The sequence below is a fragment of the Gossypium raimondii genome, chromosome 5, assembly GCF_025698545.1.
Source record: "Gossypium raimondii isolate GPD5lz chromosome 5, ASM2569854v1, whole genome shotgun sequence".
In the NCBI taxonomy this organism is placed as follows: Eukaryota; Viridiplantae; Streptophyta; class Magnoliopsida; order Malvales; family Malvaceae; genus Gossypium; species Gossypium raimondii.
The window spans coordinates 15,563,140-15,624,087 of record NC_068569.1 but is presented as its reverse complement, the minus strand read 5'-3'; the positions used below and the strand labels follow the sequence as shown (position 1 = coordinate 15,624,087).

The 60,948-nt window shown below is 32.9% G+C and overlaps 9 protein-coding genes across 13 annotated transcripts in view; 3 read left to right on the top strand and 6 right to left on the bottom strand.

Annotated features, from left to right (window-relative positions):
- Positions 1-5,840: 5,840 nt before the first annotated feature.
- Positions 5,841-7,067, top strand: LOC105771207 (uncharacterized). The gene has a single exon (XM_012592619.2). The coding sequence runs from the start codon at positions 5,979-5,981 to the stop codon at positions 6,849-6,851; it is 873 nt and encodes a 290-aa protein (XP_012448073.1). The 5' UTR covers positions 5,841-5,978; the 3' UTR covers positions 6,852-7,067.
- Positions 7,068-14,013: 6,946 nt separating this feature from the next.
- On the bottom strand, positions 14,014-16,689 carry LOC105771259 (probable jasmonic acid carboxyl methyltransferase 2). The gene is made up of 4 exons (XM_012592677.2): positions 16,521-16,689; positions 16,009-16,419; positions 14,660-14,932; positions 14,014-14,570 (listed from the first exon to the last, which is right to left on the bottom strand). Exons 1-4 carry the CDS (start codon positions 16,593-16,595, stop codon positions 14,157-14,159), a joined length of 1,173 nt encoding a protein of 390 aa, XP_012448131.1. The 5' UTR covers positions 16,596-16,689; the 3' UTR covers positions 14,014-14,156.
- A 10,343-nt stretch (positions 16,690-27,032) lies between these two features.
- LOC105769035 (inositol-pentakisphosphate 2-kinase) lies at positions 27,033-30,423 on the top strand. Its single transcript, XM_012589407.2, has 8 exons — positions 27,033-27,245; positions 27,328-27,448; positions 27,639-27,842; positions 27,942-28,089; positions 28,641-28,681; positions 28,802-28,912; positions 29,078-29,674; positions 30,014-30,423. Exons 2-8 carry the CDS (start codon positions 27,344-27,346, stop codon positions 30,227-30,229), a joined length of 1,422 nt encoding a protein of 473 aa, XP_012444861.1. The 5' UTR covers positions 27,033-27,245; positions 27,328-27,343; the 3' UTR covers positions 30,230-30,423.
- A 1,606-nt stretch (positions 30,424-32,029) lies between these two features.
- Positions 32,030-33,014, top strand: LOC128041302 (uncharacterized). The gene is made up of 2 exons (XM_052631104.1): positions 32,030-32,195; positions 32,433-33,014. The coding sequence occupies exons 1-2, from the start codon at positions 32,049-32,051 to the stop codon at positions 32,781-32,783; spliced, it is 498 nt and encodes a 165-aa protein (XP_052487064.1). The 5' UTR covers positions 32,030-32,048; the 3' UTR covers positions 32,784-33,014.
- Positions 33,015-34,446: 1,432 nt separating this feature from the next.
- LOC105769038 (bifunctional dihydrofolate reductase-thymidylate synthase-like) lies at positions 34,447-36,382 on the bottom strand. Of its 2 annotated transcripts, XM_012589415.2 has the most exons (4): positions 36,241-36,382; positions 35,658-35,783; positions 35,056-35,564; positions 34,447-34,975 (listed from the first exon to the last, which is right to left on the bottom strand). In XM_012589415.2, exons 2-4 carry the CDS (start codon positions 35,694-35,696, stop codon positions 34,720-34,722), a joined length of 804 nt encoding a protein of 267 aa, XP_012444869.1. In that variant the 5' UTR covers positions 35,697-35,783; positions 36,241-36,382; the 3' UTR covers positions 34,447-34,719. The 2 variants fall into 2 exon arrangements, with proteins under 2 accessions (XP_012444869.1, XP_012444868.1); XM_012589414.2 differs by lacking the exon at positions 36,241-36,382 and having other exon boundaries at positions 35,658-35,912.
- Positions 36,109-40,523, bottom strand: LOC105769034 (phosphatidylinositol/phosphatidylcholine transfer protein SFH8). Its single transcript, XM_012589403.2, has 14 exons — positions 40,073-40,523; positions 39,656-39,950; positions 39,454-39,553; positions 38,998-39,264; positions 38,801-38,878; positions 38,583-38,684; positions 38,436-38,485; positions 38,244-38,343; positions 38,039-38,137; positions 37,810-37,923; positions 37,419-37,551; positions 36,933-37,324; positions 36,597-36,671; positions 36,109-36,496 (listed from the first exon to the last, which is right to left on the bottom strand). The coding sequence occupies exons 1-14, from the start codon at positions 40,104-40,106 to the stop codon at positions 36,467-36,469; spliced, it is 1,869 nt and encodes a 622-aa protein (XP_012444857.1). The 5' UTR covers positions 40,107-40,523; the 3' UTR covers positions 36,109-36,466.
- Positions 40,524-41,779: 1,256 nt separating this feature from the next.
- LOC105769037 (bifunctional nuclease 2) lies at positions 41,780-44,939 on the bottom strand. 4 transcript variants are annotated; one of them, XM_012589411.2, is made up of 11 exons: positions 44,698-44,935; positions 44,070-44,408; positions 43,819-43,989; positions 43,680-43,729; positions 43,521-43,577; positions 43,374-43,439; positions 43,201-43,275; positions 42,657-42,775; positions 42,446-42,537; positions 42,156-42,220; positions 41,780-42,029 (listed from the first exon to the last, which is right to left on the bottom strand). In XM_012589411.2, the coding sequence occupies exons 2-10, from the start codon at positions 44,389-44,391 to the stop codon at positions 42,159-42,161; spliced, it is 1,014 nt and encodes a 337-aa protein (XP_012444865.1). In that variant the 5' UTR covers positions 44,392-44,408; positions 44,698-44,935; the 3' UTR covers positions 41,780-42,029; positions 42,156-42,158. The 4 variants fall into 4 exon arrangements, 2 of the variants coding, with proteins under 2 accessions (XP_012444865.1, XP_012444866.1); XM_012589412.2 differs by having other exon boundaries at positions 44,103-44,408; positions 44,698-44,934; XR_001125945.2 differs by having other exon boundaries at positions 42,156-42,537; positions 44,698-44,939.
- Positions 44,940-47,296: 2,357 nt separating this feature from the next.
- LOC105769036 (transcription factor bHLH110) lies at positions 47,297-51,435 on the bottom strand. Its single transcript, XM_012589410.2, has 7 exons — positions 50,609-51,435; positions 49,591-50,287; positions 48,899-49,033; positions 48,748-48,813; positions 48,467-48,532; positions 47,886-47,945; positions 47,297-47,760 (listed from the first exon to the last, which is right to left on the bottom strand). Exons 1-7 carry the CDS (start codon positions 50,734-50,736, stop codon positions 47,605-47,607), a joined length of 1,308 nt encoding a protein of 435 aa, XP_012444864.1. The 5' UTR covers positions 50,737-51,435; the 3' UTR covers positions 47,297-47,604.
- A 7,185-nt stretch (positions 51,436-58,620) lies between these two features.
- The window catches only part of LOC105769033 (cyclin-T1-3), a 3,598-nt gene continuing 1,270 nt past the window's right edge, over positions 58,621-60,948 (bottom strand). Inside the window, exons 4-7 of the mRNA XM_012589401.2 lie at positions 60,512-60,646; positions 60,253-60,425; positions 59,981-60,132; positions 58,621-59,579 (exon numbers count right to left, since the gene is read on the bottom strand). Coding sequence (XP_012444855.1) covers positions 58,882-59,579; positions 59,981-60,132; positions 60,253-60,425; positions 60,512-60,646 — 1,158 coding nt within the window. The 3' untranslated portion in view covers positions 58,621-58,881. The remainder of the gene's footprint in view (positions 59,580-59,980; positions 60,133-60,252; positions 60,426-60,511; positions 60,647-60,948) is intronic.

Here is a 60,948-nt window from a genome sequence, read left to right as displayed (position 1 = left end):
TACATAAAAAGCCAAAAGAAGACGGCAGGAAACAAAAGCAAAAGGCAATATCCCCCAACGCCGAATCTTGACTCGGATTGTCCCCCTAGTGGATACAATTGCAAATGACCCTTTTGTCCTTGTATTAATTCCAAATTAAACCCAAAAATTATTTTATTAATCCTCTAATGTTAAAAAAAAAATCTCATGCATGCTCCTCCGCTCAATCTTGGACTTGTTAAGTTGGGACCGAGTTGCGGACGGTCTGATTGTGCTTAATGCAACACCCCACAAAATGGTTCCTCTGCATGGTACCTGTGCAGGCCTTTAATGATATTTCTATTTTATCTATCAAAAAAGAAAATCCCATACATAGTGAGTAATATAAAATGTATTATTTTGACAAATAGTTGTAACCAAACCGACGATTCTTCAAAAAAGAATTAAGTAAGTTTTGGTAAGAGCATGAATAGATGTATGTTGTGTTTTTTAATACCTTTAACAATGATTGACAACCGACACCCTAACTGGCATCCATACTTCCTAAACTACCTCCTGAATTTATATTATAGATTCTTTGTCAAACTTATGCTACTTTCTTGATGGACATGATCCCTTGGGCAGTCTATATAATACGCTCCATTATTTCATTAATATTTGCATTCGTTATTTTGTAAGGTGTTTACGAATGGGATTAAAAATTTCGAAATATTGGATCGAATCTCAACCTTATAATTAAACTAAAACCCCATTCATAATTTTATACTTAATATTATAACGTATCCCCCATTTTTTCTGAGATGTTGCAATTTAAGTCAAACCAACTTATTGCATGTGTGGACTGTGGAGGAATGTACCTAAGACGTGTAAGGCAATTATTTCTTTTCTCCCTTACATGCCGTCAATTGAAGGGACCTTCATCTTTAAATTTAAAAGTGAGATAGCTTTGAACTTATCCACATGCTCTTCTTCTTCTTCTTCTTCTTCTTCTTCATTTTTTTTTTACAATTGTAGTCCTCTCATTGCTTGTATTGTCTACAAGGAAGCAATCCACGAAACTATTCTTAGTGTTTTGTCCAAAAGAGGGTTTCCTTAGTAAATAAGGGAAACTAAAACATCAAATTATTTTGCATCAGAGTCAGCATTTAGGTGAATGAGTAATTAGCTAGCGTTGGGCAAAAAGTTGAGATGACTCCCCTCTTCTTATCCAAAATTTTTCCATCCAATTTTCAGAGTCATCTGTAAAAAAATATTTTAATTTCACAAAAAAAAAAAGAGAGATAAGAATCTACTAATGCTCTATAACTTTTTCTTCTTCTTCTCAATTTTATAATAATCTTAAGAGATATTCATAATCCTATAATTTATCTTTAAAAACTCTCACTGATATGGATAAACAAATTATATATGTTGAAAATTTTTATTACGTACTTTTTCTTGTAAAAGGGTGCAAACCTTTAAGTTGGCTCAAAATGTCTAAACACATAATGGATAAGATTTGCTTATCAACCAAATTTGTATGTGTAAACAATCCATTGATATAGTGACATGGCCATTTAACACAGATATGAGTATCATTTATAGTTTACTAACTGGAGTACTAGTCTCGCTTGATGTTAAACATAAATAGAATGATATGTGATGACATTTATTAACTAAGCTAAAAGATGCAATGAAATCATCCAGGAACAAAGAACTGGATCAACTTCAAAACTGCCTAATTTCTAACCGGTGTGCCTTCAAAGGAGGTAAGAAGGGAGCCCCTGGTAAATAGGGATAGCCATGGGATGGGATTTTTCTTTTTGCCTCACCTTCATCTAAATAGGAAGCCTTTAAGGTTTTGCTTAATAGAATCCAAAAAAATTAAAAAGATGAACAGTTAAAAAGGGTAAAAAAGTAGTAAAATTAAAAATATGAGTATTCTTTTGATAAGCATGTTTGGCAAGAAATATATAAAAATTGAAAAAAGAAAAACAAAGGGTATTCTTTTCCATCCTTTTCTCATTAGAGTGAAAAATAAAAGAAAGAAAATGCATAATTTTAAATTAATATATATACACTTCTCTCGCTTTCTCTCTTCTAGTCATCTCAACTTGGAGTGGATGATTTTTACGCATTAGAACAGAAAATGATCATATCTTCTATTTTCTTTTCTCTCGTTTTTCTTTCATTACAAACACACTTTTCCACTCATGTTCATCTCTACACTTTTCCATCAAATCTTCTTTATTTGTACCGAAGTATTAAATAATTTTTATATTATATTAATTTATATAATATTAAGTGAAATATGTATTAAGAACATCATAAAAAATAAAATATCTAGTGAAAATATATGAAAAGGATAGTAAAAATCTTATAAAATTTGAAAACAAAATTTCAAAGGTATGAAATTAATTAAAAAAATTAAAAAGAAAGGAATTTCGGTAAGTTTTTGAGGCATGGCAGTTCGAATTCAAAAGATTTAATAAAAAATTGCCTCACCATAGAATTTAAAGAAAAAAAAATGGATTTAATTGAAATCAGTCGAGTTTGGCCTAAATTTACTTGAAAACAGCGTAATCTCTAAACAAGGCTAGATATAGAGGTCGGTGGGTAGACAATAAAATTGTTTGTATTATATTTACAGTTTTATCGTTAAATTCTAAAAAAGCTATTATTTGATCATTAATAAATCAAACGTTGGGCGTTGAAAAATTAAAAATAATAAATTGATAATATTATTAATTATATAGGAATTTACTATTTTTCAGGGGTGAGAGTGGAGGCATCAAATTCTAAGCGTCGATGAAAAGGTAGGGTAAGAGGTGATAGGTTTGGGAGGTATTATTATCTATTGATTTCCGGGTCCCATTTTCTAACAAAGGCAGCTACATGTTAATATTATTTATGAAAATTTTTAACAATCAAACATCACCTTTACCTAATCTTAATCACTCATTAATCATGGAACCCCCAAAAGGAAAAGGTGCGTCTCCTGAATTAATGATCCTTTTTGCCTTCTCAACTTTCCATTCCCTACGCTCTATTTTCAAAGCATCATTCACATTCGTATATAAATATACTGGCATGAAATTCTTCTATCTGTTTCTGCTTTCAACACACTTACTTTTTACTAACATACTCACCCGTTTGGATTTTGAGTTTAGGCATAGACAAAGGAAGGAGCCTTTTGCTCTTGACTTGGCATCTTACTTCTATTTTGAATTTACATTAGAATTATTCCGAGTTAAGTGGAAAAACATTATTGCTTTTGTTTTCAGTCAACTAAGATAGTAGTAATCAAATATAGAGTAGGCTTGAGTACCATAGTCATCAAGTTCCTATCTTTAATCAACACCGTCTCTTCAATGACAGAATTAAACAAGTTTAACTTGACTAAGGGGACAAAAAGAAAAAAAGGAAAAGGTTATCCTCAATCAATTATTGACCTCTTTGGCTTTTTCAGTTTATTGTCCTTTGCTTGGCTACTCAGAGTTAAGTAGTTGAATTGAAACAAGAAATGGAAAATCACCCTGAATTCTTCTGGTAATATTAGGTTGAATTGAAGTGAACAAAAATAATTTAAAAAAAATGTTGAATTGCAATATGAACGCCTTCCTTGTTCAACAACTACAGTAGACAAAACAAATTAAGAAATGGAATGTGGGAGTGGGAGAGGTTGAAACATTGGCGTGTCTGACGGGATTGCCTGCTCCATATCTCACGGTTGGTATCGTCTGCAACCAACATAAGCTGAGCCTCAAATGGCCTTCCTTTCTTACAAAGCCAAAATCCAACTGTTTTCTTTCTTTCTTTCTTTTTTTTTGAATAATCTTAGCCTTTGTCAGGTGGCTTTCGTACACTGTTAGTTCAGGCCTCACGTGATTTTCATATACCTTTTGCTTTTCTAATTTTTTTCTCCCCTCTGGTTTTCTATTTTGGACGATTCAACTCTCTACTTGGGTCACGAATGCTTTCTTTCTTTTTGTTGTTGGAGAAAACCGCGCGTGATTTTCAAACCCGAGCCTCCCTTTTTTTAGTTTTTAATGGGAGAGTGACAGGTTGAACCAATCAATATTTCATGGATTTCATCACCTTCCCACGGACAAAACCTCGAGTTCCCATTGTCCTGTTTCACAACTCATGAATTTCCCATGCAAAAAAAGCTCATTTTAAATAGAAAATTTCACGCTTACTTGGAGCTTTTCTTTTTGTCTACTTTCCATTTTCCTTTAAAACATTGCTTTCATTTAATTTGATTGTGTCACGGTAGTTACATTCAATTCGATTAAATTTAAACATTATGTTATAGGTTAACAACCTCTTGCTTGGTGATAAAAATATTACGATGTAGAAATGAAAGTTGGGTTTAATCTCATTCCCCTTTTCCAATTATCAAAAAAAAAAAAAAGATTTTGGGCACAAATAAGATTGGTTAATTGTGAAGGGGTGTGACCAATACAATGCCAAAGGATGCTACTTCTTCAGCTTTACAAATGTACTAAAGAGAATTAAAGGGTCACAGGGTTACAACTCGAAGAAAAAAAGGTAAGAATAGCCCATGTGATGACTTAACCTTTGCTTTTACCAAAACAAAAAGGTCACTTCCTCTATGATCCATTAGTTCATGCGTGATTATATTAATTAATGAACCTAACTCAAATGTTTTTTTTTTAAAGAACCTCTCAATTGTATGATAATTAACCACAGGGATATTTACAAAAAAGAATGTAATCAAACCCACCACAAATTCAGCATCTGGTCATTGTCAATCAATTTTAAGATGTTCATATTCACTTAAACATGCATCACATCCCCCCCCCCCCAATATTTTTAATCTTTTCTCATATAGATAACAGCAAAAAGTTCCACCAATATTATTTGTCTTGTTGGAATGACATGCAGGAAATTTGGACTTTTTCTGGGTTCCTCATAACTTAATTGTTTTTTCTGAAGTTGAAATATAAGATGGGCTTCATCTTCTACTTAATTCTATATTTGGCTACATAATTACATCAATTCCTAAGCAACTAATTTGTTATGTTTGGAAATTATTTTGAAATTGGAACTATAATTAAATGTAAATTATTAGGATTATCTATCATCTTTATCAAACAATTTCAGACACTAGAAGCATTCTAAGACTTGTTTTTCTGGAGCATATAAATCCCTCCAATTCAATGCAAAGGCATATGACTATCAAACAAGTTGCACATAAATCCCCTTATTTCCCAGCTCTAAAGTACTAGTGAGTATATTCTAAAAAAAAAGGGTACTAGTGAGAATAAAAGTAAAATGCATGCATTATTTGAACGTTCCTAAACAAAACAGCACACATCATTAATAATCAAACATTGGAATGTGATAACCAGAATGATTGTTCACTTCACCTTAATCACATAATAATAATAAAATACATTTTATGACCAACCGTCTATTTTCTCAAAAGGCAGTCGCTACCGTAACACAAAAACATATAATAAGTAAACTTCTTACATTAATGTTTCTTAATTAATTTCAGAAAATTATACAAAAGAAATGAAGAGGCGAGGACCCACATTTACTTTAGATAATGGGAAGACAGACATGCGACACAGCAATAAACAATAAATTAAAAATAGGTTAATTGGTGCAACACTGGGACCCTTCCAAAGTAACCCGTCCGTTTCCCTCTGGTGTACTGCAGACTGCGCACCACCTAACCTAATTCAAGCTTCCTCCCCCCACGCGTGGGTCTGCCATGGTTCGGTCCGGGTTCTATTTTTCAGTCTCTCTGGTTCACTACCTCTATTATAATTCAATAATCATTATATTTCCCATCTGTTATTTTTAATACAAAAGCGGACAATTCTCTTATATATAATGGCCTTGGAATCTATTCAAATCATTCAGTTTCCAAGTACCTCAAAAAACAAAAAACACTACCAGCTTCGAACTTATTTTCTCTTTTAATAAACTCTGAAAGCTACCTTAAACCTTCTCTTCCCTCAATTCCTTCTTTCTCTTATTAATCAATTATGCCTTCCTTTGAATTTGATAATGTTAAGGCAGAGAAGCAAGATGCTTTGTGGAGATACAAGATGGAGAGGAAGTTGAGGATGGGTCTTAGCTTCATCGGGTTTCTCTTGGTTTTGTTTTTGCTGTCGTGGCCCTTGTTCCCAACTTTGATTCCTGACACCGTCGAGGCTGCCGGAGATTTTCTCCGATATTTGGTTTCCACTTTTAATAAGCCGCTCTTCACTTTTGTCCTCCTAAACATCATCATCCTCGCTGTTTTTGTTTTGTCTACCCAAAACCAGACCCAGAAACTAACCACCACTCCCGACATCTACGGCGAGTACGTTAGCTCTCGCCGGTGTATGCAAACATCGGCAGCCTCCACCTCCGCTCCTGTCACGGAAGAGACCACGGTGGACAAGCAAATCATTCTGGTGGAAAATGCGGCTGCTCTAAATTCTCGAGCCAAGCCGCAACGTACGACTACTGGCACTGGCCGTGATACTGTTACAGAGACGAAACGTTCCCTCTCACCAGTTAAAGAACAACATCAACCTACGGAGAACCGGACAGTGACACGTACAAAGCCTCTCTGTTCTTCAACCGAAATGATGAATCAAAAGGAGTACCGAAGAACTCGATCAATGGTTTCAGAATCCCGAAGCCAACGACCCCGGGAGTTTCGGAGGTCGGAGACGGCTATGTTCAGCCGAGAACTGGTGGTTACAGATGCTGAGCCGCCGAGGAAATCAATGGACGAGATGAGCAGCGAAGAGTTTCGGTCGATAGTAGACAGTTTCATCGCTGAAAAAAAGAAAACTCTGATGCAAGAAAACACCGCTCGTAACACTAGGAGAAAAGACAAGTGCATGTCAATTGTGGTTAAGAATTAAAAGATTAGACAGAAATGAGTGAGTTAAAACATAATCTATCTCGATCTTCGTATTAGTAGGCTGATGAGGTCCTATGTTATATTAATTAGTATGGGATAGATGTACAGCGATAAAATTTCCCGGGTTTTGTGGGAGTAAATTTTAAGATGATCAAACTTTATGGGTTATTGTGCTTCTTCCTTTCTCATTTATGAAATGGATATTCGTTTAAAGCTCTCTGGATCTATGTGTTTTCAGATTTACTGATTTCCGTTTGACCCAGAATCATGTGTGCAATTGTGGGTATATTCTTTTCTGGGTAAAAGAAAAAAAGGGGGAAGTGAAGTTGTAATGAAAGGATATATAATTTTACGAGGGCCTAAAACAAGAACTAGCAGCCACGGAATTCAGATTTTTTGGAGTATTTGGGTTTTCCTTTTAAGAAGCAAAAGGAACTTTGATTCTATTCCTTTTTCTCAGTTTTTTGTTTTCCTCCCTGACATGAGAATTCATTTCAACTCTTTTTACATTCAGATCCTTTGCTTCTTTCTGAGAGAAACCCTTGTCATCTATGCCAACTTCAGATATGCTTCATGCAAACTTTGGTTATAGCTTGGATTCATTATTCTACATGATCATAGCATAGTTTCTATCTCGGCTTCATGCAAACTTTGGTTATAGCTTGAAATCATTATTCTACATGATCATAGCATAGTTTTAGCATCCCATTTTGAGTCAAAAAAATTTTTTTTGAGTACTCCATTCACCAACTCTTGTCTGACTGTTTCTTTTTTCTCTGTGCTAATCAGTACCCAAAAATCCAAAGGGTCCAATGATGAAAGGTAAACAGTGTAAAAAGGCTATGAAATACAGTAAAAGCGCACGCACACATACACACAAAAGGTGAGCCGGTGGATGTTTTGCTTAATGAATACCCAATCATGAAAATTACACTGTTATTCTGATTATTATAACATTTTTGTTAACAGTGGTGTCTATAAAAAGTTCTTTTTATACCTGCATAATGGAGTAATTAAATTTATAGAGTGTTGGATGAATTTACTATCAAAAGCTTGAAAATCTTCCACGGGAAAGTCAATAACTTTTACTCTACTTTAGCCACGCCCACTACCATTAAACTAAACTGGCTTTGTCTTAATTTTCATTTTAACTTTGCTTATCATCATCATTACCTACACTAACTAGTGGGGGCTTTGAGGAACGTTAGACATGTATCATCTTAACAGCTTTGTCTTTAATTTCAGTTTTTCTGCGATTCCAGACAAAGTTCCCACCACCACCTTTTTTCTTCCTTAATTCTCTGTATTGTCCCTTGAAAGTGACATCCCAATTCTTCTTCTAGTAATTCCTTTTTCTTTTAAATGATTACAAAAATCAGTCAAGTACAATAACCCCAGGAAGAATTTTAAGTTAACCTTTAAAAAATAAAAAATACAACTTGGTTTTTTATTGCTTGACAAGGGGACCATTTGGGATTAATCCATCAACAAATTCATTTTAATTACAAGGCTGAGCATCGGCATCATTGTGTTATCTTAGAACCATTCCATCCATATGCTTCACCGCATTGTTTAAGAGCAAATTCACTATGTTTTGTACAAATATGTATTCCCCTTATTTGGCTTTCCTATCAAAATTACTGATTTTGACCTTAGCTGACAACTTACATTGTTTGTGATCTTTGCAACTCTGTAAGTAACCTCAGAAACAGGAAAACTAACCATGGGTTTTCGTTTGACTGACAACTTTAAACTAACTATGGGTTTTCATTACTTAATAGAGACAACCAAACATCAGTTCCCATGGAAATGAAAGATCCCAATTTCTTGAAAGAAGGCTGGTTGCTTGTTACACTTAGATTCATGTTTTGATAGCAGTAATATATATATATATATATATATATATATATATTTGTCTTCATGGATAAATATATTGAAGCAATAGGAGGGATTCTTTTGTATGTAATTAAAGATTGTCATTTCATTTCTATTATAGGGTTGACGGGTGTCGCAGGATGAGAAGTCCAATCATTAATGGATGATCAGGATTGAGGCAGCTGCCACAAAACTCTCCTCGACTACTATTCTTTTTAGTGCTTTTTTGAGTTTGAGTTTTTATCTTTGGATTTTTGTAAAAGAATAAGCAATCTGTGAGAGGGATGGTAAGTCCGGAACCTGCAGCTATTTCAATAATAACATCTTTTTACATATAAATGTTGAGAACAACAATAGTCAAGTAAAGGAATAAAATGGTATATTATATTTTGCAAAAAGTGGAAAAACAAATTGTTTCACCCTTCATTGCCCCATTGATTAAATTATAGGCTTAAAAGGGAGTCATGGCTTGCTTAGTAGCTAATATAATTGTGAGGCTGTGGTCGGATTCTAAGGGCATGCAGAGCAGTGGAGTGAGTCGATAATAATCTAATTTTTTTTTAAAAATGGAGGATTTTATGGATCGATGAATTAGTCAACATCAACATCGCTATAAAATAATTAATCAGTGTTCTCTTTTAGGATACCAGTCTTTGCCAAGTCTTTTATTTGGTTAAAATTTAGAACATAATTGCCTTCACTCCAAACCCTTTTATCATCACCCTGGTGGGGGATATCTTTGCTCTCATTGATATTAATTCAGTAACTAAATTTGAAAGTGGGTTGGAATGAAAAAGGCAGGCAGGCAGGCAGGGGGTGTGCAAAATGGGGAAAACCAAATACGTAATTATAATGGTACAAAAATGGCAATCGGCATGCAGAAAGTGCAAGTAAAGACCCAATCAGATGTCAACACCAAATCTGCTTAGATTGGAAAGAAACAACACAAGTGAAAATTGATGGAGGTGTCTAAATTGGGAACCCTGTCCTTTGCCCTTATTTCAAGCCTCGGCCTCTCCAATTTGGGTGATAAGGTCGTGGGACAAGTTGTTGCCTTCATTCTGCCTGGCAGCTTTACCCTCTCTACAATTATTTTTGTTCACTTTTTCAGTCCTTTGAGATTTTAGTAAATTCAAAATCGAAAATTTTAATTTAATAACAACATGGCATTCAATGTGTTTCTTTATCCACAAAATTTAAATCTAAAATTTATGGAAACCACACTAAACAGTTGAATACTGGATAATTCCCTATTCTTTTCAATCCTTATGGGTTATGGCTAACATAGATAATAGATTCATTGAAACCAACTGCTGTACGCCTCAGACCTCGTGATTGAGCTACGCTTTCTTTTCTTTTTTTTAAAAAAAAAAAATGGGATAAGTGTCACAACAGCACCCACATCACATGTGTCTCTAATCTTAAGGTTATTTCTATGGGATTTCAATTGACATTAAGTTTCATCTATCCAGGTGAGGGTCATTTAAATGTTAATTTTAGTTTTTATGAGAAAAAGTAGCATATATTTGGACTTGGTGCCACAGAAATTGGAAAGGCCCTAAAGCATTTAGCATTGGGCCAAATGTAAATGTCCGGAAATCTTTAGGTAAAATTAATATCAAAATATAATGAATGCATTTCTGTTTCGTGCTTTCCCAGTTCCAACTTTCATAACAAATGATATTCTTCCTTTTATTCCAAATTAACAATAAAAATGCACAGGAATCCATCCTGCCCCACCTCATACTCCTTCATTTCGCTCAAATCAAATTTAATTCAATTACTATTTAACTACTAATTTATATATGTGAAGAGTGAAAATGATTCCTCATTATATAATCTCTAGTCCACAATAGTCATTGAATTTGACAACTTTTCTGAATTTGCTCCTTGTCATGACATTACATTTTGAGTTTATGTGATTTACCATAATTTGATATGTCAAATTAGTCTCTCTACAACACTTAATCAATTTGTTTGCAAGCAATTTATGAGTCTTTTCCAGTTCTTATTACTAATAATGGTTTCTAATACGATTTTACCTCTTTTGAAACCTAAATTGACAAAACTATGCCCTTGGGAGACTAATGATTGCTTTGAGCTTGTGTAGGGAGACAACGACAGTCAAACCTTGAAGAAAGTTGCATCTAACGTAGGTGTCGCGACACCCAATCCTTTCACCCTGAGCTTGCAAAACTTCAACGGAAAATCAACATGGAACTTACTATCATGGGAGTCATGACACGGAGCCTACAAAGCCGTCATACCCTTTAAGGTGTTGAAGTGAAAAAATTGAGGCCAAATCTAGTGGGTGTCACAACACCGAGACCCCTAAGACCTACAAGTTTGCCATTATTTTGGGTGTCGTGACATCAAAGTCTGGGTGTCACGATACTGTTGCCTAACGGCTTAAAAGCTGTAGGCGCAATTTCATGTCCAAATAAGCTTAAGTCATTTTTCATTTAAGGACATAATTGTCAATGTTAGATTAAATATAAGTGGACTATAAATACCACTTTATAAGCTTTCGAGGTAGATTTTGGTTGGCTTAACATCTTTCGTTAGTTTCATAGTTTTACGTTAAGTTTCTTTTCTTTTTTGTTTATTTTCTTTTTATTTTTAGATTAGGTTTTTCTTTTCCTTTTTAGAATATATTTTCTTTTTGTTGTTTCATTTCTTATTTCTTATTGAAGACTATGTAAAAGAGAGATGATCAAACTCTCGGGCTTTATTTGATTTCCCTCAATGAAATGAGCATTTTCTTAAACTCTTCACTTCTATTTTATGCCTACCATGTGTTTACTAAAATGCTTATTTGGAATTTAAGTTTGATTATGTGCTAAATTGGTTGATGGTTTATTTGTTAGTTTAAGTTAATGTTTATTCTTAATTAATTGATTGTTTGATTATATCGAAATGCTTAATATATTAGAATTGACGCCTCTAGTGAAAAATCTAGATAAACGAGATCGAGATGAGGGCCTATCATTAGATCATTCGATATAATTGTGTTGAATAGTGAGACTGAAAGGAGAACCTAGTTGGTATATCTTTTAGTCTAGGATGAGACTTGGAGGAGATTCTTAGCTAAGAATAACAAATAATCTAATTGATATAGGTTTATTAGCTTAGTTAGAGATTAACGAATCAATCGACCTATCATTTTATCATTTTCTTTGTCTAAAGTAATAGAGAGGAAGATTGGATTAGCTTGTTTAGTTGATAATTTAAATTTAGTTTATAAACAATTTATTTTGAAATTTGCACTAATAATTTTCGACTCGATTAGATCAGTAATTGTTTAACTTGTAATTAGCTTGATAAAAACATTTACCAGTTTAGCAACTCTTTGGGTTCAATCCTTGAAATTCTTTGTGTTTCGTTGTAACACATATAAAATTACAACTTACAATATAAGTGTTTTTGTGTTGATTCATAACCCACCCAACATTAACTTTTGTGTGTGTGTGTGGTAAAAGAAATTAAATTTAAATATTTAATTATTTTTGGGTCAAACTTGGCCATAAAATAAATAGGTCATAGCGATAAGAAGGAAAACCTAAAGCAGGTTGAAGGATTTTAGCATTGAAAAAATTGAAGGTGTCATCTTTTTTCATTTATTTTAGTTTTAATCTCAATTGTTTCATCTTTTTGTTTATTCATCTGAAAACCAAACACATAACATTTTTATTTTATTTTAATTCCTATTCTATTCTTGATTCCAATACATTCATTAAACCCTCACCAAAATACTGTTACAAATCATTCAATATATCTACATGTCTTTATACAATTTGTCAAATATTTTCAATTATTTTATAAATTTCTTCATACCTATCCGGAACGCTATAATTTCTACGACAATTTATTTAAATTTTCATAATTAAAGCTAGAACTGAGCCTACCCGTTTGTCAACTCTCGCGAGTTTATCTTTCAATCACTTTCAATATTAAAGAAGGAGAGAAAATGATTTTCATAAGAAAAAAAATCCTATATTAGATTTAATAAGTTTCAGATCACAAGCACAATTCCTTAAATCGTAAGGTGGGTTGATTAAAGGATTACAATTTTCTCATTTCTATCTTATAAAATTCCACAATTTAAAACTTGTTAAATGATGCATAATTGTAAAATTGAAGTGAAGAGGGATATGGTATTTGGTTGAATGTTTGAACTCAAATGAGTTGGAGAGAGGGCCTTCCCGCCTACCCATCACTTATATAGATTTGGCAACCTAGCTAAGCAGCTAGCCACGTTTTAAATGTTGTATTCAAAAAAAATTTTGTCCACGGACTACACATTTCAAATGAATGGTTCCTTGTTTGGATCCAACACGTGAAATGTGCACGAAATAAACACTCTTTAGGAGCTGCAGTTCTGTTTAATTATAAACTTGATTATAGAGTCTGAAAAGTGAACAATTTCGTGTTGTAAAAACCGAAGGTTACCAAATTAATCACTCTATACTCTCCCTCGACATCGATTGATGTTTAATCTAAATGATTTATGCGAAAAATTTCATCACTAGTCATTTAACTATTAATAAGTCTATATTTTTTTCGTTTAATTATGAAAAATTACAATTTAATAGTTAAATTAATCGAAATTGATCATTTAAGTCACTTCACTGTTAAAATGATAGCAGATATCAACGGGACGGTTAAGTCACCATTCATCAAGTGACTAAAGTATTTTTTTTTTGTTTATTGGTAAAAGCACTCAATAATTAGTAAGTTTTATCATCACCCAACTATAAAAAGTTATAATAATCACTAACAAATTGATGACATAATACATTTTCTCATAGGCTTAATAGCTAATTTGGTGTCTGAATTATAACTAAAGTAACGATTTGGTACTTTTAGATTTTTGACGGTAAAACAATAAAAATCTGAAAATTCATAATTTATAATTTTGAGTTTATAAAAAACTTGTTAAAATTACAATTATGCAGTAGTTAGTAGAAAAAAATAATTCTTTTTTAGTTTTTTAAAATTTAGGCAAATTTTAAACCATTTAAATTGTTTTAGATTTTAGGTATATTTTAAAATTTAAATAATTTTCTTATAATAGTAATTTAAAATGTTTTTACAATTTCATAAAATAAATTATGAAATTTAAGATTTTTATTGATGTTTTAGATTTTCTGTTAAAAAAGTCTAAAAGTGTGAATTTAAAAATTTTTTTGGTTATAGTTCAAGGAAGAAATTAATTATTAATTAATTCAATGAATTGATATGCTACGTAATTAATCTATTACTAAAAGCTTGATAACACATTGAAAAAATTAAATAAACTTAAAATTAATATTTTCACTCACTTAATTTTTTTATAATAAAAATAATGTAGACGTAACTGGCAAAGATTTGGCCCAATGGGAAGCCAGGTTTTGAGAACAGGTTTGGACCAATCATATCCACTGATTTTACTTCAAAAAAGAAAAACATCCATAGGCTGAGCTTCCAAGTTGATATGACTAGCCTTTCTAACCAGTGAAATCACGAAATTGATGTACTTGGTTCTAGTCTTTGACAAGTGATTCCCAACAATCTCTGCTAACTTGCTGAATAAAACATCCATCGTATCTTGTCCCAGTCGGAAGTGGGATTCCAACATCGATTCCACCACCGCTCTGATGGTTTTAGCCACTCGCTCTCCCACCATCATTTTCCCTTGTTCATTATGGGTGTCAGCAACCGCGCCTCCATCCCAGTCCACTTCAAAAGCTTCCAGCCGATCAATTATGAATGACCCTTCCTTTAGAATCTCCACCTTTAGTTCCTCCGCACACGGAGCATAGTACGGTGCATTGAATGACGCTACTTTGTCCTCTTCAATTAAACCCTGCAACAATATGTGTTAAAAAAAGTTGAAATTAACCTCAATTCCCACTTTCGCCAATCACTTAATCAATGCTTGAAGTAATGTTGTACCTCTTTGACCAGGCTCATCAATGCTTCAGCTAACAACTCCCACTGATAGCACCCATCTTCGGTTGTGGGATCAATGGATTTCCTGCCCAGGAAAGAAAGGACCATGCGGCCACCTGGGACCAACTCCTGGGAACGTGACTTTATGAACTGTGAAAAATCAGCCTGGAACTGCGATGAATAAGCATTCACCACGCTTTGCGGGCTGCTCTTTGAGATATACACTTTTCCTTTATTTAAATGCTTCACGGCATAGCTCTCCAGCCCCACCGGAACCTGAAGATATTAAATTCAGCATTTATTATTTCCTTAGCCACATCCAAGCACCCCCACCAAATTTTTATATATTCACTAGAGCTATGTTTAATTAACACTTACATCAAAATATAAAATCTATAAGTACTCACTTAATCAACAATAATACTAGGATTTTCTTCAATGTTGCCAGAAGCTTTTGGTGCAATTCCATATTTTGATGTAAATCCATGGTTTCATTGCTTTGCTATATTACATGTTTTGGTTGTTACTAACTAGATTGCAACAGGGGTGAAGCCCAAATTTCTTTTTTAAAGTGGCTGAATTTGAATTATAAATTTTTTAAAGAGCTAAAGATATAATTTCATTATTGTATTGATGTAAAATTTTACAGTTTTCAAGGGATTAAACTATAATTTTTTATTTTTGGAGAAGGTATAATTTAATTTTAAATATTAGGAGAGGTCAAAATATAATTTTATCATTAAATTAACTAAAAACTTTATAAATATTCAAGGGATTAAAAAGCAATTTTGCATTTTTGAGCCTGCTTACGACAGATCCTTTTACCGGTGAAAAAAGTTAAAAAAAAAAACAAGAGAGCGAAAATCAGTGATATTTCGGGGATATTCATCCCTAGGGGTCATATTGAAAATTGTGGTCACTAGGAAAAGTTGTCCCACAAACTGTACGATGAGGGGCGAAAACCCCCTAAAAAAACCTTTAAAAAGTAAAAGTAAAATATGCTTTTAACCCCTTTTAATAATATAAAAATTTAATTTAATCTTTTAAAAATTATTAAAATAATAAAATTATATTTTAATATCATACAAATTATAATTTAATTTTGGACACTTAAAATTTTTATAGTTTCGCCCTGTATAAGATGATGCAACAATGATCGAATTTGCAGGTGGATCTCATTACTTATCCAGTAATCTAATTTCTTCATTTTTGGTATAATATGATAAATCACTAAAACAGTTTTGTTAATCTATCCAACGTTGAGTTTGATGAGAACAAGCATTGTTGTACAACGTGCATGAGAGTTTTAAGTGAAAATTTTACCATCATTTTAGGATTATCATGGCACTAACCTGGGAGAGCCAATGGAGACTGGAAAAAGAGTAGACGAAGTGGAGGCTGTTGCTAGGGAACAATCTGCCGTAGAAAGAACCTGGGACACCCGATATGAAGCACTGGGAGGGTGCCAATCCAATACCCTTCTCTTCTTTCAGCATCTTGTAGAATGCCGGTAACAACATGAATAAGGAATTGAAATCGTTGCTATAAAGGTCGTTAAAGAAAAGCCTAAACTCCGGCACCCGGCGCCTGAGGTGACCGCTCGTCGCTCGTACTATGTCCATTATCTGCGAGATAGCCGACAAGGTGTTGGGTCCCGTGGAGCAACCCAAGTCTGCGATTCCCATGCTATCTATATCATAGTTGCTTGAGAGTTCTAGTAATGCTTCTTCAATGATGGTTTTCCCGAAAGATATGATTTTCCTCTAACAAATCAAAAGAAGCAAAGAGATATAGAGAGTTAAGGGAAAAAAGGAATTAATGGGGAAAACATGTAAATCATGGTGTTTTAATGGCGAAAAAAAACCTGAACAGTGGAGTTCTTTGCATAACTAGTATCGCCATTCCCTTTGTTCATGTGAAGCACTTGCACTACTTCCATGATATAATTACTGTGTCTTAATTTTATTGAATACTGTATATAACATGCAGAAGGAGGAAGCAGAATGAATACAGCGGAGCACAAATGGATGCCCTATATATAGACTTACTGAGTAATTCGTGAGGACGAGGAAACCTTTGATTTGTTTCCGAAGTTGTGGTTGTGATAAGGTAATGTATATTTTAAAGAAAACCAATTGCAAAAAATAGATATATAATTTTAATACTGTTAATAACACAAATTCTATTATTAATGTATCAATACCATAACATTTCCGCATTTTACTAATATGGTGCTAATTAACATTTTAGCATGTTATAAAAAATTGATAATACGAGTTACAAAGTAATTTAACTAAATGGATTTGAGAATAACTTACATAAGGATGATCCTAAAAATTAAGGCTTTTAGGCACCAATAAAAACTTGCCACATCATTAAATTTTAAAGATATACACCCATCCATAAAAAAATTATTTTATGAACCCTTCCCACCACAGTATTCATGGTCCCTTTTCAATTATTTAATTACATTTAGATAATTTTTTTTATGTCATTGACACGTGATTTTGATAATTTTAAACCCTGAACCCAAAATATAGAACCATAAACCCAAACTTGTAACCTCAAACCCTTAAACCTAAACCTAATCTCCAAATCCTTGAACCTTAATCCTTAAATCTCACGCCCAAGCCTTGAACCTCGGGGTTCATGGTTCAAGGTTCGAGGTGAAATAATTACCAAAATTATGTGTCAATTACATGGAAAAAATTACACAAAAATTATTTTTTTTAAAATTGGTTACACAAAAATAAAAAAAATATTAACTTATGGAAAAATAATAATTAAAATTTGTAAAAGAAGAAAAGATTTGTTTTAATTTTAAAAAATAATTATTTTAAGTAATTTAATTAAGGTTAAATTAAGTTGGAAAAGATATTAGTTATAGATGAGTGCATAATAATACTTTTTGTTATCTTTAAAATTTAATGAGGTGGCACTGTTTTATTGTTGCCTAAAAACTATACTTTTAAAATGATTCCCAATATAATTTATCTATTTAGATTTATTTTTGCTTACCATTTAAATTATTTTATTTTATTTTTAATTCGTATATGTTTATGGAATACTTTTGATGCCTTAAATTTATAACTTACTAGTTTTAAAATATGGGGCTTCAGTTAGTGCAGTGTTTTAGTACAAGTATAAATTCGTTGGCATATTTTAGATTAACACGAAATAAAAAAGTCAAACTTAGAAAACGAGGTGAGACGAATTTAAACCAGTCATGCCAGGGAGCCTCAGGAGTAACCCAAGGAGAGGGTGCAGGGGCGAGGACCACTCTAACTTCCGCCTAAATTTAAACCACTTGTGCTAATAAGGTTAAGAATATGAATCAATTTCATGTTCTAATTTTTGAGTAACCCTACGTTTAAACGCGTTTGGTATCATTTATCTTTGCTTTTAATTGTATGATTTTTTTTTTCTTTAAAAGTACATTCGATGAATTTCATACCATTAGTAACGATGTTGAGAACTATAGATAAGTAAAATTAAAAGATGTATGAAATGTTGTTTGCGCTTAAAATAAGTCATGAAATGAAAATACCTCACCCACCATGAAAATTTAAGGATTTGTGCATGTTGAGGTTTGAATCATTGACATACAACATATATGCCATTTCCGAGTAAGTATGTACAATCCCCATTGCATGTGAGGTACTTTTACTGTATGAACCTCAGTCTTGTAATTTTAAAAATGACAAAAATTTATTAACTTTCAACAAACAAGATTTCGATATTCTTGAGAATCCTCCATATTTCCAATACAAAGTTACCTATTCTAACTATCTTACTTGATGCATACAAACTTTTTTCAATATTGTTGAGTTCCCTATACTAACTATCTACCTAATTCATAAAAAAATTTGGTAAGCTCTTTCTCTCCTATCATCAATACTCTTCCCAATTTCTTGATATAATCTTAAATTAAATTTAATTGTAGATGTTAGATGTGAAATTCAACTATTTAATCTATGGGTCTAAAGTTAGACTTTTGAGTGTTGGGATTTCGAACAAAATGACGAGGATGGTCATAAAGAATTTCTTCATTTTCAAGGATTGCGAGCAGAGGCGAATTCAAGTCACCCCACCCTGACTTTTCTAAAATTTCTTTCAATTTTATTTACTTGGCCTCCAAAGTTTTTCAAACATTCTTTAATTTGATTTCTTTCATAGAATTTATAAATTTAGTCAAATTTTTAGTTTAATTTAGTCTAGTATATAAATATTATTTGGTAAAATTAAAATTTAATAATTACAATATCTAAGTGTAAATAGTATCTAAATATTAATTAGATAAAAATAAACTTAAATAATTATAATATCTACTACAAATTGAGCATTTAATTTAATTTATTTTTGTAATTAAGATTATCCCAAATTAAGAACATGTATGTTGTATATAAATATTTCTGCCCCTTTAATCAACAATTTTAACTTCGCCCCATCTCAAATACTTTGATGGGCGGATCTTGTTTATTACTTTTTCTAAGAGAAATATTTAGATGAAAAAAGAGGGGGGGGGGATTTGCTTATGTGGTAAGAAGAGTTTCTCCTATTATTTTTATACGTATTATAAAATAAGTATTTAATTGAGTTGATCTTAGGAATGAACTAAATATCAATTAAGTATTTATTATTTAAGTTTAGAAGGTGGTGCCCATTTTTTAATTAATCTACTCATCCAATTTTTTTAATTAATCACGCTATGAATAAATCCAGTTTACTCAGAAACCATTGTTTTTTTCTTCCTTTTGGAAAGAGAAATTTATACTTGGATGGATTGGTGGTTGTTTTCGGTGTGTTAGGTAAAGACCTTTTGGAGGAAAAGAGCACAAATCATTAATCAACTTTGCCACATTCTACAAGTTTGACTAAAGATTAACACCCAATCTGCGGTAGCAGATCCAACACGAGAAACCTTTGCCACCAAATTAGGAGTACGAGGAATAAGAGGAAGGGTGCTGAGTTTGTGGGTTAAAGATGGCTTCACATTACTTTCTTTAGAAACATATTTATTGAATTAGCAGTTGTCTAAAAACAAGAAAATTATTTTGAAAAAGGCGTATCACTTTGTTATTCCTCCACATTATACATGCATTGAAATTGATTTTTCCCCACAAGGTTGAAATACGAGTGTGTTTGTCGTGCATGCCACATTTCCCCCCCCCAATCAAAACGTGGATTTCTTGCCTGGTCGGTTTACAGTCAATCCATGCCCCTACCGGCTCGCCACTCCAATCCCAAAATATGTTTTCTCCCCCTCTACAACGTGTAAGTTATGTTTCATTTCCGAAATAGCCACTAAATGATCCCCACGTCAATTACATCTAAATCCAACCATTTAATTTTATCAAATATGTCCAATTTGAACTAGAAAATTATTTAAATTCAAAACAACTCAAGTTCTAATGTTTATCTAGTTGGCGGATATTCAGAATATCTTATCATTTTGGATTTATTGGTAATTTAAAATATTATATAAAAATTATTTCAAGCATCAAGTTTAATGCGTTTTCAACTATGGATATCTAAAAATAGAGTTAATATATAATATAAATTGTTGTTGTTGAAAATTAATGTAAAAATGTAATTTGTATTTTTAAGTGTTTAGTAATGTTGTTAAAATTTACAATGAAAGGTTAAAATACTTATCTTAGATATGATGCTGAAAATTAAAAAAATGATATTAAAATAAAATATAATATAAACTATTTTTACAATTAATTATACATCAGTTATATTAAAATTGTAAAAATAATATTTAAATAATTTAATATAATGATACATGAAATACAAATTAATTTAATTTTAAATAATTTCACCTAGGATATAACATTAGTTTTCAAGTTGAGAAGTGCTACCGATATCATAAAAGCAAGACCATTCAATACCTTTTTATTTTTCAAACAAAAGGAGGTTAGTTTTGGCCTCAAGCACCTAGGAGATCCCTATATCACATTAATTTCTCTACTTGTAATAAATTAAGAAAATGAAGGGCCTAACTAATATCAGATGACTTGTGTTCATGCATTTGTATAAAATAATTTTATATCAATTTATATTGAAACGTCAAAATAGTTTATATTGTAAGGAAAATAATATAAGTTTGGATGAGTGAAAATCTTAGCAGCTTAAAGGATTGATTAAGATTTAAGATTGTTTCAAATTGAAGATGATTTGATAGTTAAAAATATATTCTAATAATCTGTAATATTTAAATTAAATAACTAAGATTTTAAAAATTTAAGTTTTAGGCACTAATAAAATTTAATCACATCAATTTTTAAACATAAAAATTATTATTATACACCCATCCGTATTCAACTTATTTTTTTACTCTAATTAAATTATTTTAAATATAATTAATTAAAATAAAAATATCAATAAACTATTTGCGACATTAGCTTACTTGAATTATCAATAAGTATTGTAAAGGTTTAATTAGGTCAACCAACAATTCTTTCATCTGCTAGTGGAGCATGTTTCTTATTGCTTTGGTTTAGGGTTTTTTGAGTTTTGGTTTGGCCTGGGGAGATCGGTGGTGATGGAGACAAATTAGCAAATCCAAGCCTTGTGGATGAGGAGGAGGTGTTGATTCAGTTCCATGGGGATTCGGAAGCAGTAGAAGAAGATTATTGATTCTGTTTGGTGGGAAAAGCCTTGACGGATAGTGTGGTTCATTTCCCTTCTTTGAGGAGGACTTTGTCTGATCTATGGCCCCCGTTGGGAGGAGTCTCAATCACGAACACTGGGGATAAGAGGTATTTTGTTCTGGTTTTACTATGCAATTGATATAAAAAAGGGTAATGGAGAGTATGCCTTGGTCATTTAAGAGGCATCTTATTATTCTTCATCGGTTGGGGCAAGGTAAAAATTCGTTACAAGTCCCTTTAGTTTATACAGATTTTTGGGTTCAAGTTCACAATCTCCCGATTGGGGTAGTTTATTTTGTTTTTTGTGTGGGAAGTTAGGCCATGGAGAGGGTTTCCGTCCGTTGAGGATGACAATCGGAGTACATGTAGTAGAGTTTGGTTGGGATATGCTTCCTTGAGGGCACCATCAAGAAGGGAGGCCATGATGAGTAGAAAGTGGCTCCATGAGAATTGTTCGGACATTAACCAAGCAGGTGGCAACTCGTTTGACATGGACGTGGATGAGCGTGGTGAGGGAAAAAGTTTTGGTGATATCCAAATTGTTAATCCTTATCTAAACAGTTGGAGTAGGGATGGAGTCATGACTAGGTAGGGAGATAATGGATAGATGGAAATAGGCTCTAATTCAGAGGAATAAACCAATTGAACAGATTGATGGGAAAAAGAGACAACGAATGTAGGGTATTCAGAATTATTGGTATCCATATATTAAAACAGAATCATCCTATAGAGAACATTTGGGAAACATTAAAAATTTTATATTTTTCTAAAAATAATTATAACTACCATGTTTCAATGTTTGACCAAAATCTTAATTATAATAATTAATTATAATAATTCCGATAAACTATATCCTGTTGAAATTTTATATGAATCAAATTCATATATTAATTTTAACTATGTTCTCTATTTGTATACAACAAGCTTGTACATTTAATTAGTTTAATATTTAACTGTCAAATTAATTTAATTCATGTGACACTAAACACAATACCAAATGTGTTTGGATTTTGTTTGTTTTAACCATAGGGTGTGACCTTGTAAGTTCTTGTAACATGAGAAGTAATACTAGAACATTTCTAATAATACAAATAATGAGTGACATCTAGCAATGTATCATTGCTACCTAAGTTATAAGAAGTCGTAATTCAACATAACCTTTCTATGATAAACCTTTCATGTATTACATCATTTTGTTCTTTATATCTAGATTGGACACAAGTAATGGAATAGTCACACTTGCATAATCTAATCTCATGTTTCTTAATATCTTGAGTAGACTACAATAAACAAATAAGTATAACATCTCATATATTTTATTCGAGTATGGTCATGCATTTCTAGTCTCACTCAATTAAGTGGCCTATATTGATCAATCAAATATTACTCCCATTATGTAGGAGAGACAAATCATATATTGATCAATTATATCCCACTACATAGATTGTGACATATTCAACATCAATCTTTTCAGTACAACTTGTTACGAAGACGTTTGACTGCATCAAAATATATGACTTACGATGTTGGATAATGATGATCTCAAGTTTGAGAACTGTATACATAGTTATCACTATGAGTAATGTTGTGACCATTACATAATAATCCAATAAACATACTCATAGCGGGTCAATCCAATATGTTGTTCTCCAGCGCATACTCATGTATTGTTTTTGACATCTCTATGTCAATGACAACATTTTGGCATCAATCAACCACGCATTAGTCTCAATGTATTATTGTTGTCTAAGCCCATAATAATACTTGACTAAGGACCTTTTAAAAATAATAATATGTTTTCTTAAGACTTTATTACAATTCAATTTATTTATATACACCGAAAAAAGAAACTAAAATAATAATGACAACGCCTTATATTAATAAATAAGGTAAAACAAGTATGTAATTACAATTATCTCATGATTGGTGTCGAAAAAAATAGAAGAAACATGATGTGAAGAAGATGAATGAGGCAGAGGAAAAGGCTATCCAGGACTCTGACGGTTTAGATCCACAAGATTCCATCGTGATGTCTTCAACGTTGCTGATCTGTTGGGAGTAAGACGATGGTATAGCTATACTGATGAATAGTTCCATGGAGACGAAGGCTGCTGTGTTTTTCAAGAGGGTCGCTTTAGTGTTTTTTTTTCTTTAATTTCTGGTTATGTTTTTCGAAGTTGTTAAGTTGATAGATGTTTTCTTTTTCTTGATTTCTTCAGTTTTTGGTTTCTGTTTCGTTGATTAATTAGGGGCAGTCACCGTCGGTTGAGTCACTAATTTAGTGACAGGTATAACCCATGCACTTTGTGCTTTTGTTGAAATGGTGGTCATTAGTTTTTCGTAAAAAGAAAAAAAAATCAGTAAATAATGAATCAAATGCATAAGAGATTATATAAATAATGAATGTATATATAAAATTGCATCTTTGGTGCAATAGACCAAAAGCACAAGTGTGTTATGCGTAATAAGTGCAATATAAAATTTTTAATGGCATATCTGATTGATTTAAATTTTATTTATCAAAATCATAATTAATTATAAATAATTTTCATAATCTCGAATCATGTTAGCGTTTCAAAATGACATTTTCACAATCATCTAATCAATTTAAGCAATTTGACTTTCAAAATATGGTTATCAACTTGAGTACTAGTTATTAAAATATTTATATCTCAAAGTTAAATGTTTTAGAAACTAGACTTAATAATATTTCATAATTTAATTCCTTAACATTTTAATGTAGCAAAATTTAAAATTACTTCATTAGTGTCGTCATGTAGTTGTGATCTTTCGTCACTTAAAATATTATTTTAATATAAAATTTATATATTTGTTATTTTAATTCAATTTCTACAAAATTTACTAAAATATTTTGAGCTCACAGTACAAAGTTTGGTTTGTTTCATCAAAAACTATGTTCAACAAGCTTTCCAACCATATTTGGGTCTATTCGTCATTACCAAACCGTTGAGACTTTAATTTGATCTTTTTGCACTTATTAATTCTTTAATTTAAAGATTTTCATAAATTTTTTTAACCAAACCCAAACATAGTAAATAAGAGTTGAAACGAGCACTTTTTTGACTTTGGCTTGAATAAGTAATTTAAGTCTCCTTTCTTTTTTTTCAATCTTTTCCTTTCTGTACATCATTCTTTTTCCAATTTCCTCCTCTTTCTCTAACTTCCAACCATGGATTCTTGAATTCTGCTAAATTTCACTTAGAATTTCATGAAAATTTGAAGGTTTTGGGTTGGTTGGATGAAAGAAGATGAAAAAAGAGCAGTTTCCTTACTTTTTATTTCTTTCTTCTCACGGGTTAAAGAGGAAGTGTAGAAAATTCTACATTTAAAAAAAATTTAATTTAATACAAATTAAACCTCTTTTTCCACTTATTCTATTGATCCAAAATCATCCAAAAGTACACTAGCTTTTCATTTTTTTATTTTAAACTCTTAATATATATTCTTGACAATTCTCCATCTTACCTTTTATAATTTTTATATTCACCCTATGACCACTTTTACCCTTTATAATTTTACTTCTTTACAATTTAGTTTATATCTCGGTTTAATACACTAAAATATATCATTTCTAACGGCTTTCTTCAATATCCAACAACCTCCTCTAAATTTTATCGATTAAATGTAATTTACTATTAGGAAAATTTTACTAAATGTTTTCTCAAAATAGTGCTATTTATGACATCAAGTTTTAAGGGCATTACAATTAAAGTTAGGGAATAGGTTGAATATGAATGAGTATACAATAATAATTTCATATCTTTAAAAATAGATGGTATGATAAAATTTGATCGATGCCTAAAAATCTTAATTTTAGAACTGTCCTAATATAAGTTGCATGTTGTTTTGTCTTTACGTAATTTCAAAAATAGAAAAAGAAACACAATTAGAGTAAAAGCATATATGTAATTTATTATTATTGCAATAGAAAATGAATGAGACGAGTTTTTGGGAAATTTTATAGCACGCTCGGAATACACACCCAAATTTGTACCATTTCTTATCATTTTGATTCCAAAAAGAAGTCTGTTGTATAACAAACCTAAACAAATATGTTTCACTTTCTTCCTTCAAAACATAAATCTAAATCTCAAAACCCTGTGTCTTAATTCCCTTTTATCTCTTTACTCATCCAAAGTGTTTATGTATAAAAAACAAAATTCCTCTATTTTTTGACCCAAAGTTAGATAATTATCTATTGTCGGAGGACACCAATACTTTGGAATGTTCTTCCTCTTTTTTTTTTTTTTCAAAAAAGAATACACCTTTTAGCTGCTTGGCTTAGCCGAGGGAACCATTCATCTTTTTGGGCTACTCCCCTCTTAATATCCAACTATTTGGAATCAATTTTTAGGTTCTGCTTTCCACTTGGAATTTCGAATCTTACTACTCTCACCCTATCACCAACATAATTATTCTTACGTACCCAATCACAAATTTTAATTTAATTATTTCAGAGAATCGACTCTTTTTTAAAGTATAGTTTATTGGATAGTTGATACAATCCCAACAATTATAGTTATTGTCTTGAGATTTGGGTTTTATTTTCTGACTCCATGACAAGTCCCAAAGGTTCATAGAGTGAGAACACCTTAGTTGGTAGAGGGAGTATATACATGAAGGATGTGTAGATAATTAATCTGTAAAGTCACGATCGATGATTGGTGGTTCAATTCACATCACACGTGACTTCACCAATTAATCATCTACACATCCTTTAGGTATGTACTCTCTCTACCAATTATTCAAGCCTAATTATCAATGACAATTTTCTAAAACTTTAACAGTTTTACAAATTGATACATGAACTAATTAAATCAAGTTCCCATGATCCCAAATTCATAAAAATTTCAAGAAATGAGCCACATTTCATCAGTTGACCTTCACGGGATGCTCTTTGCGCATTCATCACGGGCTTTGATCTATGACTCGTGACACTTTAATGTGGTTCCTTAGTATTTGAACCAAGGTAGTTAGTACCGTACCGACAAGTATATAGTTTTTCTATTGGTATTGATATGTACTGGTATCGATCTTTTTGTTGTATCGTTTTGGGTTTATTACTATTTTTTAAAAACATTAGACATATGAATATTTAATGCATTTACAAATATCAAATAACGAGGTTAAATAAATCTCAAATAAAAATACTCATCAAAAATGAAATTTTGGTTGAGGTGGTAAATAAAAGATTTTAAAAACATTAGTGGCATAAGTTCAAATCGACCATATGTATATTTTAAGATAAAAATACTAATTAATTATATAAAATAAATTTTAATAAGCTTTACGAATGCAATATGATTAAATAAACACAAAATAAAATAATAAAAAAAATATTTGATAAAGCATGCATATAATAATTTATAATTAAAGAAATTCAAAATAAATATTAAAAAAATGAAATATTTTGCTACATATTGGTAGACTATATTTCAGGCGATACAATCGATACTAACCGGAATTTACGCCATAACTAAACGTAAAGTTTGTTGTTTTACTAGCATGATCTGAACAGTTCCAAGGAAGTAAATTATCCCTTCTTTTTTACAAAATGACACGTATACCCCGCTCGCTCATTTACGCATACGTAACAACGTTGCGTTTCCCAATACTTTACCTCAATACACCTACAAATTTAATTTTGTCTTTTAGTCAACGAAAATCCGAGAGAAAGTCTATCTCTTTTCCATTACAAGTAAAACTAAAAAGCCAGCTGTGGGTTTATCACTCTCCCCTACCTTTTTTTCCTTTTATAAAAAATCAAAGCCGAAGAAGATTTCTCCAACGCCTTCTTTTTTCACTTCTCAATCCATTTTCACATTTCCGATAGTTTCGGCTGCGATTTTCTCAATTCTTTAGAGATTTTAACTTAATTTACAATCTACATTGTTCTTCGATATCCCGATCTGGTATTCAGAGCTTTTCAATTCTGTTTTTTTCTTTGAGTTTTTTTCCCATTTGGCTTTAGCTTCTGTTTTGGTGAATGAATAGCAGCCGCCGTAGATAAATGGAGAAAGTGATTTTAGAGGAAAAGGATGCAGTTGATTGGATCTATAGAGGAGAAGGAGCTGCTAATCTTATTCTCGCTTACACTGGATCGTCTCCCGCATTTGTAAGTACTTCAACTGATTCTTTTTTCTCGGAGCTTTAAATTTAGTCCATTGAAATTTCGAATTTGAAGGGGGTGGAGTATAAAATTCAATTTGTGAATATTCATGCTTGCTTGCTTCTTCTTCTTCTTCTTCTTCTTCTTCTTCTTCTTTTCTTTTTGGATTTTTTTTTGATAAAATAATTATTATAAGATTGGGAAAGTGCTGCGAATACAAAAGTCGCAACGGAACGGCAACAGTGGCGTGAAAGAAGGCAGAGCTTTAACAACGCATGAACGGCTTCTTTGGCGAGAAAATAAGGAGCTAACGGCGTCGTCAAACAGAGAGATTCTAGAACAGCTTTACGTCAAACATGTTATGATCCCATTGTTAGGCCCAAAACATGTCGATGTTGGGGTATTTATTTATGTTCTAGTTATTATAATTCTGATTTAGTTAATTTGGTTCGATGAGCTTTGTAATCGCTTTTGGATTTTGGTCTTTTGACTTTGGCAGATTCGTGTTCTTGTTACTAAGGAATTCCTTAAGTCCGTTGAGAAGAATGTGACTTGTCACCGGCCTGCTTGGCGAGTTCACTCATCCCAGGTTGATGTAAATCGTGATTCTGTGCTAATCTTATCTGATCATTCGATCTTTCCCGATGGTAATTTGACCTTCTGCTGGTCTCATGTTGTACTTATCAATGTGAAGGGATGATATCTTCTTTGTCACTCTTATAGACTGAGGAAGGCATGACTATGTAATCCTATCCAGCTGAGCTTAATTGAATAGTTTTATAGCTTCCTTCCATCTTATCATTGTGAGGGCAAAGTACTACTAGAGGACTTTTACTAGAATGCAGATGACAAAATGTTTTCCTGCTATAGGTTTGGAAGTAAGGGAAGGATTAGGAAGTGGCTCTCAGTGTGTAATCTGTTTGGAAATTTATAGATCTTATGTTACTTTGTGCAGACTGGAAGTAGGTAAAGGACTGGGAAGTAGCTCTCACTGAGTAATTGATGTGGGAAATATTCAACAATTTGGGAAGACTAAAAGACATGCTTGCAGTCTTCATCATTTTTGTTTTCCTAGAACTTAGCTCATATGCCGGAGTATTAGTTAAATCTAAGTAAAGATGAACCTAGATTAAAATTAGTTTAAATATAGCAAAGGTTCCGTTTGTTTTTTATATGGTTGTACTTTCTTTTATTTCAGGTAATCTTAAAGGTGAACCATGTATAACTGTTGAGATAAAGGTAGATTTCTTCGTATGCCCTTTTTCCTCAATTTCTTTGTGTAATCAACTGTCTTTTTGGCGTGTTCTTCATTTTCATTTGCTTCACCAAGTTTTAACTTCAATTGTTTCGATGAAGTAGCCCAAATGTGGATTTCTCCCATTTTCAAGATTCATAACTGAAGAAAATGCTGTTAAGAGAAATGTAGTTCGGTTTAGAATGCACCAAGCACTGAAGTTGCATAATCAAGAGGTAACTTTATGTATCTTCATATTAGTAGGGGGTTTTTCTGGGTGCTAAGTTGTTGCTGTGTCAACATGCAAGGGAAGGGTGTCTCTTTGTAGCACTTTCTGACCCATATATTGGCCAATATGGCCATTTTGTTGAAATATCTGTGACATTTCAAAAATATTTCAGATATCAGAATATAGTGAATATAATCCGCTGGATTTATTCTCTGGATCCAGAGAAGGGATACAAAAAGCTATTGAAGCTCTGTATGCCACTCCTCAGAACAATTTCCGTGTATTTCTGAATGGTTCTATTGTATTTGGGGGTTTGGGTGGTGGCACGAACAGCACTACTGTTCAGGTTGGTGAGGCCTTTGAAGATATACTTAAGAATGTCATTCAGGCAGATAATGGCCAGCGCACAACTAGTTTTCTACAGCTTGTTGCTGAGACAATTTATATTTCTGGTGCTTTAGAACAACTTCTTGAAGTTCAGAAGCTTGATACTTATGACATTGAGGGGGCGATTCATGCTTATTACAACATAATTTCTCAACCTTGTATGGTCTGTAGAGAATTGTGTAAAGATAAATTATCATGCCGCTATACCTCTTTGCACTCCATTCCATTGGATCAAAGCTTGAAGATTGTAAAGGACTATCTGATAGCTGCAACTGCGAAGGACTGTAGTCTGATGATTAGTTTTAGACCAAAGGAAGATGGTAGACTCCCTTCTCACAATACTGTATATCTAGGATCAACTAACCAAGCTTTTGAGTGCAAGGTAGATTCCAATGCCATTTTCTTTTGACTCATACTCTATATCATTATTGCTATAGTATTGTATTAGTATCGTCATAGCATATGAAATTGATCCATCAAAATATGTTTTTGATGCATGGGTTGATTTTGAAGTCAAATTTTTGTGATTCTTTTGCATATATAATTTCCATTAGGGCCATGATAATTTGCTCAGTCCTTATAAATAAACCTATAAAAATCATTATATAGCTCTTTGTTTAACAAGAAATTCTTTTGGGCTGAAATCAAAGTCATCTATGGCAGCTTTTCTTACTTCGTTCTCATTTTACATGCATATCTTATCTAAATTGCAAATTTCTAGGTGTATTTCATTGATCTGGATCTGAAACCCTTGAAGAAAATGGAGGCTTATTACGAGTTAGATAAGAAAATTGTTAGCTGCTATTCTCAGATGGTGAAAACTGAGCATGAAACAGATAAAGCTGTTACAATAAACTCCAATGGAAGTGTACGAGATCAAAGATACGCATTAGAAGACGGTTTGTTTACTGAAGGTTGTACTGGTAAGTGCAAGTAGTTCTTATTATATGATCCCTGAACTGTTGTTGTAAAAGTAAAGGTTGCAAGGAGCCAAGATGATTAACTCGTCATTAGGCTCAAGTTCTTCCTTTCACCACTTTTTGGGGCTTTTGGATTTCCCTTGGAGAAAATAATCTCTTGTGTGTATCTTTTGCTTAAAGATTTATTTGAGTTGATATCCTTTTTGTTTTCCTTCTGGTAATTCCTCTACTTTCACAGCAGCTGTGTATTTATGGATTTATAATCAAACTTACCCATGTCTAAGGTACTACTTGGTGGCAAAGGATTTAATCCTTTTCCAATTTGTTGTACAATCCATGCAACATGGACCGCCATAAAATCAGATAACCATGTGCATCCTCTTTCCAGAGTATGGTTAGTTGATAATCTACCAAAAATGTTACTGCTATTCCTATACTTAGTCGAATAAATAAATGAATGCTCTCATGTTTTGTAAAGCTATGATATTTCTCAGCCCCTTGAAGTAAAATTCCAAGTTGTCAATAATCATCTATTCTTGCCATCGAACTTCACACCTTTTTCCTTTGCTTAGAACGAGGTAATGCATTTTATATCTTTCAGTGTTTATATTGGCATGTCTCATCAGGTTTAAGAGGGAGAGCTTTTTAACATTCCTTGGTGAAAAAATATATCAAAATGACGGAACATAAGGTAAGGGTTTGGGCTAACAGGGAAAGTGATGTGCCAACTACTCACTGCCGTTACATCTCGACTCTACATGCCAAATTATGAATCATACAGCTGGATATTGAAGTTACTGCTTTTTTTTGTGTGGCTAACTTGATTGTAATTTATGGTGATGAGAAAGAGTACTCATTGCATTAAAGTTGATGAGATGAGAGCAGAATTTTTGTTTGAAAGACCAACTAATGAATTTTGTTCTCTGATTTGTTTCTAAACCTGACCAATTTGTGTAATTTTTCCTAATTTAATGTGATAAGACTCATAGAGCAACAACTAAAATTCTCAAAAGACCTTAATTTGAGCTTTCCATCAGCTTCAATGTTACACAAAGCATTAAAAAAATTGTAATAGTTTGTATAATTGGAAAATGTAATGCGATATGTATTAAAAAAATTACAAGATTTATAAAAAATTATATAATTAAGAAATGTGTGCAACTATACAAAACATTAGAAATGTTATAATTTGTGTAATATTTTGTATAACTCGAGGGGATGGGAGCATTGAAGGGAGGACGTCTGGGTCGTAGGCAGACAAGCTTGGTCTCACATCACATGTCCACAATGGGGGAGATAGGGACGCGTGGGTAACCGTAGAAACACGGCTAAATTTGCAGTGAAAAACTCAAGGAGTCATAGGTCTGACAGTGTTCTGCAATTACAAGAAAATTTTGTTCCATCTGGTTATTCTGGCATCTCTCGGATAAACCATCCCACTGTCTGTACTCCGTACAAATGATTATTTGCTCAGTCGACTGGGAACTTTTCATAGCATGAAATCGTTAATGTCATACTGGTTGTATGATTTAGTTTTAGCAATTGAAAGAACATACATTTGTGAGCCAGGGAAACCATTCAAAACTTGTTCAACATCATCATGAGTGAAAACTCCCAAGTATGAAGGTTTCTGTTTTTTCCCTTCATGTGCGTAAACATTCCACATTTAATGAGCAAGGTGCCATTGGTAAACAATCAAACATCTTCTGACTGGCATTTACTTCTCACCAACTAATACTGTCAGTCCATTTACTTCCCAACAAAACTTCTTTTATCCAAAGCCTTAAGTAAAAAAAACAAACATATTTAGAAGACAAAAAATTTACATGTAATGAAATGAAAGTTGAGAGAGATGTAGTAATAATTTTATATATAAAAGTAAGACTGCTTGGATCCATTGAAAAAAAAAAGCTTCTTCACATTCCTAAGTCTTATACAACTTTGTTTATTGTGTCTGCTTTATTGAAAAACACCATGTCGAAGGTTTCATTCCATTCCCTTGATACCTATTTTGCTTCCTATATTTGCGCTTTTTATATATGTAATTTGATGTTTGTTCTGTGGAAGCATTTAATTTTGAACTCATCAATTCCTGCTCTGCCATTCTCTCCCTGCAGCCTGCACTGACATCCTACAGTACTTCTATTTGTCATAGGATATTATTGTTCTGAGCAGGGACAAAGTGCCATAGAATCTGACTCTTTGTTTTGGGTGTTGCAGAAAACAATCCTGTCAGTGGAGCTGCTGTGTCCAAAGTGCAGGCAGAAGGTAATGCATGTAATTTCAGAGCTAGTGGGGATAACGTCCATCACCCTCGATCCATCGAAAAATACGGTAATGGTTACCGGCGAAGCTGATCCGTTTAAGATCATTAAGAAAGTCAGGAAGTTCCGTAAACACGCATCGATCGTAAGTATAGGGGCCGCAAAAGAGGAGAAGAAGGATGAGAAGAAGGATGAGAAGAAGGATTGCCGGAAAGATGTAGTGATATACTCTCCAAAGACATGCCGGAGATGTGAAGTTTGGTACGTTGTGCATGATGATCTTTACCATCATTGTTCCATTCTGTAAAATTAAGATCCCCCCATATTCCCAATGTAAGCTTTTGTTGCATATCTAGAATTCTAGTTTCAAAATGACAAGTGCCAGAGGAACTTCATATCTTTCAAGTAGCTCTGGATAAGCATATTTAGCCTTTTTCGGTCCCTTGTATATCATAAACCTTATGATGTTTCATGGCCAACTTTTAGTATGTCTAAAAGGTTTATATTTCTTTTATCAATCATTTTATTTTCTGCAAAATACACATTTCCCGAATATAGAGATTCATCCCATTAGTTGGAATAATCCCATTAATGGTTAGAAATGGCTATGTTTATTACTCTTCTTTTAACTCTAGCTTCACATAAAAATATTAATATTAAATTATTCAACTTTTCCACACGTTACATGAATTAAAGTATAAACACCTGTGTATTTACCATATAATAGTTTAGATTTAATTGTTAAAAAAAAACTCTTTCAAATTTTATTAACGTAGTTTAAACTTTTAACAAATTAAAATCAGTTGTCCATGAAATAGGAACGTATTATTTACATTTTCATCGTGAAAGCATTTTACATCTAAATTAATAACTAAACTAACAGAAGCACTTGTTTAGTATAGTAATATTTTGAAGCTCAATTAAAATGGAACAATAATTAAATGAGGTTTGTTGTCATCTTGTATGAGCTCACAAATATTTTTAACTATAAATTTTAAAAAACAATAAAGCCATAGTAGTAATATCACAAGAAACATTGGCTTCTGATTAGAATTAGAAGAGATGTGACGGCAATGGAGTGGTCAGTTTTCATACAAATGGAGATGTGTTTAATAAATATTAATCTATGAAAGCTGTCTATTTTACTTGGATGATATCAACACGTTTGATCCATTTCCTTTTAGTAGGAAAAAGACTTTACAACATTTTAGGTGGCTATTATTATTAATGTTGCTTCCTTGCTTCTACCTACCGTTCCCGACTATATTCAGCATGAGAATGATTACTTTGAGTTTTATCATTACCAGGCTTCAATAACAGATCATTGGGCTGCCTTGCTTTTAGCTTTTTCATCCTTATGGGCTTTTATTGAGATAATGGATTACCTCTTCGGCCTTGACAGGTGGCAAAGCACCTACCTAAAACCCAAAAAAAAAGAAGAAAAGGGTTCTCCATGCAAAGGCAAAATTGCTTTTGAAGGCCTAAACTGTGATTGCTCAAACCGCAAGTAGAAAAAACATAAATAAATAACCTGCACAACCCCAAAACCGTCCCTTCACTTCTCAACCAGGCAATATACTAACACAAACTAGATTCATATAATTGAATGTGTTTGATGCAAGTAAAGCACAACAGTTCCTGCAATTCTCTTTTGAGTGAGGTGCCATTATCTTAACGCCATTTTGCTGCTCAAACATTTGTACAATATTTATGTAAAATGTAATTGTCTATACAACAAGACAACCATTGGCATTGCTTCAGAGAGAAATATAATTGAATGCTAATAAAAGGGCAGTGAATCTTTCTATTTCTCTTTACAATCATCCTAAAAACCCAATGGATCAAAGATGCAGTCTTTTCTTTTGCTCATTGATCACCAAAATCTGCATTCCCTATGGACAGGATAATCTTTGTACAAAAAAAAGAATGAATTCGATAAAGAAGAACCAACCTAAGGTACAGCAACAACATAAGTAAGTACCTTAGTTATATAAGAAGATGAAAAGATCTGCAAAGATAGACTTACATTGTACCAAATCACATCATGGACTGGGGATGATGCTCATATTTACATTTAAACCTCAGCAACAACAATAAAATGTAAGGCAAAGAGCAGTAGAGTCATAGAGAACCAAAGTTTAAGACTACCTAGGCAAATGAATTCTGCATCTAACCAGTCAAGGATCTTGCTTGCCACTTGAGATAGTTTCATGAACAAGTCTCAGTAGTATTTACTAATCGACTCATTCATCTCGTCTCTCAACAATCATCCTGGGCAAGAAACTCAAGTCTTTTACCTCATAATTATCAGTTGTCCTAGATCTAACACGAACATAAGTTGCAAATGAAAACCGGACATTATTTTCTTCCAATGGCTTCGAAGAGTACCACAGCTGGAAACAAGACGAGTCAATTGAAGGAATGAAGGTATCGCATTCAATGCTTGTCCCAATTTCAGTAATGTGAATGGCTTCGCAACCTGGAGCATTGAGTGTTTCCCTGCATTGTAAAACATCAAGACATTATCTTTCCCCAACAAATATGCAATGAAATTCAACAACTTTTACTAAAAAATCTACCTGAATATCTGGCCACCGCCAATGACAAACACCTTCTCTATTGAAAAACAATAAGGATCCTCGGCTAATAGTTCGAAAGCTGATGGAGTGCTCCCACATATTACAACATTTTCTCCAGTTGTAATATCAGAACTCTGGGAACGAGTAAGGACAACATTCAGGCGACCGGGTAAAGGTCTAAACTCAAGTGGAATACTCTCCCAGGTTTTTCTACCCATTACTACAGCATTCTTCTTCTCAGGATCTGATGTTGTCACTGTAAGTTCCTTGAAGAATTTGAGATCAGAAGGCAATCTCCATGGCAACTTGCCATCTTTCCCTATTCCCATTTCACGAGTTGCAGCCACTACGACTCGGTAATTCCTCGGGGAAGCACTGTTAGATAGGCTCCGTAGATTATCACCCGACATTACAGAAAACCCATGCTTTGCAATCTCGTTAAAACCTCTTAAAAATTGAGACCCAGAGATAAGATTGGGAAACCCATTTTTGTAACGACTCAGAAGAACCTAAAAATAAAAACGCAGATCGCGAGAACAATAAGTCAGATAATACGACGCAAGCGAAAGTGTAGAAAGGAAACCCCATATAACTATACAAACCTTGGAGAAAAGTTTGTTACTCTGCAGACGCGTCAACATTGAGAAGAAAATGAGATCCAATAACCAAAATCTTTGAACATCGGAACAAACCACCAAAAGAGTCCGACCAGAACAGTTGCTCTGCTTCTGTTTGAAACACCGACGGTCAGGGAGGGAGTCCAGCAAATATTATTGACCCTTTTTTCATTGCGATTTACATTCTTTTTGGCTTTTTTTAGAAAAAAGGAAAACTATTACACAAATATAATATTATTTACACAAAAAGGTAATTATTTATTACATTTTTTTAACACCTTAATCAATTATTAATATGTTAATAAATAATTCTTTAAACCTGATATGTATATATAGCATAAATTAACAGTGATAAACATTTTTAATATAATATATTTTAACATAAATAAAATAAATGCATTATTTATGTAGCATAAATTATTAATATGTTAATAAATAATTCTTTAAACCTGATATGTATATATAGCATAAACACAATGAACAAAAAGATATAACACAAACAATAACACAAAATATTTGTGTTACAAAACAAAACAACATTTTATACTACATTAAAATGTGCACTAACCCAACAAAAAAAATATCCATTCACCACTGCAAAACCAGCCGGTCCTAATGACACTGTTACACGCTTCTGTTTGGTATTTTTATTTACACCTCATTTCCCTTCGACTCTGATAATCTGATATATCACCCCAACAAAGCTTTCTATCCATCTTCAATATGCATGCATACACACACCACAAATATTATTGAACATTTGATCGATTCTTTTCGGTACATACATCTCATTCTCATTTGCACCAGCAAAACAGCTTCCTTCTCTGCATCATGCATGCAAACGTACAAATCATTTATCTAACTAATGAAAATTTAATCATATTGCATCAGTTCACGGTTGAATTTAATTATCTTTTGACTTACCCCAGGTTTGACTACTACTTCACTTTGTATGCGTGCAAGGAGTTCGTCCTGCCGAATTATAGCTTCATGGAGAGCCTGCTCATGTAAACAACAGTCGTCAAGAAACAAGAAAACATGCATCATTACGGAATCCTTATATCAAATAACAAACGGTGCTGTACCACTGTAGCCTTCTCTTACATCAGGCTCCGGTCATTTAGTAAAGGAGTAGAACAGTTTGGGACAAAGATCAAGACAGGCTTGAAATGCTTCTTAAGGCTACTCACAAGTAACAACCTAAGAACGCGGCATGGAAGAGATAATCTATACTCGGAGCTGGAAGCATAGAATGGTTACCTTCTTTGTAGCAATTAGTTCTGCTTCTAGCATTTCCACACGATACATAGCAGCATTCAACAACTCCTCTTTCTCATGAGGCATCTCAAATCGTTTTGATTGCAGCATCTCAATCTTCTCTTCTAGATCACCCAGCCTTCTTACAACAGATGACAGGACGTCTGCCTCAGTAAACCTTGGAGCAGGAGAAGGTGGACGAGTTTCCTCCTTGTACGTTGGTTCAATATGCTGCTCAGGAATGCTACATGTTAAATCAGTTGAACTCTTCTTTTTCATCAGATTCAATGCCATTGTTTGGATAAATGTTAAAAAAGTCAAGAAGGCAACAACTATAGCAATGATACGACCATAGATTCCTTTTGGAGTTTGCCTTTCCAGCAGCAGAGGAGTCCCTGCAATTAAAGATAGTAGGCTTCATTGAAGTAAAAAAGAAAAAAGAAAAGATAAATAAATAAAACACCTTTTAACGTAGCTCATTTTGCTAACCTTCAGAAGTATATAGAGTTTGACGTGACACTTGTTTCTCACATTCCAAATCTACAACCTTGTCAATCATGGGAACATACTCACCATACTCAGACGAACCACCACCACAGATCACCTTGCCAGCCATTCTAGCCTATACAAATATCATGGTATGTTGTTACAACTTCAAGATTGAAGAATTTATAGTCTGACACTGAAAGTGCAGTTCCACTTCTTAGGGTGTTACCATGTTATTTTATACAGTGAGCAAAGCATCCACCTATATACTCACTCTTGAATAGAAGAAAGACTATTCTGGTATTAGGTGGTCTTTTAAACTATGGATCTAGCATGTAACGAATGAAATCCTTTTATGCCACTTAAATCTGTCAAGCAATTTGCAACTATCTACCTCTTCACTAACGGGAGCCAATATTGGATGTAAATAGCTTCTAGTTTTCTTAGGGGAAGCAAGTTCTTCCACTTCAGATCCTGACTCAGCAGTAGATGTGTCACTACTCTTTATCTGATTCAGGATGAACATTTAAAAATTAGAGAATATTTGATTAAATTCTAACAATGCAAAATACAAAGCTGAGAAGGTATAATATGCACTGCAAAAGACAAATAATGAACCGTACCAAAGGATAACATGGCTTATCATAGGCAATTACCCTTCCCTCACTGTTTGAAACTGTTACAATCTGTCTGGGAAATAGTGCTTCACCACTGGCAATCATCTACATTAAGATAGCATTCATATTGCTTAAAACATGTATGGGATAACAATGAAAATGAAGGAGATTGGAAAATAACCCAATTTTATTCACATAGTGCATATTACACCTTTAATATGTTGGGGTCTTTCCAGGGACCTTTGTCTGATCTCATACAACCTCCCTGGTCAGAACAAATGCAGCTACCTCCAAGAAATTGCGGCAACTCACTAACCAAGTTCAATATATCAAAACCCTTTACTTTCCAGCACAACTAAATGTGAATTAACCCACATATCAGCAACCAAAAACATTTTATTACCTTGCTTCAATAATTTCAAGCAACTTATTCTGGTAGTTGCTACCCAGAACCTGAGAGAAATTTCAAAAATGAGGTAACTTCCAGTAACCGAGAGTCCATACTTCAACTCTAGTAAAAAACCAAATTATACAAAGATTTTGAACTTACATTGATCTTACTAGCTGTTTTAGAATCAAGAAAAGATTTGACAGCTTTCAGGCCCATTTTAAAACCCGGACCAGCGTTAATGATGAACATACGGTAAAGAGTCTGTAGAAGGGCAATCATAATAAACATTCCTGACAAATTTCTATCAATGCTGAAAACACAAGCTATATTCACAAAATATCTGAGCAGATTAATTAGCAATAGGACGAACATGCTACCTCAGGGTAGTTATCACCATCAATCTTCTGCAGCCGCCTCACAAGATCTTGTGCAGTCTTGGTAAAGTTTTTATATCCCTGAGAACAAAAATGACTGGAAGTGATCAACATGCAAATACTGTGATAGACTCTTGTTAGGCCATCATAAAATGATGTCAGGGAGGACCCTAAAATATAAGAAGCAACATAAAACATACCATGCCTTGAACATCCAAAATAGTTGTACTTGAATCTATGTGTCTCTTCGCAGCAATGGAGCAAGCCGGAAACTTAATAGCAAAACACTTCTCAAATTCCTGCACATGGTATCTTACATATCGTTCCAAAGTTGTGACTCGCATGAGCTTGTCAGGTTCAACTTTTCCTAGCAATTCAATGTAAACCGGTCTTCCTTCCTTATCCACCCCATGATAACCTTGAGGGTAGTACTTCAACACTTCATTCAACTCACTGAACTCAAAATCCTGGTTAAATCATAATAATATTAAAAAAACAAAAAACAAAAAAAGGTCAGTATTTCTCTACAAAAAAGCAGGCAACAAGTGAATAACAACTTGGAAAAAAAAGTTATACATGTCCTTAAAACTAAGGATAGAAGCAAATATCTAATGCAGTAAGTAAGTAAGAGTATTCCTGCAATAAGATGGGATCACCTCCAAAATAGTATCAGTACCAAAGTCTTTCCTCCATTGGATCATATTATCCCACATGTGCTTTGCTTTTTCGATGTCGAACTTCCTTGCTTTCAAGAATCTGCAAGAAAACCACCAAGCACAGTGCAAATAAACCAATTTTGCATCGGTAAAAATCGTTGAAGCAATCCTACATAAAAAGCATAGTGGATTTTAAACGTACCTCAGTAGCATATGATAATCGTCATGCCTAGCAGGAAGCAACTGCTCGGCTATTAATGCCTGACGGAAAGCATCAACAGTCTGCAGCTCCTCGATATCACGAAAGTCCTTAATCGAAACAGAGAGACCACTTTTCCTCCTACTACTCTTCTTCTTAAGAGAACGTTTAAACTTACTCGATGCCTTTATCGCTTTCTTCTTTAAATTCCCGATTCTAGTCCTCCTGTCATCTTCAGAGACTTCGAAATCCGATTTCCTGTCTTTCCTTTCATCATTACAAACAATACCTTCAAAACCTACAACAAGTTCATCGATATTCAGAAATATTATTAGTTCAAACGATGCAGCAAGTAACGATTAAAGAAAAAAAACTAATAAGCATGAAGCATAGACTTGGCAGCAGAAAAGTTCCACTCACAAGGCCTTGCGAAACGATCGAGCGGGCCGGACATGTTTGAAGGATCAGTCTCGTGGAAAAGTGCAACACACGATCCAGAACGTGGATACGATTGTTTAGGAAGGGAACCGAAATCAATGGGAGTAGCGAAGGAACCGAAGATTTTACCAGTGGGATCTAAAAAGGAAACGGCAGTTCGAAGAAATCGATCTTCGGGAATGACGTGGCTGCTCAGGTTTAGACGGACAAAACAAACAAAAGAGAGATAAATTAATACATAAATACATCGCAAAAAACTAAAAGGTAAAAATATTATTTATATATTAATTATCGGCGGAGCAAACGTCAAACAGGAAAGGGGCCCAGATGGGATGGGGGGACCGACTTTCTCTCCGTTTGAAAACTAAACTGGTAGTGTTAATAAACTGCTGCAGTGAGTAGATATTGTTCACGGGAATTTGCTTACGGAAAACGAGTTTCTGTCGGTGCCTTTAACTGCTTTATTCTCTCTTATGTTCTAAGTGCAGGGCAGGATATTTTTACAGTTAAAACAATCATATCAATGTCGTGCCTCAGGGCGAAGCTAAAAAATATTTTTAGTGGAGTCAAATTTAAATCGTAAATTTTGTTATAGTAAACTATTATTATTTTCAATAGTTTATATTTTTATAATTTTTAAAAATTAAATTAAATTTTTATTTTTTAAAAAAGATTAAAATAAAATTTTATTTTTATTAATTTAAAATTTTAAAAGGTCTAAACAAAAAAAATTCATTCTAAGCCCTCTAACTAGACCTGCTCGGCCTAAAGACTCCTCTAAAAGGTAGGAAAATTTGAGTAAAAATATAAACAAAAAATGGGCTTAGATAAAAAATAAAATCTATTTAGAAGACGAGTCGAATCTCAAGTAAAGCATTTTTTGTCCGAGCTTAACCTAGCTTGAATATGTAAAAAAAATTACTTTCTTTTTGCTCACTATTATGTTGTTATTATTTTTATACATTTACTTGTTAAGTTATACCTATCTTTGTGTTATTTAAGTATACATATTTTTAATTTATTTTCAATTTGTTAGAAATATTTATTTTAATATTTTAAATATTTTTTATTTATTATATTTTTAAAAATTAGAAAAAAATTAAAAATAATATAAAATTTTAATACGATTTTGGCTCAAATTTTAACGTTTTTATTTAAACCAGACTTGGGTAAAATTTTAGTCCCTTTTTTGGACTAAACCCAAACCTAATAAATAGGCCTAAAATTTTATTTAAACCCGACCCAGCCCGACTTATGAGCACCTCTACTTCTAACTACTAGATTGTGTTTTTATTAATATATTTTAATTTTCAATATTTTATAAAGTTTTAATAGTAAAATATATATTATTTATAGTGTATTTTATAAAATTAATTAACTGATCACATATATATATATAGTATTTTTAATTTGTATACAACTTGAATATTGAAAGAAAAAAAGAATCAATACTTCTAAAAAAAGTTAATTTAATTATCAATTTAAAACTACTAATAATATTATAAAAATTAAATTAAATTATAAAGAAAATAAATTGAAATATTCAAAACAGTAAAAAATGGAAAACATTATAAATATTTCTTGTTAGTTCATTAATATTAAACAACTCGGCTTTATTATATCTCTACTTTAAAATTGGATTTAATGGTAGCAGGTGAAACAAGAACCATATATGGTTAAGCGTCATCATAAACCAACGTGCTTTAACATATAATAATAATAATAATAATAATAATAATAATAATAATTGTTACCAATATTCTAACTATATCTGTACAAAGATTATTTATATACATATATATTCACGGGACTTCCCTATTCCATATAAATTGATATGAATTAATAAAAAAGGATGAGAAACAATTGCTTGCGGCCGGATCGATAGATGTCAGCTTCAACAATAACTGCTATTTACACTTGAAAACTCCAGCATAAACAACTGCAACAAATTATTACAAGTTTTGTTAAATAAAAAATAAAAAAACAGATAGGCAGAGATGATAGAGGAGACACTACCACACAATTAACTAAAGCCCCTTCAAGATTCACATATTATAAACATCACCTGTCACGTGAATTTCCTCAAGTTCCTTGCTGCCCGGAACTTATCAAGTTTGTCTCTCAAATCAGCTGTCAGAGAGCATCAGAATCATGATAAACATATTAATGATAATTAACAACAAAAAAAAAAAGCTGACAAATGAAGAGGAAGGTCCAAGCGATGCTACGATTCTAATTACACTCCAGTCTTCTTTTTAATCATAATTAGATAGATATTCTATTGGACAAAAGACAAATGGCTTAAGCCTATGTTAAACAGCAATGCAATGTCTGAGAAAGACACAGGGAGAGTACCAGCATCCTTGTAACGTTCCTGAGAAATAGCCTCATTTAAGTCGCCGACAATTTTGAACTCCTCTGAATCGAGACAAGGCTGACCACTTGGCCTGGAAAATTAATTAAGGTAAGCCGCATTCAGAGACAAGAATCTCACGCAATTTTTAATGAGTCTAATTCTATCGGTAAAGAAAACAAATGCAATCTCCAAAGGGATTCCAAGACTAACTGGTCCAGTTCGGCATGTGGTAAAACATCTGAAGCTGTGGACTGTACGGACAGCTTCCCTGATTCCATCACTCGCATTCCATCACTATATGCCAAGTACTTATTCACTTGTATAGGTACCTGCATAGCAGGTCAGGTATGGTTCAAAGGTCATCGTTCCAAAAGGCTTTCACATTCTTATGGAGAGTGTATTCAGTCCAGAAAGTAAACAAAAAAAAAAGGGCACATAATACTTTATGTAAACCATATTTCACATAACAATATCTAGTTAAATGGACAAGAAAACCAAAAGAAAGAAAGGGGAAAAGCAACCTGAGGTCAATGAGAAAGCATATGAATGCTTCTATAATCTGTACAGTGGATACAGCATTCCCGCAATCAGATCGACAACAATACAAAAACCAATTTTCCAAGGTTATACACTACTGTAGAGGGAAAAATCTAACAAGTCCTAGCATACACTTCAAGTATTGTTAATCATGAAACTGGCATAAACATTCGATCCAGTCCAAAAATCATACAAGAGACTAACATATAAAGTTTACCTTGCATCTCACAGCAATGTTGATAGCATCAGAAGGCCGAAGGTCAAAACTAACACACTCTGTTTCATCACCCACCTGTGACAACACCAAAAATGAGTCAGTGAAGACTACCCCCGAGTTAAAAGTTTCAGTAAGAGAGCAATCATATGTTTCACGCTTAAGTGCATACGTACCTTTGTTAGGTACAACTGAGCAAAATAGGCCTCATGCACCCTTTTAGTAACTCTGACAAGCTTTACCTGCAGAAGAATGAGGTATTTATCATAATAAAAATAAAATTGGTTGAAATAAGGGAATTCGGACAGGAAAAGAAATCATACCGAGTAGCCCATCTTTTCAATCATGTCCTTAACAACTTGATACATTGTAGGTCTAGGCTGGAGATAATAGCCAAAACATATGTTAGCATCCATATTCAAAACAAAACCGAGTGAGAAATCCAAATAAAACTCAACGCGGAAGTGAAAATGATATCATACAATTTGGACATTGCTCATTGCTGCCATGAGCAACACACTTGGCATCTCCACTGCATTCAAAACCACAATCCATATCAATTATGACTGGGAAGGTAATAAATGGATCCAAAAAAGACTAAGATCATGTAAGATCACATACAAACAATGATTGGGAGAAGAAGACCAGTCCCATCTTCCATCTTCAGAACAATCGCAGGATGCGGTGCATAATCTGGCAGATTTCCAGCTTGCGGATTGTTTTGAATACATCTTAAATGCCTACCATCCCTCATTTTAATTATAAATCCATCAGGTCCGCTCTTCACATGATCTACATGAAACAGTTATGAAATATATAAAAGGCACAAGTTAATTTCGAAATTAAAAGGCAGCAGCAACCATCCAACCAACCAACAATCACTGGCTTAATGAGAACCCATATACCAGCTTCAACCACAGTGGAATTAACATAATCTTCATCCTTCTCATTGAAACTCTCAGCCATGCTTCCACTCCCATCTGAAGATGAACTGAAACTACAGTGCACCATGGTCTTGCAATATCGTATTTTCAGTTTATGAGACTTCATTCCATCAATCACTCTTGTACGTCCCCATATATCACTTCTAAGCAACCTCGCCCAAGGAGAAGGCCTATTCACCATCAGCGTGTCAACCCCAACCTGTTTGCTGTGAACGGAAGGGCAAATCACCGGTCCTTGCAACGAAACCATCTTTCTCCGATCACTACCTACACCCACAATTAAAAAAAAAACTAAATGTCAGATGTCTTATATTCATAACTTGAAGTGTACTGATGAAAAAGCATTCAAATGAAATCTACAGTTCATTTTAGTTTTCTTAGTTAGAGCTCTGAATTTAAAAACTAAAACAATAAAGAAATCTTCTATATTTAAAAAGGATGGATGATCCTACGATTCAAAAACTAGTCATGATAGAATTAAAGCATAAATTAAAGTGAAACTCGATAGATAAAACTTTACACCTGGAAAGGTTTCCAAAACAGGCAACTATATTACCTATACAAAGATCAAAGAATCAAAAGCCGATCAACGATCAGAACAAAGTTATTGCGAAGCAGGAGAATCTTCGGAAGTTGAAGGACGGTCCTGATTGATTAGAATGTGGAAATGAATAAGGTTTTCGAAGATCTAAGATCTTCGAAAAGAAAGAAATAGAATGAAAATCGGAGAATGAAAGATGGAAAGAAAAAAGAGTATATAGAGTAAGCAAATGAGAGATGGACAAAAATATACATGAGATTTTCTTTTTCTTTTTTCTTTTGGATATTATTGAAACACCGCAACATCCGAAACTCTTTACCCTTATCTCAAAAAAAAAAAAACTCTTTTCGCAAATTACGCTTGTATCCCTTCTGTAGTTCTGTTCCGTGTGATTCGATTTTTTTTTTTTTAGTTTTCCTTTTCAATATAAAATTTATTTGCTTTGATAGCAAATATAAAATAAAATTATTAGCAATTTTACAGTGTTTGTTGATGATAAGTATACACAATTTTAAAATTAAGAAAAATATACAATATTATAATTTGAAAAATACTGTTTAAATTTGAATAAAATATGTCTAATTCTATAAATATATAATTTTTAAAGATGATAATATAAAATAATATTTTAAAACTTATCCTAAAAATTAAAATTTAAAATAAGTATCCACTTCCTACAAACTTTCACTAAATAAATAATATTGTATATTTACATTTTTTTTTTTGTTTTACAAATAAGTAGAAGGCATGGATTCTTCTTTTGTCGTTAATCTAGTATTCCTGAATTGTATAGATTTGTTTCTAATTATTAAAATTTCATTTGGTAGATATTTTAAACATGTTTGGTGGTATTGTGTTTGATGGAAGGGGAGAAATGAGATTTGGGATAGAACGACAAAAACGGCTGAACCGAGGCCCGAGCCTCAGAGCCACGCTTTTAAGTTGTAACAGATCAACGATGCCAGCGGCCGAAAATTTCAAGATTCTACGTGATCGCCACGTCTATACTGATTCTCTCGAACGATGTGGATAAGGCTGTCTAACAAATTCCTTTTTGAAGGGAAGTGGATAAGACGGGAGGGTAAAATCGACACCGATACAATATGTTCTTTTTTAATACAATGGATTTTTGAGATTCGAACGCGTGTTTTTATTTTTATTCATTTTTAGTAGAAAAACAAAAATATTAATGTAATCTTATTCAAATTTCAAATATATCAACAGTAGTTATAACATAGAACAATCTAGGACATATAAAAAATTATTTATCTTTAATTTTATAATATTTTCAGGAAGAAAAACAGGTTTAAACATAGTTAAAGTTACATTCCCCTAAAGGTAATGCCAATCAAATACTACACAAGTATTAAATTTAGCAATAGTTAAGTAATGAATTTGATGAAATCTGAAATATAGAGCTGTTCTGTCTCTGGTCGGAAAATCGTGGGAAGCATGGAGATTGATATTATCTGTATGATGGGTTATTCTATATAAATCCTAATTACTTGATGGAGGATTGTCTTAAATTGCACCAACGAATATTATATAAATGGAAGCGGTTCAATATGTATTTTCTTCCAACTTCATCTGGCTTTGCCCATCTGTTTATTTTTAATAAAAAAATTGTCTAGATAAAGCAAAGACACACGTGTATGAGATTGATCATTGATATTGTCGAATATGCGCGAAAGAAAATGAAAATGAGTAAACACAATTGATTTTGTTCCATCCACAAAGTTTGCATTTGTTTCTGTTTTTCCAAAGCTAAAATTGGGATTGGGTTCAGAGTATGATTTTAGGCCCATTTCGGGCAAAGTACAATACACTCTACCCCAGCCGCCCAATTAATGAACAGGTGGATGAGAAAATAATTTTATTTAACTGAATTTTTTTATTTTTTAAAAATAATTAGCAGCCTTTTTTTAGATTTTTAAATATTATTGGACACTGGGTAGCTTTTTAGAATAACAAGAGGGAAGTTAACATATAGTTAATGATAAAAACTGTATGAGACATAATAAGTGTTTTTTTTAAATCGCTTTCTCAAATAAATAAAATACATATATAATCTTATTAATATTAACATATAAGTTTATTTTTAAAAAATAGTTATTTTATTCTCTTCAATTAAGTTGATATGATTTTAATCCGTACTATCAACTCCATCTTTTCTCTTATAAAAATAGGATAAAAATTATCAATTGATGGAATTCAAAATTAGTATAATTGAAAACTTAAATATAAATCCTTTTCATACCTATACTGTAAAGTGTAACAAAATTTATACCATATAGTTTACCTAGTAAGTGGCCTACGAAAGAAACATAGGAAGATTTACTATTATTTTATATCCAATGTTTAAATTACTTATCCTCCCTTTTATATTATATATTTAAATTATTACATTCGTAATAATAATAATTAAGTTAAGATAAAGCCAGCAATATATTTCCCTTTTCAATATTTTTTCTTTCTTATAAAATAAAACATTAATTGTTTTTAAATTATTTTTAAAGTATTTTAAATGAATTTTAAGTCTTATAGATTAAAGGAATGTGTGTTAGGCAAACAAACTAATTAAGTATTGAAATTAATTATTGATAAAAACACAATGTGGAGGAAGCTCCTCTAAAGGGTACAAACTATAAATTAAATTTAAAAAAAAAAGTACAAGAATTAATGTTGTTAATGGATCAAGCTTGGTCCGTCTTGTAAGAGAGTAATTTAAACAAGATGACCAAATTTGTTCCATTGAAACCAATGCTAGCAGCACTTATTATTTCTCCTAACATACGGGATTAGAAACTAATCAGTATTTTTTTTATCATAATATATATGTGTATATATATATATATATATATATCCCAAGATTTAATAACTCTTCTCGCTTCCAAACCAGCTAGCGGCAGTTGTTTTCTAACTTCATCCGGTGAAGTTGGGGGGCGGCGGCCAAATGCCGCCCCCACCGCTCTCACTAGTCATGTAAGACATGCACGACAATGGAACTAGACATAGACCTCGGCTTCTGAGATCCGGCCTTGCTTCATCTTCTTCATTTTCGTCCTCCATCGTTGAACCCTAAACATCAGCACAAAATTTTCAAAAGTTACAGTAATTGAAATGATTTGAATACCCATTGTCCCTTAAAATGACGTGACAAAGTTATTGTTTCCATTGGCCACCGTAGATATGTTTTTTCTTACCCCTTGTTTGGATTTGGATGTTTTATTGCGAGATAACTTCATATACGGAACGCTCAGTGTCTGTCGAAAACAAATACGGTAATTATTCAGTATATACACATATTCATACGTAAACTGATCATGTTTACATGGAAAATCCAAACACCAAGATTGATTCTAACGGGATATGACTAAGTCTTTGATTTCTTAAACTCATTCCAAAGAAAGCTCATGTTGAGCTCTCTCTTTCTCTCCAGCTAGCTAGGCTGAGAACTTCTTGGGAAATCAACAATGGCTAATATTTAGTTTTAAATTGGACTCCATACCCATAGAATAAAACCCTATAAAGAACCCTAGCTAGCAGCTAGTTTTGCCTGAATAATTTAGGGTTTACTTCTAGAGAAGGTAACAGGTTGGGGGTTGCAGTAGCCCCCATAAGTGGCAGTTTCCAATGGGTCTCATATTGAGGTGGAAATAATATTTTAAAGATGTGTCAGAGAATAGGAATAGTAAAATGAATATATAACGTAAGAAATCGCAAAATTCAAGGAGAATGTTTGGGAAGTGATATTGATATATATATATATATATATATATAGTACCTCGACTTGATTTTGAAGGAATTTGATGTATCCAATAGCCTCCATTAGTACGGACGCTGTATCTGTCTGCGGTATCCTCCCACCACCACCAACGCATGCAATAAAAAAAAGTAACCTCGTCATTTTCCATCAATTACCCACTAATTAATTAAATCTAAGACTGATTATTACTAATAAATTAATTAATCTCTCTCATTAATCTTCTGTTTTCCTTTTTCTTTTCTCTATCAGCATAGCAGCTACTGGTGGTTGTTTATTATTGTGTTTCTTTCCTCTTTTACCTTGCCAAAAGGAGCTACCAGTTGTTGAAGAGCTGCAATTCTGTCTCCCAGTTTCTCTTTCCTAACCTGTTTGATGCAAACCCAAACATGATACAAGGTTGTAAAACGTGGAAATCAAGAATCAGGTCTAGTTTAATGTTCCTTAGGGCACCTTAAAGGGAGGGCATGAAGCGCGTGACTCCAAACGAGATTTCTTGGCTGTAGTTGTTGTTGGTGCTGCTGGCTTTGTTTCTGGTAAAATGCTGGGTCTCTTTGCCTCTGTTATTTCAGTGGGGAAGGGTGATGTCTTTCATGGAGTGCAAAGAGTAAAGATCAGTTGAATGATCATAAAAAAGAAGTTTTAAAAAAATAATAATAATAAAGCCATAAAGTTCTGGTAAAGATATATGCATACAACAACGATTAAAGCTGAAGGTGCCCATATATGTTTTCTTTTAGCGGGCATAGTTTTGAACAAGATAATATTCTTACTTATGAATAAAGGTTTTCAACTTTCCAATCTTTTCTTACCTTAGCATCATTTAAGAAAGTGCTCCACTAATTAATCATATTCTACTCATTATTGTGTTATTTAATGGAGTATTAGATAGTATTATTGAGATTCCAACTATACTTTTACATAGGATTATAAGATGCTTAGCACTAGTTGATCTTATATTTGATTTTTGAGTTCAATGCATGAAAGGGTGGGGAGGGAACATAAAATGCAGTGTCATACATATATACATATATATAAATCAGAGCCATGACAGTGCAGTGTTAGAAAACAATAATGTTTTGTACTTGAGGTATGGTTTGTGGTAGAAATGAATGCTGCTACAAGAAAGAATAGAGAGCACTTACTTTACTAGGGGTATAAGCTACTGGCCTCTGACTTGACTGTTGCAAATTATGGTGGTAATGAAGACCAAAAGAAGGGCTGATCTCTTTGTATATATCAAGATTATCATGATCTTCCGAAGGGTAGCTAAATCTACTGCTTCTGCTAAACCTTGCTGGGTTTAAGAGATCCAAGGCCTCCATATTATTCATGTCGAAGGAGCTTGGGATATTGGGGGAAGAAGAAGCTTGGTTCAAACTTGAAATATTTATACTAGGGTAAATCTGGCTGAAACTCCCTCTACTAGGTAAAAAGCTATTCCTAGGGATGGAACAATTCTGGGTAGTCGAGTAAAATTCCGGTCCTGTAGAAAACATTGGGAAACCAGAAGATATTGTCTTGAGCAATAGTTTCTGGCTGAGATCACTCAAATCCCTTTGCTCATTATTTTTCAAGTAGTTTGGAGGAGGCAGGTGGTGAGAATCTATGACGCTGGAGGTACTGTCGCTTAGGATATCAGTAAATTTAGTGATAGATTCTGAAAGCTCGTCCTTTATTTTAGGAAGGTGTAGGCCATGGCAAGAATGGGTAGTGAAGCTCCCTTCGTTGTTAGTCCAGCCTTGGATCATGGAACTGTTTTGAGGTGATACTAACATGTCATTTTTCAGCCTGGAATGTAAGATATCCCCATTACAACTCGGATTGAACTCACTGGAGTTCCTGCCCAAAAAAAAAATGGAAGGGAAGCAATTAGTGAGAGAGAGCAGTATCTGATGCACTGTACTTGGTGAACCGACAAGTTTTAGGAATCCAAAAACAATGCAATAAAAAGAAAATATTCTCCTGAAAAAACAAACAAATGATAAATAAGTAAAACTTAAAACAACATAATTGTGATTGATGCACATCAAATCAGAAAAAAAAAAAGGGCGATAGATTCCGGAGTTAAAGTAAATTCATAATGGCCTGTGAAGTATGAAGAGACAAACATATTTGTAGAAAGCTTAACCAGAGAGAGAGAAAGAGAAAGGTTTAACTTACAAAGCAGTAGTTGGGGTCCAAGAATGGGTGCTTGAAACTCCATAACAAGGTGAGATAGGTAAAGAAGAAGAAGACCCAAGAAGCTGGTCTTGAAGGTGGTGTTGGTGATGGGCATTTTCAGGCTCCATGATGATAATTTAAAAGAGAGCCAAAAGAAGAAAAGGGGCTTGAAAATCCCAAGGTTGAGTAATTAAAATTTTAGTTACTACACAGCTAGTTTCCAGGAATCTCTCACGCTAATCAAAGAAAACAGTTTCAGGTGACACCCACATATACACACCACCTCCTTTGCTTTTATCTAAGCAACTTTTCTCAGTTTTTTTTTTTTTTTCCTCTTTACTATTTCAAGTTTCCATCTTTAAAAGAAATAAAGAAAGAGAGAGAGAGGAGCTTCAACAATCCCCCACCCTCTCTCTTGACTTTAATTATTTATTCTTCTTTTCATCCAAACTTTTTTTGCAGCTATCCCTCAAAACAAGATTTTGCTTAAAAGAAACTCACTCCCCCACTTTTATTTATATATATAAATAAAGCTTTATTGCACTCACTGCAATTACAGGCAGATGATTAATACTTCCTCAAAGCCATGATTAAGATCCCTGCCTTCAATCCCAAGACTTTCAGCAAAGGTCTGAGGAGAGAAATGATAACACCATGCTCTCTTAGCTGCCTCTCATCTCCACATGTTCAAAGCCCCTTTATATATATCTATTGCTTCCATTGTTATCTTCTATTTATAAATTCAGCATTAATACAGTGTCCCAAAATATTATAATTTTCTACAAACATTTCCACTGGAATTTATCATATATCCTTTAAAATTCTTTCATCGATGACATGATTGGGACACCTTAACTTAAATTTCTTTTTTTTTTTTTTGTGTCTCTTTGTATTGTGATTGGTCATCTCAAAAGTACTTAACTTGCCCCTAAAATATTACTACTTCGTACAGTCACATTTAAAAGAGAAAAAAATCTTTATATATAAGTTTTGTCTGAACTTAATAATATATTTTATTTTATCGTTGGAATATAAACTAGATACATGATATGTCGGCTGTAATATTTTTTAAAAAATTCTTTTGTTTAGAATTTTAGACATGAAATTATGTTTTAGAAGTTTGGCCTACCCGATGCTGGTGGGATTGCACCTTTTTTCACTGCCATTAATGGGGTTTTGTGTGGTTGAATGAGGTCTTGTTCAGATAGAGATGTCGTCCTTTGTGATACAGAGATGATCAGATCAGACTATATTTATAGCTATGATTTTAGTGAAGACTAACCAGACTCACTGGGAATTTCCCAAGTGTGAGGGGCCTCCCCTTCCCCCTTTCCACAATTGAGATATTGATGCAGTAAACTATTATATATTTTATATATCTGTGTAAAATAAAAATAAGAAAATTTTAATATACAATATGCATCAAATATAGAAATGGTAATAGAGTGGAACAGAAACGGATCCTTATTAGATTCATTATCGCTCCGCATAGCCATCCACCTTACTCCACTTTATTATAAATGTATAATTTTAAAAATTTCAACCGCCTTTATAGATGTTGGATGTAACGATCCTCACCTCACCCTGCTTCACTCCAATTTAAATTTTTAATTTTTTTAAAAATTAAATATATATTTAAATATAATCCTTCAAAAAAAATATTTAAACACAGATATTGTTTTTAATACTTTATTACATATTTACCTTTTCAATAATTTTATATATATACAAAGGATAAAATAGTAATCTCATATAGCAGGTGAGACAAATAATTATCATAATAATTTAAAAAAAAATTATATTCTATCTCACATCTACTTATATTTGAAGCAAATTAATTCGAAATGAAATATTAAATATTAAGTCGGGGAGGTATTAAAAGATAAAAGAAAGTCGTAAAATTCTATTATGATAATATTGAAAAAGGAATATTTATGGGCAATCCCCTTCCGTTCCTTTATAATGCCACTGTCCTGCCTTCTCTTCTTCCAATTCTGGCCCTCTCCAGTCTCCCCCCACTATAGTTTTCATTTTTTTTCTTTCTTCTATTTGAATTAAACTACCGATATTTAAAATTCAATTTTGTTGCCTAATTTACCAAAAAAATTGAAATCATAAAATTCTTTTAGTCTTGTGTTTTTTTATATTTAAAATATTGATTTGATTCAATTTTACATCTATGTATTATATACTCAATAATTATACTCATCCGATATAAAAATAAATTGATATTTTATATCTTTAAAGTCTTGAATGAACCATAATCAAGTTGCACGTAAATATTTATGTAATAAATAAAATTTATATTTTAATATTTATGATGATAAACTGGAAGGGAGGCAAAAGAATAGGAATGTAATAGGTGTGTCATCTTCATGAAGCAATAATATGTTGCAAAATAAAACTTATTGATTTACTATATATATATATATATATGAATGATTTAAATTCGAAATTGAAAATATCATAAAATAAATTTATCATCTGACATGTTTCTTTGAAACTCAACAAATAATTGATATAATGCTAGATGATTTGTGTTGTTGGATAAGCCAAGATTATTGTGAGGTGTGGTACAAAATTTAGAGCTCATATACAAACATATAATTACTTATAATAACCATTCTCTCAACATCATTAATTCAAATTCAATAATCAAATTTATTATCACTTCCTCCCTACAATTATATATAAAGGTTTTAATTTAATTTGTGTCATAAATTAATTGACTCTTTTTAACAAACAACACATATTCTTATGATGGTTAGGCCAATTAGCTCAAACACATAGCTCTACATAAGTCATCCCAAGAGATCTTTGTTCGAAATAGGAAATTTGATCCTAGAGTCATCGGCAACATTACTATGAGCATGAACTTAACCTTTCGCCATAACCATGCCCCTACTACCAAGTCCGATGATCTACTTGCCACCATGACCCATACATGGCAACCATTCCTGCCCCTATGGGGGTAAGGGACTCACCACTCGGTGTGGGGGGTCGTTGAGGGGCAGCTTACAAGCTTTTATAAAACTGCTACTAATAGATATTAAATTGTCTGAAACAAGACACTTTATTAGCACCCTCCTTCGTGCCCCTTAGTGGCTTAGGCAAGGTCTTGTGGTGACCGAGGCTCCCATACAACTAAAGCATCAAAATGTCGATGATATCCAATGTTCCCACACCACCAAGGGCTTATGTTGTTGATGATATTCAAGGTTTCCGCACAGTCAAAACTGTTAGCATACATAATTACTTTTTAAATATAATTATGAACATGTTTAACGACAAAAATTAATATGAAATATTTTTTTATATTTGTTAATTTTTTAATATAGTAAGAAAACAAAATCTGTTACTTTCTATACATATATATATACGACTTTAGTTAATAAATATTTTTTAAAATGATAATATAAAAATATCAATGATTACATTTAATATATTAATTAAATTTATTTAAAAATACTTATAAAGTACTCATTCCTTAATAAAGCTCATATGTATAAAGAGCAAGATAGATTAAGTTGTCATTCCCTGAGAGAGCGATATTTGAAGAGTCCCCACAATATTTCACATCACTCCAAAAGTTGATGGGAGTGAGAGAGAAAGACTCTGAGTCCCTCTCTGTGAGACTCAGGCACACAGTATGGGCATCATGCATTGCCCAATGCCTTTGCCAATGCCATTGCCAATGCCTCACTTTTTTTCTTTCCTCCCCTTGTTGAGTTGTTTATAAATCTTTGTTTCTCTGTCGATACTTACTTTTTGTTCAAATCCCTCTCTCCCCTCCTCTTTTTTTTAATCCTTTTCCCCCCATCATCTTCTCCTTCAAAGCTTTTCATCTTTATTGAAAGAGAAAAAAAGATGGTATTTTTCTTTCCCTTTCCCTTGCTTGTGAGTTGTAAACTTTTCCATATTTCCCAATTTCATTATCTTCCAAGTTTCATTTCACAAAAGCTGCTTCTGCATCAGATTTCACTTCCAATATCCTATGCATCTATTTCAAAATATAATTTCTTAATTACCCTCAATAAATTATGAACTACTTTGAGTTATATATACATATTTTAGCTTATGGCTAGTTTTAATATATATATATATATATATATATAAGTCTATCAATCATTTTAATTTTAATCATTGAAAGGATAAATGTATCTTTTCCTTTTGTAAAAATATATTAGCCCTTCAATATTTTCAAATTAAATTTTGCTTTAGCGACCGCAGTGTTTTGGTTGTTGGGTGCGGTCTCTTTAACCATTTTTTTTTTATTTTCAATCTACATTATTTTGATTTTGTCTATAATTTTACGGTTATCAATATTTTTCATGATTTTTGTTTTATCTAGTCTATTTTTTAAATGCGGATGTGATTTTATTTTACTTTTAATTTTTAGTTGGGTTCTAACATATATGTGAGATTTGCCAATATAATGATACTTTCAAATTTATTAGGAATCTTTTTCGAAGGGCGTTATCATGATAGATTATAATGATGGTGATAGATTTGAGATATGAGGATAGGTCATCTGAAACCTGATCATTTGTGCATCACTGACGTACGTAGTGGGTCTTTTGGGGCTTTTGACAAATTTTTTTTTTGTTGATCGGTGTACGTCATTAGATTGATTTGATGATGGCAAGGTTGGGATGCAAATTTCAGCTATTTGATTAAGTTGATGCGTTTTTGAATTATTCTAGTGTTGCGGTTACTGTTAATTTGTCATTCACTTTATTTTTAAGATTCTTATACAGAAATGACGTTAGTGCATTAGTTTATAGTGATTAATTTCTCGTTTGTACGTCATGTTTTTATATTATTATTGTTCACCGTCATTTCTTTTAAAAAAATGATTGAGGGAATAAAAAGATGAAATATTATATATAGAAATCTTTCCCATAAACGGAGAACAAAACACGACTCCAAAAGAACAAACAAAGATGAAAGAAAAGTGATAAACTATTCAACTACCCCCCCTCCTCCTCTAAACCCTTTTAACAAAGTGATTCAAAAGGGTTCCAACTTACAATAATTAAGTAAACAGATTCATGGGGATTTTTATTTTCTTTCTTTTTGTGTGTAAGTGATGATTCGTGCATGTTAGAGTTACCTTCACGATACTAAATGATAGAAGCATGAATGGAGTGGTGTCGGTAGCTAATGGTTAGCAATTTGAAATTGAAAAACAATAATACTATTTATGTGATTTAACATAAAAGATCAGATATGGTATATGACTTCAGCTACCCCTCTCCCACTTTTCAATCTCTTCAAACTTGGTTTAGACTAAGCATGAAATAGTGGTCAATATTTAAAAAAGCAGATGGCTTTGATACCCACATATTGGTGATCTTTTGTGGGTGCATTATTTGTAAAAAAATTTAAGATTCAAATACTTTTTTATTATAATTTCTTTACATATAAAACAACTTAATTGGGCCCTTTTGGCTATGATTAATCGCTTTTTAGGGGTCCATTAGGGGGGGGAAAAAGCAAGAGCCCTATGTTGGCTTTTATGGGCGTAGGCAGTCAACCGGCCGAGGGTCAAACATCCACTTCCCACAAATATATATATATGTAATGTAAAATTATCCAAACTTTTAGACAACATTGGCTTAATTGATGGAAATATTAATTCTGATGCCATGATAGTGAATATAAGCATTTTTAAATGCTACAACATGCCTTTTTTTTTCTTCTTTTTTAATCCGTGGAGCGATTTGGAAATTATTGGATTATTCAATCTCCAAAAAAAACTTAAAAAGGCCAATTTAGAAAATACTGCCAAGATTATCAATTTATTGTCTTAATTTTATGTAATACCATTATCTTGTCCCAACTTATGTGAACTAATTCCAATGAAGATTGTTTGGTGTCTCTTGACATATAGCTAACATCATTCTAAATGATTCTTTATTAGTATAGAAGTATTTGTTTTACTTGATATATAATCTACCATCATACCAAATGATTTTATTTTGTTATTATGATGATGATGGATGGATGGATGATAGTTTGATTCAATAATTGTAAGATCTGAATTATTTTTAATGATTTATGTTTATGGTTATGATGATGATGTTGATGTATGATAATTTGATAACCCAATAATTGTATGATATGAATCAAATCCAGTATGTAAATCTGTAATACAAAAGTTAATTTCAAAAATAAAAACTAAAATACCTTGCATATTATATGGTAGTACATTAATTCTGAACAATTATTACATATTTTATGCAACCTTTTTTTTCCTTCCCTTTTCCCATTTCAATTGTTTAATCTCATTTGTTGCTTATGCTTTTTCGCTGTGTATATTTATACATATTGCAACTTTTTTTTTTAGTCAAAATAATAATAATCAGAAAGCCCTTAAAAGGGGGTTTAAAGTTTTTGTAAGATTTAAAGGTATGTCATAAGAAGAAGACAAAGGCATTGTCATAGCAGAATATATGCTTTCTATCACACCCCCCCCCCCCCACCCACTTAGCCTCATGTATATGTTTATATGTATATATATTTCCTTATTCTGTGTTGATCCCTTTATTTCCCTATGGTTATTTAGAATGATTTTTATATGTAGCTTTGGTATCTTCCAACAATAATGGTGGAGATTATCCACTTCTTTGTTAAAATATTGATGCCAGTCAGCCCAATGATTCAAACACTTTAGCTTTGTGCATATTTTCAGTTTCCATCTAAGAACAGACCACTTTGATCAAAGTTTTATCCTTTGATTTTTCCAATATGAAATCTTGATGGATCATGTTCTCTATTTTTTTCTTTAAGGGAAAAAGGGGTATGCCTAAAATAATCTAGAAAAAGAAAATAAAAAAGAAAAGAGCTTTGTTTCAAGGATCACAAATACATGGAACATATAAGACAGTTTTGACCAGATTCTTTTTCTTTCTACAGATTTTTCTTTCCAGGGTAAAATTAAAAGGCCAGATAATGGGAGATGTTGATGAACTGGTTGAAAGAAAGAAAGCAAAAACATAACCCACATGGCTGATGCCCGGGGCTTTGGAGGAAGCATTTGGTGGGTTAAGAGCTTTATGTGCTTGCTTTTCACGGCAATGGAGGGTTCCACTACCTTCATCTTCATCCCCACACTTGGAAAGTTAAGTGCTTAAATGTTTCTCTGCTTCTTCCTTCTGACCAGATCAAATTTGAACCAAGTTTTCAAGCTTATACAATTATAAAAATCATCTATATATAATGCAACATATAGTCATACTGATCCGATTCATCATTTTTCTTAAAGCTTTCATGTGTAACATTACTAAAATATGAATTTCAAAACTAAAAAAAAAGAAATCTAATTATACTCATGTCGAATACATTCGACATATTCGAAACTCAAGTCTAGTTGAGAAGACAAAAGATAAATGACGCAAAAGACCAGTAACAAAAGAAAAGACCATGAGAGAGAGGAAGTTGTAGAAAAACAATCTTTTCTGGTCAATATACTTGAAAAAGCAAGGTTTATCCTTCTTTACAAATGACTTGTATTAAACGTAAATCAGTTCTTTCTTCTTCTTTTTCATTTTTGTTCGTCTTTTAACGAAACGATCATCTTGAAATAAAAAGCAATCCAATCAACCCAAATCATTACATTTTCCGTATATTTACATGTGTATGCATGTACGTCCACAAAAATAATGGGATCTTTTCAGATGAAGTTGAAATTATGCCAAAAAGCAGAAGGCATAAATTTAGTTCTTTCTTGCTCCTTGGTACCAACTGTCAAGTACGTAATCAATGAAGGGTAGTTGAGATTATTAGCCAAAGAATGACTTCATGTTTTGATACACTGATTTTGGTGTTTAAGGTGAAAAAAAAAAAAAGAAGCAACAGGAAAGAAGTAATACATACATCGGGGCCTTACCTAGGTCAGCCTTTTTGCACTATTAGTTTCTTAGTATATTTCATCAATTAGTTGCTAAAAGTGAATAACAATGAATCTGTTTTAATAAATGGTAGGTCAACTATATATTTACAATTCAACAGAAAAGAATGGATGTGATTCTTGCATGAATGATCCAAAATACAAATAAAATATCTCTCGAAAAAAAATGTTACAATTATTCTACACTTGTATACAGTCTACAACAAGGCAATAATTATAGTTGTTCTAAGAGAGAAATAGAATTCAGTCTTTCTTGAAATGCCATAAATGAGACCATGGAAGGGTCGCTTTGATGCACTAAGTAGAAAGAAGATATGTGGTTAGAGGGTATCAACGAACTACTTCTCCCAACTTTAAAACCTCAGTGCACCCTCCCTCGCTTCCGGGAAGTGGCAGATTCCAGTTCTATTCCCATCTCCAGTTCTCTCTCTATCCAGGCTTCACTGTCTACCTCGTCATCTCTAACTTTCGTTCGCTTCAAATTTGCAGCCCTATCGCATCTCCTCCTCTTAAAGATCTCTCGAATCCGGTCGGCGTCGCTCTTACTGAAAGTATTACAAATTGATACAATCTTAATACTTGGGTTTAGATGATGAGATTCCTCTGTTCTTAGCTCACAATCGCCTTCAGCATTGTCGACAACAGTACTTGCACCACTATCACTGGTTTGACTTGGTAAACTTTCTTTTGCACTTGCTTGCTTGTTGTCACAGGCAACGGATGAAACAATCTTCAAACTTTGGTTCTGGTCAGATTCCTCTGTTCTTGGCTGACCCGTACCACTGCCATCCTCAACAACACCACTTGCGCCATCATCACTTGTTCGATGTGGGAAAACTTCTTTCACACAATCTTGGCTGGCACAATTGTCCATTGATTTGCTAACTTTACTACTCTCAGCTCCAGCACCAGACTGAGTACCAACTGATGCACTCAAGGTGCATGATTGCGTCATTGCGTTCCCAGCTAAAGAAGCAGATTGACTGGCCCTCTCATGTCTTGACGATAAAGCTCGTCTTTTGTCTTGCTCTAACAACCTGACCATCTGCTGAGTGACCTCTGAAAATTTTGGGGGTAGAGCTTATTTTTAGCCACAATAATTATGCACACATCAAGGCAATGGAAGATAACCGTCCCAAATATATATATTTAGGTAAAAAGAAAAAGAGGGTTATGAACAACCATGCATTTAATGTTCGAGAAACGTTCCAATAAGCTTCCGCCATTTATATTTATTATATAAGAGGGAAAAAACAGGGTAAGGTTAATGAGGGTGATTTGAAAAAGAAAGTTCCGCCATGAACAATGTGTACCACTTTTAAATATTGTAGGGAGTATATAAGAACCACAGCCAGGCTTTTAATTATCAACTATAGTTCCTGTTCATTAAAAATATAATGACCATGAGTAAGAATTAAAGCTGATACATGTAAAGATAGAAAGATATATGTAGTACAAACCTTGTAACTGTTTAGGTGAAATATCGAATTCCAACCACCATACTTTTCCCTTCTCCATTGGAAGCTTAACTTTTTGAAATTTAGCAGCAAGACACATGGAACCAGCTGCAATGTAATGGGGTTTGTATTGCAAGCACAAGGTTGTACGAAGCCTGCTAGTTCAATTCATGTTAGGTTAATATCATAAAGACATAAGGAAATGATCCAAAATAATTCAACATAGCATAAAGATAAGTAGTTTGCTTAAAATGAACTCGCTGGCAAGTTCTCACCAATCATTCACAAAATTCCATGCCACTTTTAAGAGGTTCGGAAAAATTTCCAATCTCTTCACAGCTGCAACAAGGGGCTTGTAAGGGAGTTCGATATCAAGATCGAAAGCAATCGTTGCCAACAAAAGCCTCTCCCCAGTCAAGATCAATTCCTTCTGCTTATCATAAACTTCCTGCATGCCAAAAGTGGTAAAAACATTAGGCAAGCAAGATATTGAGAAGGCACGTAGTTCAGCTGAGGTGAGGGAATCGACATTACTCTTTGTCTGATTCTTCCTGGAGCAGAAGGATCCCGTTTATAGATAATTTCATAGCCCACAACAATTACATCCCGCAGCAAGCGTGGTGTTTCCTCTATTTTGCATGCAAGAAATGTGCTTACAGTTGCAATGGTCTGCAGAATTCACCAATATGTTCAGAAAAGAGAAAACCAAGCCAGCTAGGTTTGAACAATTTAATATACACTTTCTCTTTGAACGAAAACTACTAAATATCCAAAAATAAGAAATAGCATGTGATGATATTATGTGTATAATCCTTCATTTCTTATATGAATTCAGTGATTTCTGCTTCCAAAAAATGCAGATAACTGGTCTCGTGAAAAGTACATAATCATTGCATCTTTTCCCTATTAGCGCTCATGTCCATTAATACATGGTTCCATATTTAGAATGAGAAAGATGCAAGTACGCATTA

Coding starts and splice junctions, on each gene's coding strand:
- LOC105769038 (XM_012589415.2), bottom strand. CDS start 35,696: ATGTTGACGCGTCTGCAGAGTAACAAACTTTTCTCCAAG. Junction 35,565..35,657: donor GTAACAAACTTTTCTCCAAG/GTTTGTATAGTT, acceptor TTTTATTTTTAG/GTTCTTCTGAGTCGTTACAA. Junction 34,976..35,055: donor GGCGGTGGCCAGATATTCAG/GTAGATTTTTTA, acceptor TTTACAATGCAG/GGAAACACTCAATGCTCCAG.
- LOC105769036 (XM_012589410.2), bottom strand. CDS start 50,736: ATGGAGCCTGAAAATGCCCATCACCAACACCACCTTCAAGACCAGCTT. Junction 49,034..49,590: donor TAGCTTATACCCCTAGTAAA/GTAAGTGCTCTC, acceptor ACTCCATGAAAG/ACATCACCCTTCCCCACTGA. Junction 47,761..47,885: donor CATCCAAATCCAAACAAGGG/GTAAGAAAAAAC, acceptor GCTGATGTTTAG/GGTTCAACGATGGAGGACGA.
- LOC105769035 (XM_012589407.2), top strand. CDS start 27,344: ATGGAGAAAGTGATTTTAGAGGAAAAGGATGCAGTTGATTGGATCTAT. Junction 27,449..27,638: donor CTGGATCGTCTCCCGCATTT/GTAAGTACTTCA, acceptor AATTATTATAAG/ATTGGGAAAGTGCTGCGAAT. Junction 29,675..30,013: donor ACCAAGCTTTTGAGTGCAAG/GTAGATTCCAAT, acceptor GCAAATTTCTAG/GTGTATTTCATTGATCTGGA.
- LOC105769034 (XM_012589403.2), bottom strand. CDS start 40,106: ATGTCCGGCCCGCTCGATCGTTTCGCAAGGCCTT. Junction 38,138..38,243: donor AAGACCCCAACATATTAAAG/GTGTAATATGCA, acceptor ATCTTAATGTAG/ATGATTGCCAGTGGTGAAGC. Junction 37,924..38,038: donor ATAAGCCATGTTATCCTTTG/GTACGGTTCATT, acceptor ATCCTGAATCAG/ATAAAGAGTAGTGACACATC.
- LOC105771207 (XM_012592619.2), top strand. CDS start 5,979: ATGCCTTCCTTTGAATTTGATAATGTTAAGGCAGAGAAGCAAGATGCT.
- LOC105769037 (XM_012589411.2), bottom strand. CDS start 44,391: ATGGTTTCGTTGCAAGGACCGGTGATTTGCCCTTCCGTTCACAGCAAA. Junction 42,776..43,200: donor ACATTGCTGTGAGATGCAAG/GTAAACTTTATA, acceptor CCTGCTATGCAG/GTACCTATACAAGTGAATAA. Junction 42,538..42,656: donor CCACATGCCGAACTGGACCA/GTTAGTCTTGGA, acceptor TTAATTTTCCAG/GCCAAGTGGTCAGCCTTGTC.
- LOC105771259 (XM_012592677.2), bottom strand. CDS start 16,595: ATGGAAGTAGTGCAAGTGCTTCACATGAACAAAGGGAATGGCGATACT. Junction 16,420..16,520: donor CAAAGAACTCCACTGTTCAG/GTTTTTTTTCGC, acceptor TTGATTTGTTAG/AGGAAAATCATATCTTTCGG. Junction 14,571..14,659: donor TGATGAGCCTGGTCAAAGAG/GTACAACATTAC, acceptor ATATTGTTGCAG/GGTTTAATTGAAGAGGACAA.
- LOC128041302 (XM_052631104.1), top strand. CDS start 32,049: ATGAAAGTTGAGAGAGATGTAGTAATAATTTTATATATAAAAGTAAGA. Junction 32,196..32,432: donor TGAAAAACACCATGTCGAAG/GTTTCATTCCAT, acceptor TGGGTGTTGCAG/AAAACAATCCTGTCAGTGGA.